The sequence below is a fragment of the Cupressus sempervirens genome, chromosome 10 (genome assembly GCF_028749045.1).
Source record: "Cupressus sempervirens isolate cs-2001-9-10 chromosome 10, ASM2874904v1, whole genome shotgun sequence".
NCBI lineage: Eukaryota > Viridiplantae > Streptophyta > Pinopsida > Cupressales > Cupressaceae > Cupressus > Cupressus sempervirens.
Genome location: NC_143127.1, coordinates 259,337,671 through 259,409,759, shown reverse-complemented (window position 1 = coordinate 259,409,759; position 72,089 = coordinate 259,337,671). Strand labels below are relative to the sequence as shown.

Sequence of the window (72,089 nt, the reverse complement as noted above, 5' to 3'; positions counted from 1 at the left end):
AGTGGTTCGATGAGGATTACATACCCTTTCATCGCATGCTTCGCTCTGCTTTACCCACTACTTCTTCTTCCTCTTCCTCTCAATTGATGCTCAACTATCGCCACTTTCTTCGCCATAAGAAATGGAAGTTCACTTTAATGCAGTGTAAGTCTCTTTGTGCCATGTTCTTCCAGTCCCCAAAGCTCTTTTGGCACACCATGTTTCCTCGCCATGCCCCCCCTCCCTCTACTCTGGACTTTCACTCCCTTGCCTCCCACACCTCCACACTCTATGATATTCCTGGCCAGACCCCTCTCCATCTCATCCTCCCCCCCACCCATTGTCACCTCTTCTCCTTCTCCCGCATTAGTGAGGCAATTAGAGTTATGAACAATAGAAAAACTCCAGATGATGAAGGATTTCAAGTTGGGTATCTCTATCCTAGGTCCCTTTCTTACAGTGCTCTTTAATCGAGTGGTTTGTGTTGGCTTCACCAACTCTTGGTCACAACATATTATCTATCTGATCAATAAATCTAGGCTAGCCTCTAACCCCAGAAATTACAAGATGATCATGGTTGGGCATACCTTCACCAAACTCTATGTGACTGTGCTAAACGGTATCCTAACCAATGAGCTCGATCAGCAACATTGTTCGGCTATAGGTTAGGCTGGGTTTCGTTTAGATTTTCAGACCACTGATCACATTTTGACTTTATGGGCCATCATTGAGGAGGTTTGCCACTGCTCGATGAAAGTTTATTGTTGTTTTGTTGACTTTCGCAAAGCTTTCGACTCTATTCCTCAAGCAGCTCTCTTTCAGTGTCTTAGAGACATCAAGATCTCGGAGATTCTTCTTATAACTATTATGAGGTTATACAAGCATGTTGTGAGCAGATTCAAGACTCCACAAGGCTTCTTTGATCTTATCCAGAGCACTATCAGGGTGAAATAGGGTTGTCCTCTCTCCCCCAGTCTCTTTGGCATCTACATTGATGAGCTTGAGGCTTTTCTCCATGATTGTTCGCTCCCTCGTGATGGTTGTTATTTACATCAGGTATTGATCTCTATTCTCCTATTTGTTGATGATGTGATTCTCCTAGCATCTTCTCCCGAGGGTCTCCTTAATGGCTTGGCCTCTTTCTACGATTCACGTGAGCTAGTTGTTAATATCGGCAAGACTTAGGTTATGGTCTTCAATTGTTTAAGGACATCTCATCTCCATTTTTACTTCTAGGGTACCGAGATTGAGATTGCATCTTCATATACTTACTTGGGGGTTAAATTTTTTGGACCTTGATTCACCCTAAGACCAGCCATGCAACCCAGAGTCAATAAGGGCTCGGCTCCCTTGCTCTTCTTAAGCGACAATGCTTTCAACACAACTTCCAAGACACCACGACTAAGATGTCTCTTCTTGACTCCTTGGTCAAGCCGACTATCCTCTATGGTTCTACTGTTTGGGGCCCCTCTCTCTTGGAGTCTAATTGGGCCTTTGTTGAGAGAGTCCAAAGTCTTTTCGTTTGCACATTATCAGATGTCACTGGTTCACACCACACAGCATCATTCTGGCCGAGTTTGGTGCTCATCCTTTCAAATTGGGACCATCTTTGATTCAGTTTGGCTAATTCACCGGCTCTAGAGCTTCATTGATTCCTCTAACAATCGTCACAGATATTCCTTCTTGGCTTATTGCTCCTCTATGGAGGTGGCGAGTTCTAACTCTGGTCACAGATCTTGTTATTGGTACACCTAGGTCTCTGCTCTCTTAGTTTCGATTGGTATTAGTTTGGATCATCTTTCCCTCTTCCAGTTTTCTCTGGACACTCCACCTCATCTTCTTCCACCTCATCGGGAGTTGAATGAGCATTTTAGACTTGACATCTACACACTATATGTTATCACAACCTAGAGGAATCCCCCAGGGTGGACTATGTCCATGCATGGCTTTCTATGTTGAGCACTTTCTTGAAATCTAGGACAAGATCATCTTACATCCTTGGTACCTCACCTGTCGTTGGACTTATGCTCTTTGCATCTCCTGCAGATCTTTCAGGGTGGGTTCTCACTGCTACATGTTTAGACTGATCACCAGATTGGTAGGGAGGACAAGATCTGTTAGGTTTGCCACATCGGGAGGTTGAGACCGAGTCTCACTTTATTTTTCATTCTCTCATTTACCATGAGGTTTGATGGAGATTCTATTGTTTGTTTAGACAGTATCAGTCTCTTCCCTCATTCTTCAGATATATTAACCAGCATTGTCTTGCACTCTATCTTCAAAAGACCATGTAGCTTCGTGAGCACAATATATAGCTCCAACTTTGCTCAACATTGACCCCTACGTAGCTTATCACCTCTTTCTTCAGTCCCACAGTTCCTGCTTGAGGATTGAAGCAGCCTCTCTACAATATCTCGATTCACACCAGATCCATGTGACCCTGCAAAGATTACACTCGGCAACATCCCTCTAGTAGACCTCAAAGGCAACCTTCCAGAGTACCTGATTGCACTAATGTCCACCTTTCCATTCTAGACTACTTCTCACCTGTGAGGAGTTCTTAGCTATTGTTATTCCCTTTTCTTGGTTATTTTGTTGTTTGGCTTTCACGTTCTTTTTGCGAACACCACTTGGTGCTCCCTCTGTTGGCATCTGTTCCTTTGTACTGTTTCCAGTCCCTTAGACCCTTGTTGGTCTCTTATTGGACATTAATAAATTTATCTTATCTTATCTTAACCTAGAGTCTATACAAGTTATCATTTTGCTTTGTAAAAGGCGGAAGGAGAACTTTTACAAAGAGGAAACTCTGCTGAAATACTAAGGAACCTTTAATAAATTTCAATTTCATATAATGTGTGATGTTTTCTAAGTTTTTATACTCTCAAGAAGATAATGAAGGCGGCATTTATTCCTATGTCTGAAATGTCCTTAGCTTTGATCATTGATTTATCGTAGGTTAAATTAGTGATTATTTTATGCATTTATATGGATTATGTGATTCATGCAAAGAAAAACATTCATCTTTTGGTATCTTGAAGTGAATGTGATGAGATAGTTTATCTTTTCATATGTTAGGGTATGTTATCCATTCTTTGACATTGTTACATTTCGTGCTCAAAACTCCTTGCAAATTGTCGTCTTCTAGGAACCCAATTAGGTGTTTGTATGTATATCTTTTGGGTTTCTCTCTTTCCTCATATGTACATCAGATGAGAGAGTTGCCCCTCTCAAACACAAAGTAAGATTGCAAGTTGATAGTGATCACTTGTAGTATCTCTAACTATTGGCACAGTTATCACGGATTACAGGGCAAACAAGGTCAAGTTAAGATATAATTTCACAATGACAAATTTGTTTACCAATAAGACATATGGTTAGAGTTAATATTAGGGTTGGGGTTACTATGAGGGCTAGGGTTAAGTTTCATAAATTGAATAAATTAATATAATTAGGATAATATAATAGCATTATATCTATGATTCGCCATTTAAGATTAGCTTTTAGTATTCATGATAAGGGCGTAGGATTTAATGAGTACGATTATTGTTAGGGTTAGGGTTTAAACTTATGGTTAGGGTACAAATAAGGGCCAAGATGAGTGTTATAAATTGAATAAATTTATTTAATTAGGGTCAAGGTTAGAATTTACATTAGGGCTAGGTATAGCATTATGTTTATGATTTATGAGTTGCGATTAGGTTTTAGAATTTATGGTTAAGATTTAGCATTTGATGAGTATGATAACAATTAGGGTTGATGTTAAGGCTACAGTTATACTTAGGAGTCAATGATAATGTTTAATGTTAGGGTCAAGTATATGGTTAGGCTTAGAATTTTGTGTTGTAGTTATAATTTAGTTTAGAGTTTACATTAGAGTTAGGGTTAGGATAGGGATTAAGCTTAGAATTATTATTAGGGTGACGAAATTTTTAGGATTGGGATTATTATTATGATTGTAATAAAATAATAATTGTAGTAGGTCTATGTTCAATATTAGGATTAATGTTCATGTTAGAGTTCAAATAATTGTTAGGTTTAGCACTTCTACAATGGTTAGGATTATGCTTAGAATTAGGATTGAGTTAGAGACACATTTAGCGTTTGATATATTTTTGACATGTCAATTACAATTGATTATTTGTACACATTTTCCAAATCCATTTAAAGCAATATCTTAACCTTGTGCACATATTAGAAAGTATTGTAACAAGTGAGTACAAGAATAAAAATATATTATTAGGGTAACAAAATGTTTACGATTAGGATTATTATTAAGGTTATAGTAAAATAATAATTATAGTAGGTCTTTGTTCAATATTAGGATTAATGTTCATGTTAGAGTTCAAATAATGGTTAGGCTTAGCACTTCTATAATGGTTAGGATTGTGTTTAGAATTAAGATTGAGTAAGAAACACGTTTAGCGTTTGATATATTTTCGACATGTCAATTACAATTAATTATTCATACATATTTTCCAAATCCATTTAAACCAATACTTTAACTTTGTGCACATATTAGAAAGTATTGTAACAAATAGATAACAAATGAATACAAAAATAAAATATGTTAAAAATACTTAAATTTTAGATTTATAGAAATCTATTATTACACATCATTTTTATATTAAATATTAATTTATTTATCTTGTATTATGTTGTCAATCTTTTGTATTAGGGTTAGGGTTAAGGTTTGTAATAGAGTTAAGATATAGGGTTAAGATTAATATTAGGAATATACATTTATAATTAGAGTTTAGCATTTAGGCCTAAAGATACAATTGTGATTTAATTCATACAATTGTGATTTACGAATTAGGATTATTGTCTTTGATAAGAAAAATAGGTTTTGAAGGGAGCCTGAAACCCTTTACAAATCATAAAATTTTCAAAGAAGCCCAAACCAAACAAAACTACAGTCCAAAGGTGAAACAGGTCACCCAACAAGAGACAATGACCAGGGTGGCATCGCATATAATATAGTACTCATCGACCACACAAACAGGTTTTGAACGAGCACCTGAAACCCCATGGTAAAAAGAAGAATAAACAATGGGTCCCTCACCATGTCAAACAACAGAGAACAACAGGCCAAAAGAGCCAAGAAAACCAAATAAAGGGTAAACCACAACCAAGCTTTCCCTTTCTTTCCCAACTTTTGAGAATGTAATGGCATATCAAAAGGAATGGAGGGCCTAACCTTTTTACCTTTTATGAATTAGGATTATTGTTAGGTTTATGGTTTAGGATTAGTTTTAGAGCAGGGTTAGATTTAGGGTATACTTCATTGTTAGGGATGTGATTAGGGTTAGGGTTAGGATTAAGTTTAGACATAGGATTGGTATTGTGGTTAGGGTTATAATTTATACCATGATTTTGGATTAAGATTATTGTTAGTGATATTATTAGAGTGAGGGTTATAATTATGCTTAGTGTTAGAATTATGATTAATGTTAGGACTAAGGATATAGTACTCATTGCGTTTTGGTTAGGGTTTAGATTAGGATTTTATTAGGATTCCAATTAGGGTTTGGATAGTCTCACTATTAGGGTTGGGGTTATGGTTATGGTTAGATTTAGGGTTAAATTACAATTAGTGTTCAAATAGGGATAAAGAAGTTCAATTATGTTATGGTTAAAGGATAATTAGGGTTATAATTAAGGCTAGGCTGAGGTTAAGATGCAATTGGAGGGAAATCTTTGAGTTACACTTAGAGTAGAAGTTAATTATAAAACTAGGGTTTTATTAAAAGTAGAGTATGATTATTGTTAGGGTTTAATAATACGTAGGGTAGGATTATAGTGAAATTAAGGGTGGGATCAAGGTTATGAATTAGTTATAATAGTGTTAAGGTTAATTTGACAGTTAGGTTTCATGTTGGGTTAGATTAGAGTTACATTTAGGACTTGTATAGGTATATATAATAAATTTGATAATATCATTTGAGATTAGGGTTATGATTCATGTGTGCATGTGTGTGTATCTTTAAAAATATATATATAATTTAGTAATAGGATTTGATTTGTTCAAATTTTCTACAAGTTAGGATTTAAAGTAATAAGAATAGGGGTATGGCTAGAGGTAGAAATTGGGTTAGCGAACTAAAGGTCAAAGATAGGATTGATAATTTACTTTAGCTTTATCAAAGAACAATATCCTATATTTAAATCTCAATATTTTAAGAAGTTAACTAAACACTAACCATATTCCTAACGCTAGGCCCAATACTAATTAATCCCCAACCCTTATTAATCTTTATCATAATCATAAAGCTAATTAATTCTCTAACCCCAAACTTAATTAAATAGTAACATATCTACTCAAAATTTCATTAAGCTCTAAAACATAATTAAAATGTATCTCTTATCCTACTTATATCCTAACATTAATCAATTTTTATTTTTATTTTTAAAACATTAAATGAATCAACAATTAATCTAAATAAATTCAAAACTAAAATTAAGATATGAATAGAACCTTTCTAATTGCTTTGCAAAATATGTAAACAAAATTTATATTCTAATTTTTAGTTTTGCATGCAAATTTTACAAGTGAAATAAATCCTAATCTTGAAATTTAATAATCATAAAAAGAAATCTATAACTAAAATCAAAGTATTCTTTCTTTCCATTTTTTTAAAAATTCATGATTAAACTAGATTTTAATTTTTTTATTAGATCACCAATAGTTTAACTTATCTTATCTTGTTGTTGTATCTTATCTTATCTTACACATCTCCCTTGGATCTTTCAAAGTTGGCTACCACCTATTATGGATCCATATTGATCATCATATGGGAAGAGAGGATCAGATATGTCGCTCGTGCTCCTTATCTGAGGCTAAGACTGAGACCCATTTCATCTTCTATTGCCCATCCTACTATGAGATTAAAGGGAGATTCTATTGTCTATTCAGAGAGTGTAGCTCCCTCATGGCTTTCTTTGCGTACACGGATTAGAGGTGTTTGGTGCTCTATCTCAAGGAGGCAATGCAGTTTCAGGACCACACTTTACAACGCCTAAGCCCCCAGAAGGCCTCGGATCAACTCCTCATCACCACCTTCTTCACCCCCTTTGTCTATGATGCAAGGGTTGAAGCAGACCTCCAGTGCCTCTAGTACCCCCATGGCTAGCCACTCCAGCTCAATGAGACCTCGTACCAAGTTTACTCTTACTCTTTAGCGACACCACTCCTGCAACTCGCAACAACGGTCCAGAGTTCCTTCTTGCCCAGAACTATCTCGTCCAATGTTGGATTTCTTTCAGCATGGGAAGGACCCCTAGATCTTGCCTCCTTGTTGGCTCCTTTCTTGCTTTGTTTCTTGCTTGCTCTCTCCCATACACTGTTTGGTGTTTTGTTGTCCACTGCTTCTTTGGTTGTATGCTTTGAGCCCCTTAAACCCTTGGTGGTCTTTTGTTGGACATTAATAGATTTATCTTATCTTATCTTAACACTTTTAAAGTAAAATCTACATTTTAAAAGAATCTTTCTAATTGTTCTTGCATATTTAAGAAATATTTCTACTTTATATTTTTATTTACAATTACTAAATATAAAATAGAAACATGAATACTTTTACAACTAGATATAAATTTATGAAAAATGTCCATTTTATTGCTGAGTACAAAGTAGAAACCAACCTATGTTTCTCTTTGTTATAACGGTAGAATCTCTAGGCAAAACTATTAATAAAGAACATCAAGAAGGTAAAATCACTAGCATCATAATCCCTTATAATGAGCCTAATATTACTCAACAGTTTGTTGATCACACTATTCTATCTTAAACTAGCACAAAAAGGAAGTACGTCAATTTAAACACATACTAAACCACAATATGAAGCATTAGCTCAAAAAGTTAATGTAGACGAATCAAAAATCATTTCTTTAAACACAAAACTTAAAAGATAAATTGGAATTTCTAAAATTATAGGTTTTTAAAGTGGTAATTTTTTATACAAATATTTAGGAATAACTTTGGAAAAAGGTAATATTTGTTTAAAACTTTGGGAAACACTAACTTCTAAACTTCAGAATAAAATGGATAGCTCGAAAGGATGATCGTTGTCTAATGTTGGAAGAGAAGCAATGATCAAATTTGTACTTTCAACAATTCAAACATATTAAATGTCAATTTTTCCTATGGCAAATAGTAAAAGAAATTTAGAGTCAAAACTTACAATTTTTTTCTAGCAAGGAACCTTGACAAATAAACAATTTGCTATGATCAAATGCGAAAACATATGCAAGTTCATTAAAGGTGGTGGTTTAGGTATTAATAACATTCAATGGAAAAACATGTTACTAGGTGCTAATCTAATTTGGAATATGTTTCAAAAACCTCATAGAAAATGGGCTACAATCCTACTAAATAAATACATATTAAGAGAAGATCCCATAAACATCTTTAGACCAAAAAAGCACCCCAAAGGATCTTGGATATAGAAATTCATGATGAAATGCAAACACATAATAAACAAAATATAACATGAGACATCGATAGTCATGAAGAAGCACTCTTTTGGGAAGACTCGTCAACAGGATTTAAACCACTAGACTCACTCAAAATAAATGCTAACACTAAAGAAGTAGTTAAACATGCATGGGCAATACATTGAACCATTACATTGTCAAAAATGACACAAACCCCTCTTCGTGATGACAATGGAAAAATCTATATGACACACCCATATCAACACAACGGAAATCAAAATTAATGAAATTATTAAATCAAAGACAATTCTCACTAAAAATAGATTGGATTAAATCATTTGGGGGGATGGAAAGATAGTAAATACAAAGTTAAAGAAAGATATAGTATAATTGTGGAGTCACACAATTTACAACCCATAGATATCCCTCTCACTCTACACTAGAATAAAGCTTGTGTGCCCAAGGCCGGTAACTTTCTTTGGGCAACTCTCCAAAAAAATATTATAATAGTTGAATGTTTTAAAGAACTAGGCTACAAACGACCTTCAAATTGTTCATTACGTAAGCAAGAGGATGAATTAATGGATCACATCATACTCAATTGTCGATACACCAAATAATGTTGGAACATTATTTTCCATAAACTTACTTGGTGCTTGACAAACAATAACAACATAGTATATTTCCTCAAACAATGGTCCACAAGAATGCATAATAACCTATAAAATTATTTATGGATAATAACACCTTCAATAATTGTAAAATAAGATAAATATATTAATGTCCAACAAGAGACCACAAGGGTTTATGGGACTGAAAAGTGTACAAGATAAAAGACCACTAGCTATAAGAGCACCAGACAGTGCCAAGGAAAGAAGCAAACAGGAAAAACAAGAGAAACAAAAACAAGCAAGAAGCACAAGAAAAAGGCAAGGACTAAGGGTCCTTCCTCGATAAAAAAGAAGCCAGGCACCGAAGGGTATGAACTAGGGTGAGCAAGTGTCCTAAACTGTCGTCGAGAAAAGTTGGGAGTGTGTGGCTGACAAGTATAACAACAATGAGGTCTCACAGATCTGGAGTGGCTAGCAATGGTGGCACTGGAAGGTCGCTTTGTCCCACAAGCAGGAGACGAGGGAGAGAAGAAAGCAGTGATAAGTTAAATCAAGGTCACTCTCTAGGGGAATAAGAGTTATAAAGTGTGGTTGCAGAGCTGCATAGTCTCTCTAAGGTATAGTGCAAGGCATCTCTACCCGTATAGTTGAAAAAGGTAGCAAGGGAGCTACACTCCTTAAATAAGCAATAGAATCTCCCATGAATCACATAGTAGGCGGAACAGAGAAAAATGAAATGGATCTTCGTCTCAGTCATGCCCAAGGTACACAAGTGACAAGCCTAGTCCTCTCTATCCATGTTGTGATCTATTTGAATCCGAAGCTAGTGGAAGCCAACCTTGAAGGAGCCCAGAGAGATGTGTACGACATGACACCAACACCGAGACAAGTAGCTAAGGGGGCATAATAATACCGTCTTTGATGACCAAAAAGTGCTCAGCATAAAAGGCCATCTTCAGGCATAACCTGCCAGCAAGGTTACACCAAGTTGTGGTGATATACTATCAGTAAATGTCAAGTCTGACATGTTGGTTCAAATCGTATTGTTAGGGGACAAGGTGGGCAGGAGCATTGAGAGAGAACTAGGAGGGAGGGAGGTGGTAAATATCAATCCCAATCGAGCTCAACAAAGAAAGAAGCCTACGCAAACCAACAACGAGCCCGGGAGGATGGATCGGAATTGGCTACAATGACAGAGAAGCAATAAGTTAAGTAAGAGTATCTCAACCAGTCACCCGCAGAGTTAGCAAAACCATGAAGATAGTGAAGAAAACAAATCAGATCAAAAATGGTGGCCAACCTAAAGGGATGGGCCTTGAACTCGGCTAGAACAATACTATGGGGGGTGAACTAATGACAACTGATAATACGTCGAAGAAAAAGGGTCTAGACACACTTAATGAAAGCCCAGTCATAATCAAGGAGAAAGGGGCCCAAAACCACCGAGCCATAAAGAACCGTCAATCTGACAAAGGAGTCTAGGAGGGACAACTTCAATGAAGTGTCCTGTAAGTGATGTCTAAAGCACTATCTCTCGAACATGGCAAGGGAGCCCATACCCTTGCAAACCCTAGGATGGATGGCGAGTCTCAAGTTGAAGCGAGGCCCAGAGAACTTGACCCCAAGGTACACATGATGTGGTGATCTCGATCTCATGACCCTGGAAGTAGAAATGTAGATGAGAGGTCTTCAAGCAATTGAAGACCATAACCCAAGTCTTGCTTGGGTTCATAGAGAGCTGAAGAAGGTCACAAAAAGAGGCCAAGCCATCAAGGAATCTTTGAAGACTCTTACGAGAGGAGGCCAGAAGGATCATGTCATTAGTGAACAATAGAATGGAGATCAAGACCTGATGCAGGTAGCAACTGTCCACAGGGAGTGAGGAGTCCCTAAGGAAGGTCTCCAGCTCATCAATATAAATACCAAACAAGGTGGGGGAAAGAGGGCAGCCCTATTTCACCCCAATGGTGCTCTGAATAGGGGCTGAAAAACCCTCTAGCGTCTTGAATCTACCAGTAACACTCTCATATAATCTCATAATGGCAGTCAACAAAATCTTTGAAATATTGATGTCTCTTAGTCTCTAGAAGAGGGCAACCCGCAGGATGGTATTAAAGGCCTTACGAAAGTCCACAGAGCAACACTAGACTTTCTAGAAGCGATGACAAGCCTCCTCGATCATGGCCCGCAATGTCAAAATATGGTCCATGGTCTGGTAATCAGCCCAAAAACCAACCTGACCCCTAGCTTTGCGTGTTGTCCTGTCAATAAGCTCGCTAGAAAGAATAATGTTCAAAGTTGTAGCATAGAGCTTATCAAAGGTGTGTCCAATCATGATAGTTTTGTAGTTACTTCAATCCAAAGTCGAGCTAGTCTTGATATTCGGATAGATGATGAGCCTTGACCATGAATCGGGGAAGCCAGTACAAACCACACTATTGAAGAGCACGGAAAGAAAGGAAACTAGGATGGGGACATCAACCTTGAGGAGCTCGACCTGAAAACCCTCCTTGTCCGCAGCTCTACTCGTGTTCATGAATCTGATAGCCTCATGAATGATGGATGGCGCGAAGAGGTGGCAGTTGGGAGGCGGGTAAAGAGGAGAGGAGGTTGACCAGGGATATTGTAGAGAATGGAGGCATGAGTAGTGAGGTAGCAGAGGTTGAGGGTGGAGGGCGAGGAGGAGGAGCGAGGGAGCAAAGTACACCAAAAAAGCTTCGGGTTGCGGGATAAAGTGTCACAAATGGAATGTCACTGGGAAGAAATGAACAAACACTTCTCATAGCCAAGGAAATGACTATAGCAGTGGCAAATACTAATGAAATACTCAGAGTGCAACAAGAACGCAAATTGCAAGCAGAGGTGGAAAGAATTACAGTCATCATTGAACCAGTGGTTCATGGGGCAAGTGCTACGATAGAAAGCACGGCAATAGAGGGAGTGAGGGATGGAGAGGAGAGCAGACTCCCAATTTTCAGCGGCCAAAACTTCAAACATGGAGGAGACCTCACAAGAAAAGAGGGAACCAACCAGGGGAAGGAGTCGTCAGAGATAGAAGAGGAAAAGGTCACCATCACTCTCAAGGAAGCGAAAGTAGATAAGGGTACAGATAGGCACCTGTTGGGCACATGGGGAAGGGTAGATAAGAAGAGGAGGCAAATGGCAGTGGGAGAAGCGAAGCATGAGACTGAGAAGAGCATGGTTCGCCAGGGGAAGGTGGGTGACAGTAAAGTGGTCAATGGAGGGAATGAAGGGGGCACAAACAAGGGCATAATCCACAACACTGGTACCTCCATCGTGGGGCCTACAAGTGAACAATTTGGAACCATGAAAGCAAGGGAGGCCATTCAGAATCACCAGGTCGAAGGACTCGCAGAGCTAGAGGAGGTGACCACCGTAAATAAAGAGTTCCCCCTGACAATCCTCTGAGGTGTGCTAAAGACGCAAGAAAGCGTGATCTGTGTTAGAAGTGCAAGTCCAATCAAAGCAACGATCGTGTATAGGAGTCTGCAAATCTCTAGTTCGGACATTAAAATACCCTAGTAAAATGGTCTCCCATAGCTGCAAACTTGGAGATGCACTCATACAAGCCAAGGAATGGGCCCCCGCCCTCCGCACTGTGAATGTCATATGGGGAAGAAGCAAGCAGGAAATAGCAAACAATGATAAATATGTCCCTCTGACGTCGACTAGTAGGACTAATACGAATCCACATGAATCTGGCATGGACGTCAGTGTGGACCAACGAGGTAGCACTGAAGAGATCGTCTCTAACCAAACAACCCACACCACCTGAGCCCCAAACACCACCAGAGGCACGCACCTCCTCCCTACAAGTGGATAGTCACTGATACCTAGCAAAACCTGAAAGAGGACGAATGGGACTCTCGTGCATCTCGACGATGACTAGGATATCCGCAAAACCAAGAACATCATGGAGGAGACCTAGGAGGGACCACAAAGAGCCATTATTGGTCCAACAGTTGAGAAGAAGAGAGTCAAAGTAGGGTCCACCCTTGACCAACTATTGGTGAGAACGTCATGCAACCTTGGGGACCTATCTCGAAACCCAACCACTAGGAGGACAATCGCGAATAATTGCCCTAAGATTATGGATAACGACCCACTTACCATTACAGCTAGCCTCAGCAACGAGGCTCTTGGAATGCTTCAGCACGATCGTCTAGTATTTCATGAGGTCCTCATCCAAGTAGATCTTGGTGGGAAGACGGAATAACTTCCTCTTAGCCCTAAGAGCCCACAACATGTCAGAGAGGGAGAGAAACTAAATAAATAAAGTGTCATTAGGGCCTAACCAACACCTCTCAAGTGTGTTTTTTCGAGACACCAAGTTGGTCCATGAGAAAGGAGTACCAAGCTGCAGATGGGTCTGCATTGGGGCAAAGACCACAAACCCATAGGTTCAATTCACGAGTTCACCTCACACGCTCGTCATCCATCTTCTCTTTAACTAGAAACTCAACATCGGCAACGGGTGTAGCAGCAATAGAGTTGCACAAGGAGGCCCAAGTATTCAACTTGTCTTCAGTTTTAGACAACAGAGAGGAATGTCTCTCTACAACCTCTGATTGTTTCTCTTTGATAGTTTCCATTTCATTGAGCTGCCTGATAACAGAGTCTAGATCTTATCTGAGGCCTGCAGTATCGTCTACTAGGGACTACACAGAATCTTGAAGAGTACGTTTATCAGCTTCAACCATGCACAAATGATCAAAGAGTTTAAGAGAGTGTGTGGATGACAAAAGAGTTGCGTCTTTCAGGACTACATTATTGTTCTCCACAATAGACAAGAGATCAGGAAACTGTTGGAGCTGCTAGAGTGTGACTAGATCAAGTGGGGGTCCATGATCACTAGGGACCACCGAACACAAGTCTCACATCCAAGAGAGGTGAACTTGCATCAAGAAGCTGATGCAAAGAATATTGTGGTTTACAGAGGCATTCTGTCAAACACTTGCTTGGCAACTTGTATGCGCAGAGAAGTGCCAAAAACCAAAGTTGAAAGGTATGCAATAAGAACTACCCAGCTTAATTCTTAGACTTTGACGAGGCTTGCAGCTAACCCTGATAACATTTCCCAGTTCCCACATTAGGTGGGATTAGTAAACATTGCCTCCTACATTGATCGCAACCTCCTATATAAGTAGTGTTGCCACTTAAAACTCCAACGTGGCCCCTAAGTATGCAATGTCAATCCTTGAAATCACAATGCATGCCCTCAAAACATGGATGCAACCTATCAGGAGCACAAACTATTGCCTTAAGATGAAGATGACATCCTCTCAAACTAAAATTTGACACCCAAAATGTGACTGGAACAACTAATAGGATATTCCAAGACAAAAATGTGACAACTCATTCCCTAATTAACAAAATAGAAGAAAATATTGCATAATTCTAAATAATATGCTCATAAATGCTAAACATGTTGAAGGAATATTTACACAATGGGATGGAGCAATCATATTAAATTGGGTTGGATTGATAATCCCACCTCAATATGAAAAAGGGGGAAATAAAAGTAATGAAGATTTGGTTAATTGCAAATGGGAACCTCTTAAATATGGTTGGTAAAAGTTGAACTTAGATGGGGCAGCTAGGGGTTATCCTAGTGATGTTGGAATTGGATGTATAATACACACATGGGAAGGAAAAATATATAGCAAAGCTAACACAACCTATTCACAAAACCACTAACAGAGTATCAAAAATAACTTCTTTGTCAGAAGGACTAAAATTAAGCAAAGATTTAGGCATTAAAATTTTGGAAATCAAAGGGAATTCACATATCATCGTTAATGCTATAAGATGTGGAAAAACACGAAATTGGAAATTAAATTCAATGCTAGGGAAAAAATTGAAACAAGTAAAATCATTTTCAACTATAAACATTAAACATGTATATAGAAAAGCATATAGAGCTACAAACAAAGTAGCAAATAATGGTATTGATGGCCTAAACATTAGTGGGATGCTCCTAAACTAAAACACGTTCACCTCAAACTTTATCTAAGTTTATAGCTCCTAACTCAAATATAATTTAATGTGAATAGTCATAAATGAGTTAGATAAAAAAGAACATTCATTCAACAAATAAATGCACCTGTGAGGCACCTTTGACTCTGTGCGATAGCACCATCAAATATTTAACATAGGGCTTCATATGATCCTTGGTGAGGGTTTTCAACAACCATGAGCCGCCCTTTTGAAACTTTAGCAACTAGTTTATGGCAATGACATTTCAAAGTTTATCTACACATTGGTTGAACCTTGTAATAGACTGGGTGGGAGTAAACTTTGTATATGCCCTATCTATTTATACATTCTTGTATCAACTCTAGGCAAAAAATGGCAAGTGGGAAAGTGACAACTTCCACCATATCACTTCCCATAATTTGAGTCTTGAATGGTTCATCTAGCTGAGTTTCTAATCTTTCTTTAAAAGATCAAAAAACAAAAAAAAGGGCTACTAATACTTTTCTGGTTAACCCATGGTATGATGAAGAATGTACAACAGCAAAGAGATCTATGAAAGGGAATGAAACAAACAAAGAACTCAAGAAATGGTATAAAAAAATTGATTCACACAAAGAAAGAAGAGTATGTCACAACTAGAAGGAAAAAGTTAATATCCCTCAAAAAACATGACCCCAAGAAGTTTTGGAGAGAGTTGTAGCAGGCCAAAAAACAAATAAATAATAGCATTACGAATGCTCAACGGCTTGAGTATGCTCTCCATTTGTGAATACAATGAAGGAAATCTTCACAGTTGAGGATATCAAAATAGGGATAAAGACTCTAGCAAATGGTAAAGCTAGGGACATTGATGGGTTGCAAGCTAAATTTTTAAAGGGGGAGTGGAAATCCTTGCACCTCATATAAAGAATATCTTCAACCATGTTGCCTGTGAGAGTTTCCCATCAGACTGAACAACTAGTGTGGTTATCCCCATCTTTAAGAGTGGAGATGTCAACAATCCATCAAATTACTGCAATATTATGGTTAACCCACTTTTGGGCAAACTTTTTGGGAGCATGGTAGAACGTCGAATCAGCAAATGTGCAGAAAAGGAAGGTAAGAGAGCAACAGGGCAAGCTGGTTTCAGACCCAAACACTCCACAATTGATCATTGCATCACTCTTCGGCGCATAATAGAGAAAGTGTGAGACAAATGGGGAGAACAAGCCTACTGTTGTTTAGTAGACTTCAAGAAAGCTTTTGACACGGTACCTAGAGACAAGTTATGGAATAGAATGAAAGATTTGGGGATTCCAGATGAGTATAGAGCAACAGTGCATAGATTATATGATAGGGTTAAGCCAAAATCAGAACTAGTCGCGGAATGTCGAAATGTTTTGGGAGTGACATTGGCATTAAACAAGGATGCCCTTTATCTCCTACCTTGTTTGGGTTGTACATCAATAATCTAGAAACTTGGTTAGATAAAATCGAGGGGGAGCATGTTCACCTCATAGGGTACGTGGTGAAGTTTCTTCTGTATGTTGATGATCTTATTTTGATATAAAAAACGGTGCAAGGGCTAAGAGATCATTTATGGGTCTTAGAGCAATTCTATCAGGAAGTTGGGATGCAAGTGAATATTACTAAAACCAAAGTCATGATTTTTCCTTTTAAGGAGAGAAGAAAAGCATATCACATTCCTGTTTGAAGGCAACCAACTGGAACTTGTGAAAGAATACAAATATCTTGGGATTGACTTCCATTATAAACTTAGTTGAGAGACTTGTAGAGCGAAATGGATTCAAGGTGGCTCGGAAGCTTCATTTTTACTCCAGAATAGATGCAAGAAAGCAAAACTATGGAACTGGAAAACCAAGAAGACTCTATTTGGTTTGTTGGTCACACAGGTGGTTCTTTATGGCTACGAGGTGTGGGGGGGCAGCATGTCAAAATGGGGGTGGAGACAAATAGAGAGAATTCGAAAACAATTAATCACAAGCAATCTCAAAATCTAGAGTTTTGTGGCTTATGAAATTCTTATGGCTATTGAGGCCAAGGTTTTTACATTAAAGGCTCCAACAATCATTTGGTTACTTAGTCACTTAAAGAAGATTGAAAACATGCAAGATCATCGTTGGCCAAAAACTGTGGATGGGGAGGCTCTTAACCGAAGGAAGAAGAAATGGATGAAACAAAACATTAAATGGTTGGTTAAATGGAACATCAAGTTACAAGATTGCCCAAACATAAATACGGACATAAGAAAGTTTGTCAGAGGGAAGTTTCACAATGCCATGTAGAACAATAATATGAGTAGAAAAAAAAGTCTATTATATTAAAAAAATTAATCCAAACGGGGATCTTGGCAAAAAAGCATACCTTGGGGCTGCTGTTAAAGGAAAGGCAAGGTTATTAGTGGCACAACTAAGACGGGATCTCATCACCTTAGGTGCGAGAAGGGAAAATGGAAGAGGCCCAAAGAGACTTGGGAGTAAAGAATTTGCATATTTTACAGGTTTGGAGCAGTTGAAACGGAATGGCATTTTCTCTCAGAATGTGCAACATACGACAACATTCGATGTCTCTATGATGTCATCTTAAGGGCGGACAACATGCATAGTTTATTTGAAGGGGATAAGATAATGCAGATTGTTGGTTTTTTGGTTAAGATGCATACCAAAAGATTAGAAATGGAAAGGAATTCGGAAATTATCTAGTGCGATTGTTCTTTGATCCCTTATTCATTTTGTGTGATGGAGTACATTTGCCATCTTTATACGGTAGGCACGCAATAAAGTACCATGTGGCTCTTGGTTGTTAGTTCTAGGTTTCCTAGCTTATTATTAGATCTCATCCTTTTAAGCATTTCTTCAATTGTCATGGATACTGGCATTGTTCTTTTTCACAACCAAGAAAATAGAACAATGGCATTTTTAGGTTCAGTCAAGCTAGAAAGATGGAATAATATCCTACTTAATCAAGACGACTTGGCCTAGTTTGCTATTGGGAGATAAGATAAGATAAATATATTAATGTCCAACAAGAGGCCACACGGGTCTATAGGACTAAACAGCATAGGAGATAAAAGGCCGCAAGCAGCAACAGCCCCAAACGATGCCCAGGAAGGAAAGCAAACAGGGAAAACAAGAGAAACAACAAGTAGCAAGGAGCACAAGAACGAGGCAAGGACTAAGGGTCCTTCATTGGTAAAAAGAAAAACAAGAAGTGGCAAGAAGAGCTTCAAGAGAAAAACGTTTCAATTACAGTAATTGATAGTGTACAAACAGTGATATAGTGAGAAGTTTTATATCAGTCACTCTAAAAGTTGGTATTACTCAGTCAAATACAACTGAACTCTATGATGCCATATTTGCTCCTACCTGGTTAAAAGGTTTGCATAAAGCAGTTTTCAACATTAATCACAAAATGGAGATCCCATTCCCAGAAATGTACATGGATTGGCCTATAGTAGCCTTAAGTGGGATAAAGACCAAAAGCACCTAGTTTTAACCATTGGAGATCAAGCGGTTTCTGACAAAATTAGGGCAGAGATGGAAGCCAATGTCCACTTTCCCATCTATTAGTGTGATATCATCAAAGAAAGGGATAATTTATGGCCAATTCCCTTTTAAGAAAGCTAAATTGGATCCTCCTCTACAAATTGATGAAGATTATGATGCCTTGAGCTTCCAATTACCTATACTAAAAAAATCTAATTGTCCAAAGAAGATCAAGAATGTCAAATCCTCAGCACAAGGAGCTGATAGTACTTTGTCAATATGTAAAGTAAAATAGGGTCTAGGTCTTTAGTTTTGCTTTTGCTTTTTAAATCTTTACACATTTCGTGTCTAGGTCTATATTACTTCTATCATTAGCATAATCTTATAGAAAGTCTAATACTTTCTAACAGTTTACTTGATAAGATTTTTCTTAAACTCTCCAAATTTTGATTAGTATAAATCCTATCTTCAAACTATATTTATGGATGTTTCAGTTTATAATCTCAGCTATTACATTTTGTCAATTAATTATTCTGAATATTAATCTTACTACATTTTTACAGTTTTTAGTACTCAATATTCTACAAATTTTACAGAGTTCTACCAAGATAATTGATTAAGCCAGGTATTTTCATTTCAACCATGGATTTAGGATTTGTCCATTTTTGTACCAGTATATTGTGTGGGTACCTTTTCCTTGTAATATGTGTTTCAGTTTTGAATTTTAGACTCTATTTAGTTTTAGTTTATGATAAATAAAAATATAGTTTTAGCTTCAGATAATATTAACTTATTTAACTATCTGATCTATCGAATATTGTTTGTAGTATAGAATTATTTCCTTAATAGTTTGATTTAGCCTATGGTTAAAGATTCTTAAGATCTTAAGATTCTCGTATATAGACATAGTCTAAGTTTGCATATTATCAATCCCTAAATTCGTTAAAATGATTAACATTCAAATTAGCATCCAAATCTTCAGTTAAGACTCGTCGATAGTATTAATTATTAAATGTTTATAAATAATCCTTGATAAACTTTCATTAAGTTTATTCTGATGGAACTCTAAATTTTGGCAAATTTAGAGTCCCACATACTATGTCAAGGGGCTAATTTTCAGATCTTACCCACTACTTATATTCAATCAATATGTTTTAAAATAAAAAAAAGGTATGATCACAGGAATATGGAAAAGGAAGTTGTTTGATCTAGGCATACATTTCAGCACTATCCAGAATGGCTTGTGCAATTCGTCAAATAATCAATTGACATGAAGGTGTATTTTGCAGTTTCAGCTTGTTTAGAATCAGATATAATAGAATACCAATGAAGAAAAGACTTGCACATGAAATATCACCAGAAGAGTAAGATGCTTATCATCATATATATTTAATTGAAACCTCTTCAGAGAATGCAAATGCCAATACAAACAGCCCTGATCTTTGTTGCAGAATAATCAGATATATTATTTGTAAATAGTTTACTGCTTGAAAAATGTAATGGCAAGTGTGATATTGGGGGCATTGTGATTTCACTTCTTGTATTATTTTTGGAATGTGACGAAGATTTGTGGCGGTAGGATCAGAAAGGTTGCTAAGTATGAGGATTAAGATTGAAGTCCTAACTCGGTGTTTCAAAAAGAAGATTATTCTGTGATTGCCAAAGAACTATGGAAGGGATACACAACAGTAATACATAGGCAGTATTAATATTCAGAGACAACAAACTGTGGCAGATCATATGCGACAGACAATATTCCTGTAAAGGCCTGATTAAACAAATTCATCAGTCTATAAGAAGTCATTATAAAGCAGCAGTACAAGGCAGACCTTGACCAATCTTTCAGTACCAGTATGGAAAACAGGAAGTTGTTGAAGACACAGAGCAGAAAGCTTTGTATGAAGTGATCCTTCCCCTTCTTGTGGTGGTGTTTCTCTGCAAATCACAATAGTCCTGCAGGACATATACATTTTGAACCAAAATTGAGATTATCACATTCCTTGCAATAGACATTCATCATCTGTGGGGTTGAGTATTGCCATGCCTCTCTCTGGTTGTGTTTCAGCCCTTGGTAGGAGTTTGAGTTTGAAAATCTTGGGATTTGGCATGAGTAGAGTTGAGTTATTAAAAACCTGAGTGGTCACCAACGTAACTATTGCAAACCTGAGTTGTTGTGCAGTTCTGAGTGTAGGGACTTAAACGGTAGCACAATATTTAATAACTGCATGATTGCCTCCTTGGTAATCTTGAAAGGTCGGTCCAGTCACATGAATTGGTCATGATCTCTGCTCAGTGCATACCTCATCTTCTTGTCCTCAATAGTTATTCAGGAAATGCACAGTATTTGTCAAATTTTTATAAACAAAAAATCTTATGTTCTTCCTTAAGAACAAAATTGTCATCACCAAGCTCTTTGTATTTGTCAAATATTACGACTGCACCAACATTTTCCAACGTACAATAAATGTAGGCTTTAACATCCTCAACATGCATCAACATCGTAGGACACACTGGATAGGTCACCCATCTGACCAACCTTCATCAACATGAAAAGGTGGTTCTTAAATTTTGGTCAAGTTCTCTGGGTAGCATCCAGAATGACAGGTGTAACCATGATTAAGATAACAAATTCAAGATTGTGATATGATAAATTATTAAATACATTTTGAAACTATGAAACTAGGGTTTACATCAGGCTAAGTTAAAACTTGACTCACAATGGTGCACTAAATCTCCAACAAATCGTTTTCCCAGTAGCTGAGATCCTCGTCATTGGCTCAAGCAACCACTTATATAGATTTTACAATTGCTCTCCGAATGTGTGAATGGAAAATGAACTCCACAACGTATTTTATCTTTCATTGCACATCAATATTTAATGCATCAACAGTTAAGAAAAACTATGCACTGCTTAACACAGAATCTCATTTCCAATAGATTAAAATTTTCATAATGTAACCAAACTTCATAGCATATCACAGAACATCGTTGAGCATCTAAGCATGCCAAAAGAACTTACTATACATGCATCTAGGACATCCAAAATTAGATTTGACAATATTGCTCCCTCTGAGCCAATACAAGCTTAGCAGATGAATTCTCAGCACCTGGTGGAGACAGAGACCCTTCTAATGACTTACTTTCATCCTTCTTAACCCATACCTTGCTCATCTAATTTCTTGTCCCTTCAACTGCAAAAATTTGCTTACCTGTCTTGCCATCCACCTGATTCAACAGTACGTTTCATTTGTTATTTGAACTACATAACTTTGCTATGTGTTCAACCTTGTGAGAATGGAAGCAAGTCGCCCCAGTAGATCTCCAAGGTCCAACATTTCTTCTATTAGTTCTCAATGTGCATCTTATGGCCATGTGATGGAGTTGTGGTAAAGCGCAAACAACATTCTATCGATGCTCATTTTAGTAAGGACTTTGTGGGTTCACAAATAGTCTTTGATTATCCATCCTTGAACTGTGCTCATTAGTTCTATGACCAAATTTGTTGCAATTATAGCAAATACCATTAAACAAATTTAGTCTATTTTAGCAAACCCTAGCCAATGATCTATCTCATGATAAATTTAGCATGTAGGTGTGCTAGGCCTATTCCAGTATGCATTTGTCGTATGTCCCACCTTATGACAATTGAAACAAACAAGTTTATATATTTTCTCAGAAAGACTCTTCTTGTTCACCTTGGCTGGGGACTTGACATCTTGCCTAGGTCTCTTAGATCCTAATGATTCTCCAACTTCATAGCTGGTATAACCAAGACCATGAGTCTCAACTTGCATTCTTTGGTTCTTGAGTTGTTCATCCAATTTTGCAAAACTTGCATTGAATTTCTTCAACATGTTGTTTGCAGCATTCAGTTCATTTTGCAATCTTTCATCCTCTCTATCCAAATTCCCATTGCTCATCATCAGATTCTTAAGTTCATGTTGCAGATTTTGTTTTCCCTCATTAGTCTCATGAAGGTGTGCATGCAAAGTACCAACCTCTTGTTCAAATTTGAAGGACTTTTCATCGTTTGCCTTGAGGGCATCCTCTGCAACTTTTCTTGCTTCCTCTATTGCTTTCCTAGCTTCCATTTCTTGACCTATTTTGATAGATATGGATTTCAATTCCCTCTTGATGTTCTTCTTGTCCTTGTGCAGTTGTTCATTCTCTTGTGACAAGGCTTCAGCTTCTTCAGATTCATTGTTGTTGTATGTTTCAAGTTGCTCACATAGTTCTTTTCTCTTGTCTCTTAAATGCTTCAACTGATCCTTCAACCTCTCAATTGCATCGTGAGCCTCTACAAGTTGATCTTCAAGTTGTCTCACATATCTAGCAAACTCCATATCTATTCCAAGGATATTTCCCAAGTTGTTAGGCTTCTTGAAGGGATCTTTGCTCTAATACCAATTGTTAACGCTAGATGAAACTAAGAGGGGGTGTGGGTGCGGATGGAGTGGCATGGGGGAATCGGTGTAATCACATATCTATGGACATTCACCAATAATTCCCACAATAGTAAATATATAATGGAAACGAGAATATAAAAGCAAAATAAATCAAGCTTCCACACATGCAACAATAACACCAGTATTTTTTGTGTGGAATCCCTTAGCAGGAAAAAACACATTTCGAATTAGTACCCACAAATCTCACCACTGCAGTAATGAGTTTCTATGTTAGGAGCCATTACAAAGACCTACTAGGATCTACCCTGTCAAAGGGGATTTGAACTCTTTCTGAGAGTCACCTTGTTAGAGGATTTACACTTCAAACCTCTCAGGATCCAACTCACCTTATTAGGAGTAACCCAGTTAAAGGGTTTTGTTTGTCAACTTGTTAAAATCAACAAGTGTAAAGTGGTCTAATAATTGCACTTACTGCATGACAGATCCAAAGTATCCCTAATCAATGCTCTGCTCTAAATTCTTTCTAACAGAGTTCTGATCTTTTCTACTGACACCACAATAACAATAATCGCATCAACGATCATTGCACATCAATCTTTCAAAACATTTTATACTTGTCCTAAGGCGATGGAGAAATCCTAAACAAATTACCATTTAGTTGGCTCTAGATGCAATTCAAGTTTTACAAGCAAGCGCCAATATCTTGAATTTTGTGCCATGATGTTGGCACAAAATAACTAACCACTAAGCATTTCACTTTAACTCAAAATTTATTAGATTACAAAATCTAGAGAAACATAGTTTGTTGATTACCCTATTCTTCCCATTGTGACCTATTTATGCATCAAATCTTCACTTATATCGATTTCCAGCAAATATAACTCTGGAAATAGATAAACATGCCTCTGATGAACATTTCATATCAACCACACATGGTGAATCATCAACCACACCATTGCACAAACCAATCACTGTGACTAATTGTTTGTTCCCCAATATATCTCGTACTTCACTATCTTGTCAAATTGTTCACTCTTTCTAACACTATAGTCGATCCATTAACTATACATCTTGTTGTCAGCAATGACAACACTGGTATGATGATCCATCCATTCTAATTCCAATAATCACCTCAAACATCATCATCATGCCAACATAATCTTGAACACTTATGACCTCCACAATGGGATCAAGTCTCTTGCAAAGCCAGCAAGACCCTCTAACCATCTGGCTTAGTTTAAGATGGCCAATAATAGGCTAATCCAATCATAAACCATATCATCCCAAAAAAGGAACATTACACAATATTCATTGCCTTCTCGCAAGAAATTATTTTATTTGTGTTGTTTCCATAAATGGGCCCTCTGAGGGGACCTCCCTTCCTCTCCCTAGTCTAAGGAATAAGAAGATGATATTTCCTAGACTATTATTTTAAGGGCATTCTCAAATCTCTTTTCCAATTGCACACCAAATTTAAGGCTATGAAGTTGTAGGGCAAGATGTGGCATCCTTTAAGCTCAATACTTGGGTGTTATTTTGTGATTTGTGATCACTTCAAAACCAATTATCTTTATCAAAAACTATAATCGTACTTCGTCACACTAGTACAAGGTCTCTCAACTAAGATAATGTACATTTGTAGCACACATGCCTCATCAAAACATTTCCTAAATATATGGAACACTAGGATCTAGACTATTACAAACTTTAAGGCACAATTTTTAATACTGGTCATGGCCTTGTTTTTTTAAGCTTTAAATTTATATTAAATGGAGGATTACGAACATCAGTTGCTTCTCATATCAAAGATCAAACAATGTTGTGCATCAACAAAATTAAATACATTACACCCAAGGGCAGATCAAAGATCTCAGGATTCATTCTTTGATTCACACTCCCATGGACAAACTTAAAATGATCTCTGTAAAACCTATTGATCATTGAATGTCTATAGTTTTTGTTTTTAAATGTCTACATACTAATAAAGAAATAAAAGAGAACTAAGTAAAAGAACGGGGATTTGCAACAGGCTTGACCTGTTTTTTCTGTTAGGAATGACTCAGACTGTACAATGCTCACAATACGGTGAGGAAAGTTTGGGTGCACCATACGGTGAGGGAAGTTTGGGTGTCAGCTGCCAAGATGTACTGTGAAGCAAGCATTTTGTATGATGACTGCCATGTACAGTACATGTGTGGTGACAGAGAGACCGGAGGCATTCGTGTGACTGGAGGCATCCGTGTGACCGAGGCGAAGGGAGTGACTGATGTCAAAGGGAGTGTCCCGATGCCAAAGGGAGTGACCATCAGGACCATCACCAGAGGAGTGACCAATACTGCCAATAATTGTTTTGTTCTGTGACAGTCAATGCATTAGATTGCATAATGAATTGTAGTGTGTATAAATTGTTGCATATTTTGTTGGGATAGCATGGTGAAAGATAGGTTGATTGTAAAGGCAATCTGAGCTTGTTAACATGTGCAAGAATCCGTAGTTCAATTGATTACTGTAATACAAAGAAATTGCTCGGGTTCTTGAGGGGTGGGTTCCCATGTTAAATTTGGTCTTCTCTGTGTGCATGTTATTTTTCTATGTTCTTGTTTCTTCTGCATGCATCTCAAAGTTTTGAAGTAGATTTGAAATCTTTCTTATTTCCCCTGTAAAATTGGCTTTAAGAAGTTGTTTCTACACGTAACTTTCCTAGCATTTTCTTTTCTTTTTCACAATTTCTGATCTCTTTTTTGGGTTGTGATCAACCATCCCCTGCAAATATAATTGACATTACTGGAAAACACGTGCAATTTTAAATGATCAAGGGTGGCCCAGGGACATTTATAAGTCATCCCCACATCCCCAAAATGTCTTGAGGATGGGAATGGCCTGAAAAGTCCAAGGGACACACTCTCATGGAACACTGGATTAAATGTTATCACAATCACAAATCCCGACAGTAAGAGAGGTAAAGGGATTCTAAATATGCTGAATAGGTGTAAAGGCATTGTTGTGCCAAGACAAGGTAAAGCCTCAACATTTCATGCCAATGTAAGTTTTTCATTCAAAGTTACTCACATGGTTTTAATTAAAAACCCATTTCCATCCTTCCCCACAAATCTCGAAGACAAATCCCGTGCATGATGATACTCTTTCAATTAATAAGAATAATACAGACACAGATGTTTTGATCAACCTATCATGTTTGAAATCATAAAAATGTAAAAGACAAAAGAGTAAGAATATCCAAGCAATTGAATTGACCATTTTGTGAAAGGCAGTGTTTTAAATGATATACTATACTCTAACTCCTAACTTGATTTGAGAACAATTACATGCATTGTTTGCATCAAGCATTAACCAGTGCTGTAAACAAGCTTTCTATTGTCCAAAATGAAACCATCATTTTCTCATTTTGTAATAAACCGACAAAATATTAAATTATGAAGCCATTTCTGCAACAAAGTTTTTTGTGTGCGAGCAGTATAAGCAAGAATAGAGACCTTGGTATGTTTGGCCTTTCTGCGTAATTATTAACTTGGCCAATGATGCTTACAGACTCACACTGACTGCCAGAACATCTCTTGAGATTTTTCTTCCTTGAAATGCATAAATTTTTTCTATAGATTCATAAGGTGATCAAATTTGAATACAAAGGAAAATACAGCGTAATTTACAGAAAATAAGACAACCCAATCTGTCAAAATGGAAGATCTCTCTAATAGAACAAAATAGAATACATATAATAGTACCTAACACATTTCATTCTACAATTGCAACATCAGACTATCCCAACACCAAGACTCGATCTAAATCATGAATAATACTCCTGTTAGGAAACTTTAAAGAAGTGAAAGAAAAAGTATAATGTAGCATCAGTCATCATCACTAGAGTCACCTCTGTGTTCTTGCTCATGTTCTGCAACAACCTTTTCTATGAAACCCTTACGAACTTGTTCCATCACAGCCTCCTTATCAACATCATCTTCACGACCCATAAGCACTACATCCGTTTGGCACAAAGTGAATGCAACACCTAAAACAGAGCATACAGACTATTAAGAATCAGAAATTTTCATGATACAATATGATATAACTAACATGTAATTAATTTGTCTATAGAACACAAAAATTATATCTTCAAAGAATAATTAGATTATTCAATAAAACAAGCATACAAAGAGGTTAAGAATCGTTCCATCTTGCTTGACCCTACGGCAGACTCTCTAAAAGTAATCTTGATGCATGGGATAGAACAAATTCCAAAATCTAGAAAATTTCAAGTACCAATTGGTACCCTTTTTTCTATGTATCAGCTCATTTTATTATTGACAATTTGATAGGCAGGTACCACAAAGTAGATCCTATTAAAGAAAACTGCAGTGGAGCCATAACACAGCTCAAGGTCATAATGAAAATGTATAAACTTAAGATCTTGTTCAAATCAAAGGCAGGTTCAATTGTAGACTAAAGGGACAGTGATATGTAATAAACTTAGTAAAAAACATTGTAACTGCCCAATACCAGTAACTGCGGACTGAGTTTTGTTCCATTTTCTTTTATATAGTATATTAAAACTTGGAGAATTGTGATTCTTTGAAGTTATATCATTCAATTAAAGTGCAAGTAAAGTTTATGATCAATCACCAATATCAACATATATAGTCTTATAGACAGTAAAATGTTTATATAAAAGGCTTAGTCATTCAATAGCAGATTATAGATGACAGTCGGAATAAGAGATTTTGAGATTTTATTTCAGATCTCTTGTTGTCAGTATGACCTAATCAGCCATTCTATAGATAAAAGAATTCTCCAATAACATTGTAGTCTGGAAAAAAGAAAACTAAAATATGATTTTACACCATACTTTTAACTTTCCACAGGAAAAGAAAACAATTTTCAATTGCACTTGACCAAAACCTGAAATTGTGAACCTTGTGTGTCTCGCACAAATATCAGAAATCATGCAGCAACATGAAAGCTAAAAGAATTTGCATGGAGAATTTTCTTGTGTTAGAAAGTCCATGCCACATACTCCACTACTGATTTTAATTGTTTCTTTTATACCTCATGAGAAAAAACAGGGAGGACCTCAATTGGGAAAAATCACACCATTATTCTTTATTTAAAGATGATGCTATAATGAACTACTATATTTATGCCCTTGCAAATGCCCCAAGAAAATGCTCACTGATTTTAGAAATTCATTTCTTCAGTTCCTTAGTTCATTCAAGGAGGGGAATCAATTTGGTTTGTTGCATGCACCTACTGTCACCCCTACTGAATATTATGCTAAAAGCTAAGTGGCCAAATATATGTATATTTTATCTGACTGTGAATTGCAAATGGCCATTAAATTGTGCATGCATACCTACATTTTGTCCAGGCACTCGGCACCCTTATCCCTCCAGTCAAAAATAGAGAGCATATCATCAAGAGGGAAAACCTCAGATGCATGTGCAGTTGCACCATTCGCTAAAATGGTGGGGAACTATCAAGTATCAACAAACCAATGTAACAAGATTGAAACTCCCTCTTAGTCAAATCATAAAATGCATTAACCCACGGATGGTAGTGGGATCCTCATCCAATGCCTTCTCTTCATTGCCCTAATTAAATTGTTCTCAGATATTCTCATCCTTTAAACATATTCCCTTCTGCTGCAATATAAAACACCATTTTCAGATATGAACTTGTCAGTGAGTCTTGGAATTCCAGGGATTGTTTTTGTCTATTTGATCAGTGAGCTCAGAAATGAAGTTGTCGTCCACAAGTGCACCGTGTAAGAGCAGTGATGTAATTCTAAGAAAACAAGTTCATTATTTTAATTCTCGGTAGATAGAGATCATTATGAAAATCACAGCTCAAAATTAGCTTTAAAGGCAGATTTCTGTAGCAAAGCAGCCTGCCTTGTCGTCATGTTGTGCATTGTCAAGGGGTTGGATTTAGCTCTGCCCAGGTTGAGCCTTCTCCAACCACGCACAGCACTGGCGATGACTACTTCTGACTCTCCCTTCGGTCCATTCACCTAAACTACTCCTTATCTCCAAACTTCATCAAGCACCAACATCCCTGACTGCCTAAACATACACCCCTGCGGATTAGAACCGCATGCCGAACCACCTTGGTTCTACTCCTTTGCTGCACCATGCAAGCATCCTCAACCTCCAAGTTCTACCATTGTTCAACCCATTATGAACCCCTACTTAGCCCTTTGGTATCTTCACCTCGGCGTCCCCCATAAGACAACCTTACTCCAACACCGGCCATATGTAATCTCAACTCCCACAGTCTCTTGACCACTCTTCAACTCCATAGCACCACTCCTTGAATGCCCAAAACTACCACAGCTCCCCTTGCTCAATTGCACCAACTACCAAATCCAAGCACTGCATCATTGCGTCGAGAATCAACAGGACTCCCTCACTGAACACTACATCCACCCTGAGTGACTTATACCACTAAGTCCTCCCTTGCTCACTATGCATACTGCCGAGGCATACTCAGTACCACCAAAGCACCTTGGAACATCCTAGAGTCCTCCAATACAATCTTGCATGCTATCTTAGCACACCCCTATCTCCACGACACTCCATCCCCTGTTGGTCTCCCCTAGCTCATCATGAACCTTGAAGCCCAACACTATCCTCCACAGAACTGCTTGATTGTCTTGGCCAATCACTGAATCCTAATACTGAGCCCCGACTGCTTCAACGCCACATCTATGTCTACATGCCCTCGTTGGTGAACACCTTGTTCTCATGCATCCGCAGCACTGAAACCAACCCTTCATGCATACATGCAATCTTACACAACCCGGATTCCTTTGCCATGCACACCTAATTGAGTCGCAGAGCCTAGATGTATTCTACCTCCAACTCGACTACACCACCATAGCTTCACCTATGAATCACTTCAACCATTTCAGACATGTACCACAAACCTTCGTTGCTTTCCATCCATCATGACTCACCTCTTTAAGCCATGTCGCACAACTGTCTCTTTAGTTACTTGACACGGATCTACCTCATGACTTGGCTCACCACAAGCACTATCCCGAAACACCATATCTTGATCGCCATCCTAGACCACCATGACCTTTGAGATCCCATCCCAATGCAAATCCTCTCTACCAAGTAACATGGATGTGCACTCGATGCCACACCCCTTTGATACCACCCGCATAGACTGTTGACTCTGCAAGACATCCCCCACACAGCTCACCATAAGCTTCCAATGCATCTTACTCGAAGAAACCACTTGCCTCCTACCATAGGACTAGGTACTCATTTTCCCCAACTTTCAGATCTTAGACAACTCCCCTTGAGTCATCACTAACATCGGCCCAGCTACACCTCTCACTCAGTTAGGGACCCTTGCCTTGTCACCAAACCTCACCCTAGCACGATAAGGCAAAGCTACTCTTCTTCGCTCCTGAAACTATGTGTCAACTCTATCTCATCCAGAGACCAAAGAGTAGAACTACTCTTCTTCGTCACTCTTGAGGGAGGTTGACTACCTCAATCACCCTTGATGCATGTCAGCATTTACCTCCGCAGATACACCCCAACTCAGCTCCGCGCCTTGCCTAAACCACAACCATGCTAGTGGGAACATCACATAGCACAGCCGAAAGTTACGCCTCGGCTTGGTTCCACACCATGCCTACACCACAACTATGTTGGAGAAAACAATTCACAATACAGCCCCATTGGATACACCTCGGATCATGTCCCAGACAAGATCCTATGCCACATCTATGCGTGCGCAGCACACAACATAGCCCTATTGCATACACCTCAAATCGACACAACGCCTCACCTACAACACACTTGTATGAACCCAACTTTGCAGCACAAGCCCATCAAATACTCCTTAGCTCGGCACCATGCCTTGCCTACTCCATACTTGTGTGCACCCAGCTATGTCGCACAAGCCCATAGCCCTAGAGCTTCATCTTGTGAATCAAAAGCCCCTTACATACATAACCAAGAGTTAATTTGAGTTTACTCATTTTTATGATGCACATGGCCAAAAACAATCATTGGCACATCAACACGGTAGTCCCATTGTTAAGTTGCCACCTAGTATATACAACCACTTTCTCACTATTGAAACCATGATTAAAAACTTAATTATAGTCCAACACATTACACCTTCAATCCTTTGAACTGTTTGTAAAGGATAAAAATGTTAGCCAATATAAATCAAATTAAATGGATTTGGGTCTGCTTTGCTCATTACAAAACTATTTCCATTGCTATAACATCTCAGAGAGAAGTATTACCCACAATGTGGCAGTTCTTAAGTTGTTATTATGAACTCTCACTCCTTCAAAGGCTCAACACTTTCCCAACATGGAAATAACAATTCTACTTTGTCATCTACTGGTCATTCTATCAAGATATAGGCAATGCATTGCTTCCAAAGCATAATTCTTGCCAGAAATGTTGAACCCTTTCACTAACTCTGATTCAACTCCTACAAGTCTACCCTTTCACCAATACATTCTTGCATTTGTTTTCACCTAAGTCATACCGGAAGATTCTTATTTCATCACATTATCTGTGCTGGCAGCATTTTTTTCATTCTTAGAACCATACAATGTGTATGCTGTTAACTCATCATAATACTAAATGAAGGTACAATAAGATTTTTGCATGCAGAAGCAATGTGCTAAAATAAGCCAACTTCACTATAGACCTAAATTCAGTGCATGCTACATAGTTCTATTTTGCATTCAACTGTACTGAAATTAAAATACAGCATAATTGTTGAAAAATAGCTAGCATATATGTTTCCTCCTGAAGAACTTGCCTATTCACAAAAAAATGTTGAAATAAGGAAATTGTGCTCTTCCCACCTTGTATGACAAGCTAAGGCAAATTTGAGGACTTTGTTAAGTCATCACATACATACCAAAATCCTTCTCTATAAGGTTACTAAAAATAAAACATGAACAAATGACGAAACTTGCAAGTGTGTTCGAACACATATCTAAGTACCCGAAGAGCTAAATTATAAACCTCACAAAGTAAGTTAGAATACATGTCTTAGTTGCTGCAAGAGCTACCTAGCAAATAAGATAAACACAATTATAGATTCTTGATTGGCATGATAAAGGAAACCACTCTATCCTCATGTCACCAATGCCATTAGTTCTATTACATCCCAATTTTTGACCCAATTTAAAATGTTCATATAGCTGTTGAGGTTTCACGTGAAGTCAGTTGACAGTTAAAATTTGTTATGATAATGTGAAATGGTAAGATGGTTAATTGTTATAATTTTATATAAAGATGACATGTTAGTTAATTGTTATGATGCTATTATATGATTATCTTGAAATCTTAGAAAGTTGGTTATTCATCATGGGAAGTAGAATGGTGGTTAGTCGTTATGATGGTTTATGAATAATAATTTGTTATGGTAAATTGTTATTATATTGAGGAATATGATATAGTCATGGAGAATTCCCTCCAGGAGCACGCCAAAGGGGTGGAAGCATTGTCACAAAAGACATGAATCTTGAATCACCATGGCTAAGGGTAAACAACTAGACAAGCAAGAGTGTACGTTGGACAATACCATGAGTTACTTGGTCAAACATATAAAATATATAGCTATCATTATCAAAATTCAAGTTCAAAACCATTACCTTTGTTGTTCTATGATGGCGTCTCCATTTTTCTTCACCATCATATATATGTGTGTGTGTGTGTGTGTGTGTGTCTGTGTGTGTGTATAAATGTATGATGCCACCATGATATTAAATCTCTAGTTCGTGTCTAGTGTTACATCCCAAATTTTTGCTCTAATTTTTAATTTGATCATAATTGTTGGTTTAACAAATTATTTATTTTTCCTGATCATGTGAAATGAGTTAAATATTTATATACATTGTATCAATTATTAACGAATTATTTCTTTTCATAATCATGTAAAATGAGTTAGTTATTTATATACGTTGTACCAACTAATAACAAATTATTCTTTTTTGTAATCATGTGAAATGAGTTAGTTATTATAGACGTTGATGAAATGATCAGTAACCTATAACTAATATTAGATAACTAGCAGTTGTTTGATTGAATTAACGATCAATATACTTTTGAATTAATGTTTTGCTTGGGTGATTGCAAGAGAATACTGAAGAGAGGGGAAGCATTGCTAAACGGGATCATCAGAATGGGATGGTCATTTGAATCAGTCATCAGGATCGACAGGTATGACCTAAGACTCCCTTGGAAAGGATACAAAGACTTGTCCACACATTAAATTATGGGACCACATGAGCTATTAGGGAAACAATATAATAAAAACATAAAATAATCTAAATTAGAATACAATTCATACCTTTAGAGAATTATTATTAATTTTTCTTATTTTATCATTATAATAAACACTTAAATACGAACACATAAATATAAAAATGAATGGCACCAATAAATTATAATAATATAATGTAATAATGTCACCTCATCAATATAATTATGTAAACGTATATAAGAGCATATTATAACAATAAATAAGTTTAAAACTCTTCAATTCCTCCTTGTTCCTTCTCCCTTTTCATTTTCTTTTCAAATCAAAATTATGTTGTAACTGATTAGTCATCTTTGAAATTGATAGAAGCCAAAGAGTCTCGGCAAATCTTTATAGCAAGTCGTGAATCAACCAAGGCCGTATCAACCTTTCCATGTTTGCTACGATTTCATTTTAAGCCATGAGTCTCTTTCTTAGCTAAAGCTTCCATTCCGTCTGCACCCGTATCATTCTGTTCTCTCTCTTGCTCCGGCAACACCTTGCATACCAAGTCTCAAAGTTAGCGGATAAAACAACTCACCAGCAAGGGTTCCGGCCAAGGACAAAAGGAGCCACGTCCAGACCGACTACAATCTCAATTTAGTTCATGATTAAATGCCATAGTAATTCATAGGAAATTCCTTCTTTACTATGCAAATGCTTGACTATAGTCGGCTATAAGAAATATATCATATGCGTTTATGATTCATAGTTCTTCCTCCTTGATTGTTGTCAAATACTTATTGATAGAGCTGAGAATAATGCAAATACGTTTTCATATACATAACTTCTTTCTTTCTTGAATTGAATGTTCAACCATAGCCGGCTATACATTGTTAGGTTGAGATTACTCTATAATACCTTCCTGTTGATTCTCGGCTTTATGTAGAGTTCATTGAAGATCTTCATCAAATCTCCTTGTGATTAAACATCAATTATGAAATTCAAATGGTGTCTATAAAAAACTTGAATGTTTGAATGAACCAACATTAATGACCATGTTAATATAATCGAAATACTTATTGATTCTCTAACACCGAGGAACTCCCCAACAAGATGCCACAGAATGGTGAAGAGTTGTAACTAATATCAGAATGCTCATAATCTTACAACACCGAGGAACTCACTGGCAAAGAAGCCATGGAATGGTGAAGAGGTGTAAATGATAACAAAATAATCATAATCTTCAGGCACCTAGGATTCACCGGCAAAGAAGCCATGAATGGTGAAGAGGTGGAGTTAACCTGCAAGAACCAAGGATGAAATCAGATATGAATAACTATGTAATGAAAACACTTAGTGGCTCATACATATACTGATAATGAAATCTGTTGTCAAGTTGAGTGGTGGTGATCGGGTTTACGAACCCAAATGGAAATCCTTGGCCAAGGTAGCTATAGGCATATGTGCCAATCTTGAGATCATTTGTTTGTCCATAGACATCAGTTATATAGGTATAACTGATGGGACACTCAAACCACCGGATAGCTCGGATGGCTGGACTTAAGAACATCCCAAGCCCAATCCCGAGGTAGAGAGGGTCATTCTACTAAGTTAGGATGTGTGGGGATAAGTATGGTCCACGGTTGGAAGGTTAAGCCTATGTCAATGCTTCTCCTCTCACCAATGTCGAGGCTTGAACAACAAGATAAAGGGATCCTCTGTTATTTATGTATGTTTCTTTACACTTTTAGCTTTAATCCTTAGTAGAATAATTAGATAGTTTAGTTTTCTAATAGCATAATTTGAATGAATATATTAGTTGCCATAATTTGAATGAATATATTAGTTGATATAAAAATTAGTCATTACTTTATTTTCAGCTGAATATGTTATTAGTTAGAAATGGTTAAAATGTTAGCATTGCATTTATTTATTTAGCTCGTTGTATAATTGATGGGACACTCAAACCACCGGATAGCTCGGATGGCTGGACTTAAGAACATCCCAAGCCCAATCCCGAGGTAGAGAGGGTCATTCTACTAAGTTAGGATGTGTGGGGATAAGTATGGTCCGAGGTTGGAAGGTTAAGCCTATGTCAATGCTTCTCCTCTCACCAATGTCGAGGCTTGAACAACAAGATAAAGGGATCCTCCGTTATTTATGTATGTTTCTTTACACTTTTAGCTTTAATCCTTAGTAGAATAATTAGATAGTTTAGTTTTCTAATAGCATAATTTGAATGAATATATTAGTTGCCATAATTTGAATGAATATATTAGTTGATATAAAAATTAGTCGTTACTTTATTTTCAGCTGAATATGTTATTAGTTAGAAATGGTTAAAATGTTAGCATTGCATTTAATTATTTAGCTCGTTATATCAGCTGACCATGAATTATAGTTAGAATAGAAAGCAGTTACTTTATCATATTAATAGAAGTCATTGTCATGTGAAATGGAATCAGTTATTAAATCAGATTATTAGGTTTTTTTTTAAATTGGTTATGAAAATTTGTTTGTTACATCTAGTAACATATGTATAAATATCGAGAGGATATAAGGTTAGAATAAATCATAATCCTCCGAAATATGCACGTATATAGATATGTATATTTTAATAGGTATGACCTTGGACATTATAATAGTATGATGACATCATTTTCAAAATTATATATAATATATATATATATATATATATATATATAGATTCTTTCTTTTAATAACTCTTCATAGGAGCCCTTTTATATTTGTTTTAAAAGTATAAATCTCTACGAGAGATGTTGAGTACATTTCGCGCCTCTTCTTTTTAAATTGGTGACTTCAAGAAAACCGAGGATCTTGTTTTTAAAACTGCCACCTAAGGATATAAGGTTAGAATAGATCATAATCCTTCGAATTATGCATGTATATAGATATGCGTATTTTAATAGGCATGACCTTGGACATTATAGTAGTATGATGACATCATTTTCAAAATAATATATATAGATTCTTTCTTTTAATAACTCTTCATAGGAGCCCTTTGATATTTGTTTTAAAATTATAAATCTCTATGAGAGATGTTGAGTACATTTGGCGCCTCTTCTTTTTAAATTGACTTCAAAAAAACCAGGGATCTTGTTTTTAAAACTGCCACCTTGGGCCGCAACATTATATTAAAAACTTCTCACATTGCCGAGAACGGCATTCAGCCTTTCTTCCCTCTCAGCTTTCTTTACATTGAAAGGATTAAGCTTCATCTATCTCACGGGATTTTACATACCAACTTCTAGCATTTTTATCTATAGTTCAGACGGCTTGAGTCGTTTGGTCAAAGACTTCCCAAGTCTCACTGATCAACAATCAGGTTATGTTTACGTTCATTCTTCTCATTCAGAAATCGACGCTAGTAATTATCTTGATAAATTTAAACTTGTCATTGTTCCTCAATCATTTTATGTTTCAAAGTTACAACTAAAGTATAAGTACTTGGTTATCGGCCTTTCTTGTTCTTTCTTCATGATTAAATGACAACTATTTAGCATCAAAAATGAGTTGAAATGCACAAGTGTGACTCTCATAAAGATCAGTTCTATGTACGTTTGTGAAACATCTTATTTTATAATTTTTGATTCATCAAGAACAGCTTAATGCCAGAGTTGTTTTATCTCATGTTTTCAGCTGAGAGTCAGCAATATACTGCTAATGGAGGAATTCCATGCTTAGTAGCATGATCGATCACCAAGGATTCACCCAGGTCGAAAGGACCAATGAAAGAGGGTGAAGAGGTGGAGGAGATCCCTACAAAAGGAAGAAACGAAATCAAAACTATCAAACATGATAAAATATATAATTAAACTCTAAGAACGTCCAAGTAAGCTCATGTTTGTCCAATTTATATACCTTGTTGTCAAGTCGAGTGGTGGAATTAAGTGCTAAGATGCTCAATGGCTGGACAAGGTGTTCCATGTCTATTCCAAGTAGGGAGGGTCTTTTTCGAATGAGATTATGTGGGGATATTTTAAGGGTCCGCAGTTGGGAGGTTAAGCCCCTGACAATGTTTCCCGTCTCCACAAAATGTCAGGACATGCACAGGACAAAGATAAGTTATGCATTCAAGCATTTGTTGGTAACAGGTATTTTACTTTTATGATGTTTATATGATGGATTGATTCATATCATTGATTCAGTTATTTCCTCTAATGAAAGCAACTTTTCTCGTCAACGTAATTGTTAACCAATTAAACCAATTGATCTTCCAATTGAACAAGGAATGTATCTATAGGCAAGAGATAGGTTTATCTGATGTATTGTTATTTCAGTCTTTCGTTTATGTGAATAATGAATAGGAGCATATTTTCTAACAATATGCTATTGTCATAGTTAGCAATTGAAGGAGAAGGGATGATACAATGGTATTTGATGCCCTAAATGATACAATAGTATTTGATGTCTTAAATGATATAGTGGTGTTTGATGGTATTTGTCATTTCGATAAAGTGGTATTTATGGACTAACCTGGGTTTTGCAGAAGCGTCCCTAGACAGATTTCGGTTTTGAATTCTACAATATGTAGATTTTTAATTCCTTGTTAAAATTCATTGATGGTGTCTTCAATTGTTACATATGAAATTTCCATTTAACTGATTGTAACCATTAATCTCATTCACATGAATGTATCTGTTATAACTATCTTCCTATGAATATGAAGTATTAACTGTATTTCCTTGATATGATATGATGTTAGTTAAGACCTAGGAAAAGTGGTTGTTACAAGTTCAACACATGGTTTCCATTTAAAAAACTATTCACACATACATCTTACATGGTACGTCAAGTGGTGAACTGTGAATTCTGTTAAGTTTAACAACAACAACTGAGAGACGCTGGCCAGCCAACAAATTTATCTAATTCAAAGACACCAACCAAGAATCAGACTCAACACTAGAAAGAAATATCAAATAATTTGTAGATTATACCGACCATGAGTCTGGCTTATTTTCTAAAAATAAGATTTTGTAATTTCACATTTTAATCTGAGATTCCATGAAAAGAGATAATACAACAGTTGTATTGCTATTTTCAAGTTAGAAAGGAGTATGCACAGAACACAGCTTATTCTCATTGTTCATTACTCTTTGAACGGTTAAAAATATATTGGCCCTCAATTTTAGAAAACTTGATATACGGCATTAATAAGGAAAGGGGAAGAAAATAATACTTTCTGGTGTGCAATGCCGTCCGCCAAAATGATGTAAACCCACATATGTCGCTTTAACATTGCTGTCATTATATACCAAAAGGGTTGGAAGATTGCGATCTGGGTAGTTTGGAATACATTCTGTTGATACTATCTTCACAAATTTTGTTGCAGGATATTTGGAAGCCAGCTCATCCAAACACTTTCCAAGAATTCCGCATTCTGGTACTCTGCAAGAAAATGTATACAAGATTAGCATGCCCAATCTAATAAAAATGTGTTAATATGAGTAAATCTGAACACAAAATATTCAATAAATCAACTCGCTAGATTTTTTTGTGCTTGGCTTCATCCCATAACTTGATAATATGTCAAATTAATTATTTTGGTCCCCCTTTTGACCCATCTATGCTTTAAGAAAGATCGAAAAAAGAGCTAAAATTGAAGTACATAAAAAAACAAAATAGTTCAATGGCACTCAAAGTACAATCCGTAATATAATAAAAAAAATTAGATAAAAGAAACATAGGCGGACTCTTTATTCAAGTACAAAAAAAATGAACAAATCAATTACTGGCAAAACTATAATTGTTTAATAAGTGTCCAGGGAAACTCTATTTAATGTTGACTTTTCAATGCAAAAAGTTAAGCTGTAAAATCTAGCATACTTCAGCAGCCTCATTGTTCTTGATAAGAGATCGGCAGCCTCCGCGGATGCTGCAAATTCAAAAATTCTTTTAATTCCAACCATACAATATAGAAATCTCTCTCCAGTACAAGTCCCATAAGGTTGCTGCATGGAAGAAAACTATTATCAAAGGCATGAGGGGGTCTTCGCAAAATGAATTATTATATAATTTGAAATAAGGAGCTTGTCAAGGATAAAGGGAGATTGCTATTCTATTATTATTCATTTCCCTCCAGAATTTAATAAAAGGAGGTTGAGAGCTCATTGTTGACGTTAGCCACATTATGATAATTGTTCCTATTTATAAACTCCAATTTTCTTATGAACAAGAAACCTTCTTGACAATACTGGTTTCAATTGTTTGGGTGTATTTATACAGAGGTCACTATTGCATCTGCAAGTGCAGTTTGGGGTTATTCAATGTGTTTCAACTTTCGATGAGGTGCTTTTGGTGTTGCCAATGCTGGTTTTTGTTGAGTTCGATGATTTTGTGGAGTTTGGTAGGGAGGCTGTAAAACCATATGGTGTCTCATGCCTGTAGCTAGTTATGAGGTTTTTAGGGGTCAAGCCTATCTATTTCTCCAGATTCTCTTGACTCTTGGGTAAACCCAGCCTATGCCTGAACTTTGGTGTTTACAATATCAAAAAGATCGAGTACATAAGTTAAAGATCAAGTATGGACAACTGTAGCCATTCAACAAAGCAGAAAATTCAAAATATCCCCTTGCATGGTTATCTGAACTTCCATATAAGGTATAATGATAAGTACCCAGCTAAGACACTGAGCTATTAATACAGATGAGTACACTGGAAGCAGAAATTGTTAATATTTACTACAGAATTGTGTATTGGAATATATAAATAGAATAAGCACGTCATGACAGTAAATATGATTATATTATGTAACTAGATGCTTATATTCTGCATCAATAGTACACTCTAGTAACCCTGTGTGGTTGATAAATTCGATATATGTTGTATCTTTTTGTAAACTATTAATTCGATATATGTTGTATCTTTTTGTAAACTATCTTTAATTCAAAAAAATTGCAATCGCCACTATTAACGAGCATGATGGATGGTACAGTAATACCCATATATACAACAACAAAAAAAAAATATATTTACAAAAAATCAATAGGATCAAAAGATGGAATGAAAGTATGTGAGTGGCAAGATTGACATAGCTAGCACCGAATGTTATGGGTATGGGTTCTTAAAGATTAGGATATTTTTGCTTGGAGAGATGACTAATATATTTCTTCATTAATAAATATGACTTGTATCACAATGGGGTTAATCGAATATTGAATTAGATGTTGTAAGCGTGCAATCTCTCAGTACCACAGCCTGGAATCTAGTGATACTAACAAAAAGCATTTGGATCGTAAACTTTAAACAGTATAAGTTAGTATCAAAAAATGAATGGTTGGGAATTGAATAAGATTGTTTCACACCAGTTGTACAAAAATTTTAAGAGGGTCAAAGATATTTTTGAAATGATGATTATGCCATCGGTGCATATATTATAGATATTACCAATGTTGAAATATGAATGCATAGATATTACATGATACAGAAATCACTTGAGGTAGTTCAAGGGTGGTGTATAGAGATACAGAAAAATACCACAAGACAAGGAATTTATCTCAAATATGTTGTTGAAGGTGAGAGAATCAAACAAGACAGGGCCAAGGGTTCGGAATCAAATCCATTTATATTATGTAAAGGAAAACAGAATATGCATGGATTATGTAGCATGTGTGTGTTACATTATGTGTATGTATTATAGAGAGCAATAACCAAAAAATATGGCCATTATTGGTGTGGCCAAGAGTTGTAAAGAAAGAAAAACCCATATCCCCTGCAAATATTTTAGGATTCTCATTTTTTTATTAGATTTTATCTGCATGCTCATAAATTTTATTTTTATAATACAACATTAGTATGTTTTTACCACCTTATAGAAACCCTAAACCTAAAGCCTAATTTAAATTAGGAATTTTCTGGAGAAAACCTTCAATCACTTGAATCTCCACGAAAACTCCCCACAAAACAGAGAAATTATTAGTTATTTAAAAAAATAAACTTAAATTATAGAATTAGTTTCAGCATTTGGGGAATACAAAACAAACACCTTCTATGCATCACTAATTACATTGGAAGCAAAAATCAAGCAAATTGTCTCAGCTATGAGTCAAATCCATCAATGGAGAACTCGTCAAGTTTTATAATGTCAATTTTAAATTTTTTTATGTGACAAAGTTATCCTGCCAAAATGAAAGGATCCAAGTCCAAAAACTAATACACCTAGGATGGTCTCTAATCTCCTATTGCAGCCATTGCATTCCATTATTTACTCTCAATTTGTCCTTCAAAAAAAGTCCCATTGTTTTTATATGAAAGTTTTATGTAGAAGTGAAGGCTCCCATTGTTTTTATATGAAAGTTTTATGTAGAAGTGAAGGCTCTAGCCAAGATAGAATGGAAGCTTTCCAGACCACTATCACAAAAATCTATCATCATGTGATGATGTCATCAATCCTTAAGGAAACTATGGAGGTATAGGCCCTCCATGCTATTGCTATCCTCAACCTTGTTTTACATGGCATTTAGACAGTCCCAGTCTTGTGGTTCAACAAATAATCATGTAGTTCTAGAACTTCTACCTCGCATTTATCCTACTATTGTTATAAAATCTGCTTTAGACTAGACCATGATCCACAAGGTGCAAAGATTGTCATCTCCCATGAGTTCATGGATTATCATTTAAGATGTATTACTATCTTAGAGGATGATCTAATTGTACAACATGGAGAACCAGATAATAGTTGCTGTCCTGGTTCGTGTTTGGTTAGGGTTCGAAATTCATTCAAAATTGTCTTGGGGTGGATTCAAAATAGTTTTGTGTTCATCCGTACAAAACCATTTTTTTAAAGCTATGTGTGAGTAAATGTAGCAGCAAATAAGTTCATACACCGCTTTGGTAATAGTAAAGTAGCATAACAAAATACACCACCATATATATTAATGTTCTAGACCAAATGACAGGAAAATGTCAATACTTAAAACACACCACCATATCAATGTTTCAGTTCAAAACTAATAATGTCAACATTAACAATCATAAATCACTGATCAATTATTATCGAAAAGTCATCAAATGTATCATCATCCTCTGGCTGTACCTACATTAAATAACTTTTTTTCGTCACATTTTATACACCTCTAGTGTAGAATTACATGGCAACTCTCCTTCAAGTGTAAAGTATGGTTTGTGTATTAAAATAACCTTCATGTTTCTTTTTAATGCTCACTATTATATCTTATTATATCTCTGTAAATATTAGAATGTTTCTAATATTTAGGTGTAGTCTAGAATAGAATGTTTCTATTCTATTCGACTCCCCTCTTTGTATATATAGATCAGTTTGATCTTTGATTAATTCATTCAAGTATTCTGCCATTTACATTTGTAACATGGTATCAGAGCTAGGGTTTAAACCCTCTGTGCAAATCGATTGAAAAATTGTGTCTTCAGCTACTGGCGTTCTTGGAAACCCGTAGCTTAGTCTGTAAGTCACAAATCTGAAGGTCGTTTTTTCAAATCTGTTCACATCCAGATCTCAAAAAGTGCGATTTTTTGGTTGTTTTTTTCAAAAACGGGTCTGTCTATCCCTGTTGGATATTCTGCTCGCGTTTCAGCTGCTGGGTTTTGTTGTTTTTTTCACCTGCAAACATCTTTTTTCTGACTTTTTGACCTTTTTGGCCGCCGACTGTTATTCTGCTCGAAACCCTAGTTTTTGACTTCGGAAAAAATTTCTGAGTACATATTCTTGGTGGGTTTTTTGAAATCTCAAATGGGTCTTCATCAGATTTTTGTGGGTGCCTCGTTTTTTGTGCCTCGATTTTCAAGCCAGCGGATCCGGATTTTGACAACATTTTATTTCTGGGTTTTTCGAGCTCTTTTCTGGTTACTTTTCCAATTTTTCTGGGTCTTTCATTTTCTCACTTCGAAGTTTGTGCCATTTGAAATATTCACATATTATAAGCATCTGTATCAGCAGCATCAAAAGTTGGACTCAATTAAACAGCACGCCAATGCTGCCCAACACTCAGAGCAGAAAGAATCTATCTACCATGCCTTTATGGCCAGCATACCTGCAAATCATGTGAAATCTTCTGCTTGGTACATCGATTCTGGTGCCTCCCGACATTTCACTCATAGGCGTGATTGGTTTGTTAAATTCACTCCCTATTCTGACTCAGTAATCTTTGGAGGCGGTGAAGAATACAATATTGTCGACAAGGGCAATGTTCAGATTCAGTCTGGAGGAAGAAAACTCATGTTTCTTAATGTATGTTATGTTCCTGGCATGAAACATAATCTTCTGTCTGTTAGTCAGATTATGAAGCACTCTCCTCAGTTGGATGTCGTTTTCAGTGGAAATAAGTGTTCGATTATTGATCGTGTTTCCCGCACTACCCTTGCTTTCGGTCTTGAGGATCATGGTATTTATAGGCTTGTAGATTCAGGCGATTCCCTTGAGCATGCCTTCATCGCCGAATCATCCACTCTCAGCAGTCTCTGGCATCAGCGATACGGTCATCTAAACATTCAATATCTAGCACAACTTGCTCGAGATAATTTAGTCCATGGCCTACCTAATATTCAGACCCAGAACCATCGCGTTTGCGGAGCTTGCCAAGCAGGGAAGCAACATAGGACACCATTTAAGAATGGTGAATCATGGCGAGCATACAGAGTACTCCAGCTAGTCCATGCTGATGTATGTGGTCCTATGAATACTCCTTCTATTACTGGGAACATGTATTTTTTACTCTTTGTGGATGATTTCAGTCGCAAAATGTGGGTATATTTTCTTAAGCAAAAATCAGATGCCTTTCTTGTATTTCAGCAGTTTAAAGCTCTAGTAGAAAAAGAGTCTGGTTCCTCCATCCGTACTCTTAGGACCGATAATGGGGGGGAATTCTATTCTTCTGCTTTCTCTACCTTCTGTACTACTCATGGCATTAGACGTCAGTTCACCCCACCTCACACCCCTCAGCAAAATGGTGTTGTAGAGCGTCGAAACCGTACCATCACAGAAATGGCTAGGACTATGCTAGAACATAGAAATGTTCCCAGAAAATATTGGGCAGAAGCAGTATCCACAGCTGTCTACCTTCTTAACCGGTCACCCACCCTTGCAGTTAATCATAAGACTCCTGAGGAAGCCTGGTCTGGTCGCAAACCTAGGATCAACCATTTGAAAGTTTTTGGCTCTCTGGCATATGTATGGATTCCTGATGCCAAACGCACTAAGTTGGATTCCAAAAGCCAGAAACTTATGTTTACAGGATACAGTCACACACATAAGGCCTACAGACTGATTGATGTAAATACTGATCGTTTAATCTTCAGTCGTGATGTTGTGTTTGATGAGGAATTTGGACCATTTCCGCTCTCTGACTCCCCACCACATTCCGAGATTCAGTCTTCAACAATCTCTGACTTGGGTTCTTCTATTTTATATGAGTCATCTGATGCTACTGATACACCACCTCAGTCACTTCCAGATAATACAACTCCTGCTCCTGCTTCTCATCCAGCTATTCCGTCAGCATTTGATATTGGCTCCTCGACTCTTCGGCCAAAATGGTGGGCTCAAACGATTAGTGATCTTCGTCCTGATGAACTCATTGAGGGTAGAACCTCCAGAAATAAGAGCCTTCAGCACAACACAGTTAATATAGCGCTTATGGCCAACATCCACAGTATCCCTGAGCCCCAGATATATGCAGAGGCCAAAGGAATTCTAGAATGGGAACAAGCAATGGATTCTGAGCTTCAGAGTCTTCAAAAGAACCACACTTGGGTTCTTTCAGATCTCCCTCCTGGGAAGAAACCCATTAGCTGTAAATGGGTCTATAAGGTCAAGTACCATGCAGATGGTACCTTGGACAAATACAAAGCTAGACTTGTTGCTCGAGGATTCACCCAGCGCGAAGGCATTGATTATGAGGAGACATTTGCACCGACAGCCAAGATGAGCACTATTCGCATTCTTCTTGCAATTGCAGCTCAGTATGGTTGGAAAGTTCATCAGATGGATGTGAAGAGCGCCTTTCTCAATGGTGAATTACAAGAAGAAGTCTACATGACGCAGCCCCCAAGTTTTAAGGTTGCCAGTTCAGAACACAAAGTATGTAGACTCCAGAAGGCCCTCTATGGTCTTAAACAGGCCCCTAGGGCTTGGTACATAAAGATTGATCATTACTTGGTTGCTCAAGGATTTCAGCGTAGTCCGTCAGACAGTAATCTATATATTAAACACTCTAGTAATGATATTCTTTTTCTTGTTGTCTATGTGGATGATTTGATCATTACTGGAAATTCAGAACATTTGATTTCAGAAATCAAACAGGATCTATGCAGAACTTTTGATATGACAGATCTCGGATTGCTTCATTATTGTTTAGGTATTGAGGTTTGGCAGACTGACAATAGTATTTTTTTGTCTCAGTCCAAGTATGCCAGAAGTTTGCTTGATAGGTTTCGAATGCAGGATTGCAAATCTGCCTCCACTCCAATGGAGACTGGTCTGAAATTGTCCGCACAATCTGTTTCTCCTCCTGTAGATGAAACACTCTTCAGGCAGCTAGTAGGTAGTCTCATCTACCTTACTACTACTAGACCTGATCTCAGTTTTGCAGTCAGCTACATCTCACGGTTCATGACAAACCCCAAGACTGATCATTGGATTGCAGCGAAACGTGTGTTACGCTATGTACATGGTACTTTAGATTATGGTCTTCTTTACACAAGGAGTACTACTCCTCAGCTCAATGGATTCACTGATTCCGATTGGGCCGGCTCAGTTGATGATAGGAAATCTACTTCTGGCTATGTGTTTAGTATCGGATCTGCAGCAGTTACTTGGATCAGTAAGAAGCAACAAGCACATGCACTCTCCTCTACAGAAGCAGAATATAGAGGAGCTGTCAAGGCAGCTTGTGAAGCAATTTGGCTCCGGCAGATGCTTGCAGATATGCATATTCCTCAAGCAGGTTCGACTTCTTTGTTTTCAGACAATCAGGGCGTACTCAAACTTGCCAAGAACCCAGTGTTTCATGAACGAACCAAGCACATAGAGCTTCATTGCCATTACATCCGACAATTAGTAGAAGATGGATCTACTCAGTTACGCTATGTTCCTACCTCAGAGCAATCAGCAGATATTTTCACTAAACCCCTTGGTCCTGACAAGTTTGTTAAATTCAGGGGATCTATTGGTGTAGTAAATAGATTGAGCATTAAGGGGGGGTATTAAAATAACCTTCATGTTTCTTTTTAATGCTCACTATTATATCTTATTATATCTCTGTAAATATTAGAATGTTTCTAATATTTAGGTGTAGTCTAGAATAGAATGTTTCTATTCTATTCAACTCCCCTCTTTGTATATATAGATCAGTTTGATCTCTGATTAATTCATTCAAGTATTCCGCCATTTACATTTGTAACATTGTGAGCCTCAATAGATCACACAGTTAGTTACCAGATTCATGCCCTAGAGGATGGATCTGGATTCAGACCCAATCCGGCTCCATGCCGAGGATCCTTGTTTTATACAGTGGATTCATGGCCTACGAATCCAGACGAATTCACTTTGTAAAACAAGGATCCTGCCTGAATCAGCACGAATCTTCAAGGTTCCAGCAAGAATCCTCAAGGATCGACCGGCAGGCCAAGGTTTTAAGTGGATCTAACTTATCTAATGACTTTTTTAATTATTTTTTGATTTCTATCCCTAAAACGACCCTTTTATCCAACATCCAAATACAGTTCAAATCAAATTTGCTCTCTATTTCACTCTCTCTTTGTGTATATATATATATATACATGAATCCAAATTGGGACGTGCCCGAATCGATAACTAAGATCACACATATAAGAAAAAGGTCTAGGGAAGTTGCATTTAATTTGTTAATGCTATAACTAGGGCTGTAACAGGGAGTGTCACAACAGGCTTCAGACGTATAGGCAAATCCTTTAAGCAAGCTTTGCTAATCAAGAGTTATAACTGAGTAATTGTTTGAATTTGCTTCAAGATTGCAAGCCATGAGTCATTATCTGTTGGAGTTTCCAGCTGAGCAGTTTGCAAACATTATCAAAGCATTTGGTCATTGTGCATGTCTAACAATATTCATCAGAAAAAAAGGATCAGTTGTTGATTATGATGAGTCTAGGATGAAATCATGAAATTAGACAGATGGCTGATAAGCAGAACCCACAACAATGGCCAACCTAAGGAACATAAGAAGATATCAAAAGCTTCACTATGGGATAGAAATGAAAGAAAAAAGGCATGGTCAAGTATAGCTTTTAAGAGCACTGGAATTCAGAATAAATAGTAAATTACTACTAATTTAAAAATTGTGGGTCTCATCTGACCAAGTAAATGCTGATCAGAAGCATCTACATGGCTAGTGTGCAATGTCTTGCCAGACAATGACCATCAAAGAGGTCTATCTCACAAACCTACAAACAATCCTTTGAAATGCAAATGACCTATATGTATAGCCTTCCAATGAGATAATGGCCCCTACTCTAAAAGGCATGTTATTTACAGGTACATGTCCAGCCATGGAGGCTTACACTATGTCTCAAAGAAAAACTGAGAATCAAATAGGAAAAGTGAAAACAATGATGACATCTTTTTAAATGAGGGAAGAACATGCTCAGGGGGTTCAACGTGTCTTATTTACACTAGTATAGATCTAAGATATCTTAAAGAGATCTATCTAAAGAAATGCCAATAGATATCTATTAAAAAATTATTGAAATATAATTTACATCTAAAAATATTTATATTTCTTGGTGTCTCTATTTATTTTCTGCAATCACTTAATTTTTTTATTTAAATTTCTAAATAAAATGATTAGTTATATCTATGAAGTTAATAATTTTAGCAAATACTTTATGTAGTGTTTATTAAATTTTTTTAAATATACTCTGTTTATAATTAATATTAAGATTTTGACATATAAATGGTTGTCAAATTTAAACTAAAAAGATAAATATTAACATTAACACACTCACACCATCCAACTCCACCCTTTCTGCCATCGTAGAATACCTATCAACAATAATAAAGATAAATATCACAATGAAAGACAAGAATAAATAGATATTTAGCTAGCATTTCATTTATCCTTCAAAATTCAAAGAGCAAACCATTTCAAATGGTAAATTCAACTTAGCATTCTTTGCTTTGAAGAGAAAATATACATACAGTCGTAATGAGAAATCAATAACTAATAAATTTGGGCATGACAAGTTTATACCCATCCTTGTACAGATGTACCACCACCCAAACTTCAGGAGGAGCTTGTGAAACCTCACGAACAAAGTCTGAACCAACAATGGGAAGAACCGATCCAAAGCGTGGCTTCCTTGATATTTCTTTCAACTCTGCAAGTCGTTTCTTCCTGTAGGTATATAACATCATATAAAGTGAGAGGTTCATCTGCATTACATCAAACCTTGATCTCCTGTATTTTGACCAAGCCATTTTTTTATAACAAATTTATTTAGTTCTTTAGCATGTCAGACATTATATAGAAGTTATAACTTGTGAGAAAGAAAATAGAACCAACAACAGTTAAAAAAGCATGGCATCCAGCAAGATTATAAAATGTTGCATGAAACATGGATATGTAAAACACCTATATCAAATTCAATTGGATTTGAATAAGTATCAAGTAAAAGTCTAATTCCAATCTTGAAAGAATTAGTTAGCCACACTCATATTTCTTAATCCAAACAACTAAATATGTTGTGTCTTTAGCATAGTTACACCGCCCTGCAAGATGGGGGGGCGGGGGGGTGGTAGGGGTGGTGGTGGGGGAAGCAGGGGTGTATATACTATACATATGGTACTTAAAATGCTATTTGTGAACAGATGTACTACAATTATACAATATAAGATATAAAGATGTAAAAAACTTTAACATTGAACATTGCATTGAAGTTTTGAACTAGAACATCTAGATTCATGATCAAATGACAAACAATGAACATTGAACATCAGCAAATGAAAGAGTGTCAAATTATATAATTTTAAATTTATAATATATATCAGTTTTCAGATATAGAAATGCAAATGTGAATAAAAATAAAGAATAGAAGGCTTTTGAACAAAGGAGTGAATAAAAATAAAGAATAGAAGGCTTTTGAACAAAGGAGGAGGAAGGAATGGACCCCACATCCCATTATAACAAAAATAGAACCAAAATAATATTAAAATAATGCCTTATTTTTTTATTTTTTAATGTCCCCCATCATGTTGCTGCAGGAGACATCTCGGCGTCCCCACTCATGTCCCCCCACACCCACAGGGGATACGGAGACGTCTCGGAGACATCTTGCCAGATAGCACTCTGAGTGGTGCCGTCCGAGACACCAAGACGTCGTCCCCCCATCTCAAGTGCGGCCCGGTTTTGGTGGGGGATGCGTCCCCGTGTTACACTGGTCTTTAGTATCTGTTGCATACATTCTAGGTTTGGTTCAATTAGTATCTGTATGACTTCAAACTGTGATTGATGCAGATTCATGGAATGTTGAACTTCAATGACTCTTCATAAATGGACTTTTTCAAAATGGAGAATCAAGACACAATTTGAAGTAAGGATCAAGTTTATAGGCCTATTCATCGTGATCTTGGGTAATTCAGTAGATCTTTGGTTTTTCAACAGCTCCAAACTACACTTGCAATCATGAACTTCATTCCCACTCCGCAAACCAAGACAATTCCAAAAGTGTCAGCATGAGTAATATGTTTAACCTGTCTGATGAATATATAAGCTCTCATGTTCCTAAAAGTAAAAGGTATTAGTAAATTCTTGAGAGAGTTTGTATCTGTCACCCAGATAACACCTAAATAGCCCTAGGGACTTAAGCTCACATATATGTTGAAATTATCTTGAAATCCTGTGTTGAAAACAATGATTATTGGCTCTGTAGCATGGAAATCAGTTCGAATAAAAATCATGAAAAAGTTACTTCCCAAAATGTATAGATAATTTTCCTAGTTGCATCAAAGAAGGCTATGGTGGAAGAAGGAATAGTTTGAAAGAAAAAAAATGACAATTAAACCTAGTCAGCTAGAGAAGCCAAAATTCGTTAGGATTAATGATGATGGAACTTGGACACAGAAAAACCTAATGAAAAACCAGTAAAGATAAGTTGCACAAAAAACTTGCTGCTCTGAGGAGTTGGCAGTGTCAAGTGTGAGTCTTAAATGGAGTAAATTCACAAACAAAGCTCTCTAAGGAAAACTATATTGGGCTATTATAAATAATAGGAATTAATTATGGTGTAAAAATTGCAAAGGAAATACTTAAACTCGATGGTTATAAAAAAAATATTCTCTCATAGCAAGCTGATAAATATGAAGTTTCATGAAAACATGGATCAGTGATCAAGCATGTCTATGTTGAAAGAAAAACAAAGGAAAAGCCATTTTTTAGGATTCTGCTTGACTTAACTCGTGTCCATTGTCTTCCATTTTGGGCATTAATAGGCCCAAGCACACCTTTAGCAAATCCTGGCCAGGAAAAGTAACAGAATACCTCCAACTGATGAAAATTAAAGGCTCAGACATAAAAATGGAAAGATCTAGACATATATGAGGCAACATATCTTCAAGTTAAGAAAAGTACCTTTTTCTGGTCTGGTGCTTCCATCAACAACCACTTTAAGTAAAGCAATATTGCAATCGAAAAAAGACAACTCAGTTGATAATTCTAGAAGCTATTGTTATAACCTCAATCTCCTTCAGTCTAGTTTGGAATGGTACACATTCGCTGGTCAGCAAGGTTGGACTAAGAATAATCTTAATTATTCATAATAAGTTTGCCAAAATTGGACAAAAAGATTTGCCAATCCATCTTTCGGATCTTGTCTTTGCCTCTGCCTCTGTCAGGATTTGTCAATCCATCTTTCTTATCTTGTCTTTGCCTCTGCCTCTGTCAGGAGGAAAAGGAGTCTGCTAAGAGTGTGAAGCACCTTCCTAATTATGTTTGACCACTTTCTTCGCTCAAGAAAAACCTTCTAGAATTAATGTTCACTTAGGATCACTTTTGATAAGTAAGGGAAATCAAGGAATCTCTGAAATACCACTTCAAACATGACAGTAGTAGCTGGAAAATAAAATCTGCATATTCTTATCTAAATCAGTCGGAAGAGGCTGTGAAAAGGTCTAGCCAACTCCTGTAACTTAAAGTACGAGAATGCAAAGAAGCGAGAGGAGGAAGTCCTAAAACGATATAAGAAAATTTTTTAAAAATAAGGAAAGCAAACTTAAAAGAAAATCAATTCCAATGACTGCATGTCTTCCCAGATGGTCCAAAGATGAAGTCCAGCTTTACATGGGAAGCCAGGGTAACCATGGCAAGTAGTGGAGTGTACTAAAAAAACAAAAGAAGAATGACAATAATTTTATTCCAACCAGATTTAAACTGCTAAAAATTAAGTAAAAACCAAACCTCTATATTCAGCATGCATCTGTTGGTATAGAACCTATAGCTGGAGATGGTAGTAGAGGGGGAAATCTTGAGCCACGACATTACTCCCAGCTCCATCAGGCTACCTCTGTCAAGCTATTTTACTTCTTTAATGTTCATATTAAAAGGAAATCTTGTAAAATTGTTGGTCATCTTACATAGTAAATATAGGATCCGAACTCACACAGACTATCCCTGGTTCTCGAAATAATTAAGTATGTGGAGGATTCTCAAAAGCAAGTGCAAACATGAAGTAACAGATGATAAGATAAAGCATTTGCACAAATAGTAGCCACAAATCCCCTCTGTTTTATCTATAAACAAGGGATGCATATCATGCAAGAAGCAATGTTTAAGTAGTTTTAGCCTTTTAGGTGTCAAGAAGAGGAGGGTGGAGTTTCAAGAGCAGAGCCTTTTCCAGCTTCAAGGCCTCTCTAAAACTAGAATTAGATCAAAGAGCACCCAGAGTTCATCAGTAGATGTGAATCTTTGCTGTATGTTTGGTGATTTTACACAAAACTAAAGGACACTGAAGCAAGTACAGAACTCAACTGCTGCCAGATAACAAACATATGTTACCATATGGTGCCATCTTTACATGCCAAGCTGTCAATTGTGTTGCACTTTGACAGAAACTCATTGATGATTTGTATTTTTGATGATAGTATTGAAAAAACTGCTGCAGAAGATGAGGATAGTGAATGATATATGCATGCTTTGTACTCTTTGAAAGCATCCAGTTATGCAAAGCTTAGAGAATGGTTTGCTCTGATTGACAGTTAGAAATAGTAGTGATTTTTTGCAAACGCTCCAGAAACACAAATTCAAGAGCAAGGTTTACTCTGATTAACAATTCCAGACAGGTGAATTCAGATTGTTAAAATGCTTGGCAGGAAGAATACCAATTAATAAATCAGCTCAAGATCAGCACAGCTGCATGTTCATAATTAGTTAGACTAATAGAGCTAATGGAACCTCAAAACCTTTCCTATTGGTGAGGAAATCTCACTACTGGAGTACAAGCCTGAGCTTCCCCAAACCATTGGTACCAAAGATAGTAAATCTCATGCCGAATTTATTCTACAATACCTGGGCCTTTGATATTCTGGTGAGGCTTATAGATTACCTTAACAATGCAACGGATCATAACTTTGAAATAGCCAAAAGTTAATACTATTAACATTATAAGTTAGCTTGCAGATAAAACAAGCATTAATTTTCTGAGTAAATCCACGTCAGTACTGGATAGTGTTGATGCCACGAATTTTTGAAAACAATTCAATCCAAAGCAACAGGACTGTTATCAGCACATTGTAGTATCTAAGATTTACACAGAACTGAACTTCCTTCTGGATTTAATCAGAGTAAGAATTAAAATACAGAAAACAAGAATCTCCATTAGCAAAGTACAAAAAGTAAAAAACTACAAATAATTTTCATAAATTCAGTCTTTGAGTAGGCAACTCTTATGAAATTCTGGAGGAAACAAGTTTCTCTGGCTAAATCCTGCTAATGTTAACAATAAAGAGACTTCATTAGTCCATACAGCCAACAACCTGGCAGCAATACAAGTAATTGAGGTTGAGCTCCAGCTATACAAATTAGAAAGAGCCTCTGGCCCTCGAACTAATAAGTCAGGATCTTGGGATGGCAGCATGGATAAGATTCATAAAAATCATGTAGAGGCAAATAAAATAAAGAAGATACAGTTTTCTCCTAAATTTAAGGGGCCTGAATGCCCATAACAAACAACAGATGTTAACATAGAGAATTTAAAAAAACAAATCTAAACTTAATTTTGCAGGAGATAAAAATGTCTGGTGTAGAATGTGAATTGTCCATGATTAGATTTTGGAAAAGCAACGGATGTGTAACAGTTGATTTTCTGGACTACAAGCTGGGGTGTGAGAACTGGAATGCAGTTTATCACAGAATCAACTAGAAGTGTTCCCTTGGTCATGGTCAAGTTTTAAAACGGAAAGGTGAAATAAATAACACCAATTTTTAGCAAGACCAATCCTTTAGAAAATCTCAACATAAACCATTAAATTACTATTCTATATTCTAGAGGATTGGTGAAGTTAGCTCCAAAGAAGTACCATTTAATGGCATTCCTGCCAAACCTGGTTCCAATTTACTAAAAACTTATGGAAAGGTAAATGATAGATCAGATGCTACAGTGTGGGCGTCACTGTAATTAATAACAGTATGGCAATTAGTGTCTTTGCTTGGAAAGTACTTCAAATAAATGGCATTCACTCCAAACTTGGTTCCTATACACTTAAGTCCTTACCCATTGTCTGAGCATGGATATTGAGAAGATCGTGAAAATGCTTGGTCTGATGATGATTATTCCATGATCATTGCAAGGATGAATAAGGAAAGAATTCTTATTTGCATTTTGTGTCGACGCTCATCTCCTCTTTGACCTTACATCCATCCAAAATCGTTGCACGGAAGCAAACTCCACTGCTGGTTTTCTTGTCAACAAAAGAGTTGCTTCTCATTCAAATAATCAAAGACTAAAAACGTCTAGCTTAATGAAGATTGGAACAGCCTGGGTAATTTTAAGGACAACATCTTTAAAGATTGCTATATTAGATCTAATGTTCCCTAGACTTGCCACCCTCCTCTGGTTTCTCCCTTGTCCTTTCTCCCTTTCCATCTCATCTGTGTTCAAGACGAATGGTGGATGTGAAAGCTGGCACAATGTTTGGCATAAGGAATGGGACAGTATAATCTTGGCAGAGCTGCCTGCACTGTTCAATGCATGGCACAGAATTTTTAGGTTGGACTTCTCATGCTCTATTCCTGGTTTTTTCTTGGATGGCTTTATGTTTATCTCTGGCTTGACAGTTGGCTTTTTCGTTCTTCTCTATATGGATTTATATAAACTTTGATCTCAGTTCCAAGCTCTAAATAATGGGCAGGTGTGTTTGATAGAGACTAATCCCATTATGACTGACGAGAAGGAAAAGGTAGATTTGTTAACAGACATGAAATGTTACACCGAGCACCTGCACACATCCGAAGTAATATAAACTAGCTACATTGTACCTAGTGAAATTGTCCATATCTCGCATTTAAATTTTATTTCAGTGTGAAGTGCTAGCATGGAGTTTTCAAAATTTGGACCACTGCAGTTTTCAGTGGGGTTTTTTTGCTGCTCCGTTAAGAACTTTTTGCCCATGTTGATTTCTCCAGTTTTGCTGAGAAGACTAAAGAAATTAAAGAAGCGATAGTCTCATCTCTAAATCCTTCCTCCTAATACTACTTTTGTAATAATGGAGACCAGAGTTCAAACCCCTTGCAGACAGGGCCTGTAGAATTCCTCATTCGGCCCAACAAAATCAAACTTCTTTTAAGCAGGTTCAAATGCGTATGCAGAACAGGAAGAAAATGAAAATGAAAACCTGTATTCCTCGAGAAAGCGAGCATCGTCGAGATCCGGGTCATCTTCCAAGTCTTCCAACTCCTCCTCAGTTTTGCTTTCCAGCCATTCTTTGGATTTGGAAGGCTTGTCATCATTAGCGGGAGTCCATGCAGGGGGTTTGAATGGAGCAGGTTTTGGTGGCAGATTACCAAGTTTCCTCTGGATATCATCCCATTGTGTGCTTGTCCCCTCCACATCCTTGTACACGAAATGGTAATCTCCCATCCCGCTGCACGATATAATTGGGCTCCCAGGTAGATCGAGAAGAAACGCTCTATGTGTTACAAATTGTACAATTTTTCAGCAAATGTTTCGAAAACGGTTGCGAAGTAAATGTTTCCAAATTGATTAAAACTATGGGAATGGCAACAAACAGTAATCGTTCAAACTTGTGAGAAACAGATCTCAAGAAAAGCTAAGCATGGGAAAATGGCAACGCCGAGAAAAATCGTAGATTCCCTGCTACTTTTTTTCTTGTTCAGAAATTGGCAGCGATAAAGTTTTGCCACAGACGAACTAGAGTCGAATAATATATATTTGTAATTTTTTGCACTGCCGACCGACAAAACCGGTCCGGGATGAAGTTCCCCTTGCTTGTTTCTTTCCCTCTTTCTTTCTTCCCATAAATTTAATGGGAAGTTTATAATAGGGTTGCATCATTCAAGGTGCAAAGGTTAAGTCTATAGTCTTGTATATCTTTAATGATGTTATGAATAGTCATAACTATATTTTTTTGTTTTAATTAAGTTTTGTAGTTCCATTAACACATTTGATAGAACATTTCTATTTATATTATTTTATAGTCATAAATATTACATTTGTTGTTTATGGATTACTTTATATTTTGGGGTCTTTTTCAAGAAGTGAAAGTTGATCAAATATGAAATCCATCTAGATATTTAAGATCTACATACTCATTATGATTCTCAAAAATGTGCTACAACATATACATGCAACAAAATAGGATACATATTAATAGAGGTTAAAGGTAATGAGAGGGATGGGATTAAATAGAGATAGGTGAATGTTTATCGTCCTAACTATCATTTCAAATATGAAATAGATACTCTAGCTATGTGAAATAAACACTTAAAGATAAGAGTTCTCTCTCTCTCTCTCTCTCTCTCTCTCTCTCTCTCTCTCTCTCTCTAGTATAGCTATATCTATTTATCCATATTTCCTCTTCCATAAATACCCTTTTCTCTATCCTACAATTACTTTGTCTATTGTAATTGTGTCACAAATGCACACTCAATTTAGCGAGAGGTTACATTTACCAAATGTAAATTAATATTGGATAAATTTCAATTGGGAGCTGAAATTGTGGGAGGATGAGTGCTATTATGCTAAAAATAGTTCCACCAATAGTAACTACAGACAAGAACTTGTGATATGTATAAAGCGTCAGGCTATTTGAATTTGAGATATTCTTCCTAGCAAATCAGCACATGTTTCAAATTTACTTTTTGCTTTTGTTACATGTTTTGCAATGTATTTCAAGACAGGTGTCTAAAGTCGTAATTTATTGTAGGTTCATATTGAATTTTCCCAACATTGTCACATGAAAATGTAGATACAAACTATTTTTTCCAAGGAACTTTATGTCTACATTTAATTTATTCCTTTTCTTGTTCTTTACATTGCAAATAAGTTCTATTTCATGCTCCCCAAGACAATTGTTATGTTCATATCATTTCCTGAGTTTTTCAATGATATTATTACAGTTTTATTTCATTTCTTTATTATGTCTAATGCATTTTGGATGTTCCTCATAAATTAAGTGGCATTTGGTTTCAAAAGTTGGCTTTTGTCATTGAATTGATATTGACATTGTTTGTGTCACTTTTGTTCATCCATTATGGGATAGCTCTAGAAAATAATGGATTCTTTCATAATAGTCAAAAGGGTCAAGTCAGTCAATGTGACTTTAAATTTCATTCAAATCAAGTGTCATTAATCTTATTAACTACTTTTTATTCTTTTATGATTTTGATTATATTTTTTTTTTCTTATATGGTTTTGATTATACATTAATCATCAAACAATCAAATCTAAGGAAAACATCATAGACGGTGAAAATAATTTCAACATATTTTATATTGTGTCATAAACACTACGTAATATTATGCAACACTAAGAATGTCAATAATGTACAACTTGCACAATATTTCTATCATATCTCACCAATACTACATAATATTGTGCAACACTAAGAATATCAATAATGTAGAACTTGCACAATATTTCTATCATATTTCACCAATGCTCGTTAGTTATTCTAATCCTGTAAAAGTCCTCTTATCTACTACTGATTCTTAGATTCAATAAAAGAAATACAAAATTGTAAATATCCATTCATGATATGTTAAAATATTTATCCTCAACTCAACCATATCTTCCATAAATATTTCCAATTGTATATGTGATTAATTTATAGAATTATTTATGAAAAATAATTTTACAACTGTTGAAATAATTGTACCGAATATAAATTTAGCACGCTACAAGTGACAGAACAATTTAACATATAAGTAAAGAACTCTCCAATCGTTTTAACAGCCAAAATAGATATAATTTGTACCATTCATTTCATTCTTAATAAATTATTGATAATATATTGATATATCATAATGATACTATATATCAAAACGTCATATAAACTATTGATATATAATATCTCCAGAAAGTATAAATATATGTTTCTAAGTCTTAAGAGCACAATTCATAAAACTAGCAATATGTTATATGCCAAAACTATCGAGATCTTATATTTTATCCAACAAACATATATTTTAAGAATGAAAAAAAAAATCAAATATATAGTTTAGTACATCACAAATATAAGAAAAAATTACATGAATGGCACTGCAATTTATTTCATGTTTATTTTAAAATTATTATATATATTTCAAATTAGCATTCATTTCATCTTATTTTAAAACTACATTTCAAACTGTTATATATTACTCTATTTAAAATTATTTTGCATTATCATTCATTTAAGTTTATTTCAAAACTACTATATATATTTCAAAACTCAAAACTATTAATATATATTTTTAAAATCAAAATACAATACATACATGCATTTTTAAGTAGCACTTCGATTCATTTCATTTCTTTTTCTAAACTATAATAGATTTTTTTTATTTCAAAACTATGATATATTTGGAGGGTCTCATGTCCACTATGAAAAGAAAAGACTGCAAAAGAAAAGAGACACCTTTAGAAAGAAATTGGTACAGGAGCACTATGAGAAATGGGGGATGCAATTGTGAGCTCAAGGAAGTGTTGTCACCAAAAATAAGAGGGATTTCTTACAAAGGAGAGTCAGAGATGGAGACAAGATAGTAAGAGAATTTGTTATCTACCATGGAGCCCAACTGTGAGATGATCCAGAGACAATGCTTGCAAACAACATATGAAAACTTAGTGAGCCATCATCATAGTTGTACCCAAAAGTACATTGTGGATTGCATGATGTTTTTTATGCCTTGTAATATGTAATGCCTACCCCTAGTTGACTTTTTATGTTGGATTGCTAGATTCTTTTAGGCCTATTTTATGGTTATGTTTAATGATTATCAGTACTTGGTTATCGGATTTGATTAAATGGTATTTCATACTCAATTGATTATGTGATGAGTTACTTAGTTATTTCATGTGTTCAAGATTATTTCTACGATGATACATGTATGTTCATATAGTGATTTCATTTATCTCATGATGATAGTTAGATGTGTGATTTATATTGAGTTCTATGGTTACTTACCCCATACTTGTATGTGTATGGTGTACTTGTATGTTTTACTTTATATTTGACATTTTTGATGTGGATAGGGGAGGGAGTCGTAGTCACTTGCTAGTAGGGATCTACATGATGCACCACTCCCCACCATTACCTATATAGTTTAGATTATATGTGTATGTACATGCTTAGATTTTATGCAGATTACAGGTATCGACATTGACTTCCCTGTATTGCTAGGATGAGCGTGCCTTATCACAATATCTCAATGGTAAAGAGGGGACAAGTATCTCAATTCCTTAGTCCAAATCCTAATCCTTAGCCAATTGTCCTAAAAAGTAGGACAAGTATCTGAGTTGTTTACCCATTTGAATTTGTCAAGTGACGTGAATTCATGATTTTGACCCTTGAGTTTGATCTAGTATTTTGTACTTTATGATGGGTTTTTGTATTTAGTCTTGTGGGTCTGTGATGATTTTCAGTTATAATTAAATCAATTTTAATTTTTTTAAATAATGATTTAATTTAATAAAAAAATTATAAAAAAATATCAATATTTAATTAATTGAGAAAATTAACTAAATAAAATAATTAAATTTAAAGATATAGTTGAAGTTCTAACTTTGGCGTAATCATATTTATTTAATTTAATAATAATATATTTAAGAGTTTCATTCTTATAGTAAACCTAAATATTATTGTTATTTAAGTTAATAAATATTTTATCAAAAATGTCTAGTAAATTAATTAAACAGAGAAAGAAATTGATTTAATAAAAGATATTTTAATTAAATTGCAAAAAGGTTGCACATGGAAATTAAAATATAATAAAAATTTAAAAAAGGGTTTCACGTGATTGCAAAATCGAAGCCCTAATTTGGGGGAGACTCTTTATTAGGAAATTAGAGTTTTAGCATCAAATCCAGGTAGGATCTTGTGGGTTTTGCACAGTAGTTTTCTATTCTTTGAATTCTCTTTCTTCTTCGTGTTTGAATGAAATTATTTTTCAGAATTGAATTGGCTTGAAACCCCTATATACGAATGTATCATTCTTTGATTGAGAAATATATGTATTTGATTTGAAAATTAGAAACCTTCATTTGTAAATTTTGGAGATTTGTATTTTGATACAGGTAGGATTTGGAAAGGAAATCAAGATTTGAGATATGAAATTTGATTAGTTAATTGTAATTTTTCTATTAGATCTGTATGAATTTATTAAAATATATATGTGTGTGTGTGTTAATAAAGTTACCATAGTAAATGATTTTAGTGTGATAATTTTATCACATATTAAAAGTAATATATATATATATATATATATATAGAAGGTGGGTTGGTTTTGGGTTGTTTATTTTTAATATAATAAAAAATGAATTTAATGTTTGGTGGGAGGTAGACTGGACCACCCCCACCTCCTCACCCCTTTCCTTCCCACAGTCACGTGTGAATGGGACTAACGCAGCAGTCTTGCTGCAACAACCTTTATTAATAGGTCAATGGGCCCTAAACACATTTTATTATATGATTTTTTTAATAGTTTTTTAAAGTATTTTAAATTTATAAAAAATATATAAAATTTTTAATATTAATATAGTTTTAAATTGTTATTAATTAATTTAATTAATATTAAATGTTATTGATAGATTTAGATTAATTTTTATTGTATTATTAATTAATAATTATGGTTATTAATAATTTATATTATTTCATTAATAATTTGATTTAAAAAATTGATCGGTAAATGACCAAAGGCTTAGATTATATTAGATTAAAAGATTACATAGTTCTCCATTCAAATGAGCACTGGTAGGAAAGAACAGAGAAAGAAAACCTCCATTCTAGCCCGGGACCAAAGTCCAAAATTATACAGATTTAGAAGGGACATACCCCAGTGAAATATAAATTATTCTTACAGTAGTTACAAATATTATGAAAGGGATAACAAACTCGAGGGAAGACAAAAGAGTCGAACATTGAGATAGAAGGTGGAGATCTATCCTGCAAATGTAAGATAACACACAACAATCTTCCAGAAGGGCATTAGAAGTCAGAGTTAAGGAAGATAGTAAAAACAAGGGAGGAGGAAATGAAACCAATCTATCACACAAGGGCATCTTTGCAACATAGCCTCCCTTTATATGTGTTGCCCTTTCTTTCCTTTGTTGATTATGCCACTTTTCCAAACTCCACATTAGTAGTAAGTGCAGAGAGTAATTTCCAATTTATTATAGTTTGTCTAAAATTAGGTATAAGAGACCCAAGAAATAATAAACCTACTTTTTTCTAACAAAATATGTTAAATATGGTAATTATTATGCACAAAAGTATATCCTTGTCTGTAATCAGTTAGTTAATGCTATTAACATTATGTTCTCTTGTTAATTTATGAGGTTAATTTGTTAATTGGATTAAATTATAGTAGTACTTAAGTTGTCAATGATTACACTATAGTGATTGATTTCTTTTAAGATCCTTTGTGATCCTATGTTAAGCTAAAGATTGTAATTACAGTAAGTAGGATAGGTAAGAACGAAAAATCTAGCCATGTAGCTAATGTATTAAGGTTAATTTTTAAGCACCTCTTGAAAAAATTGCTGTCAAATTTTTGTTATCCTACTTCTATAATTAAGAAACCAAGGATAAAAATTTGTTGAGCCTCTATCAATTGCAAAAACATGATACAATGAGCTGATGTACTAGCCAAATACCAAAGATACATTGACTATTAGCCCTTTGAACCAAGAGTTGCAAACAAAAACAAATCCAAGAGAAAAAAAACCTACAAGAGGGGCCAAGCCTGAGAACACTGATGGAATGAAGATAGCAATAATAGGGTTTAGTTAAATATATTGATTATATTCATAGTATGCTATATTTACAGCATAGATATGTACAATAACCCAATGAGCACATAATCAACCCATAGTAACGAAACTGTCAAAAAATAGCCCTAGACAAATTACACAAGAGCCACAAAAAACTGAGAATATATGGAGTCAGGGCTCCATCATCCAACCAAGAAGCTCTAGTTGAATTTAGTACGGGAAGCTAACAAAAAAAAAACCCAAAAACCCCACAAAGAGAGGGAGAGAGAGCCACCATGGTTGTGAGGACAACAGGAGCACCAAAAAGTCGCCAAAACTAGACTAGAGCTCCAAGCTACGCACCACCATCCTCTTTCTAGAAGACCATGATGATTTCAGAAGCTTCCCTAATGTCTTTGGCCCTAGACCCTGGAGGAAACTCATAAGTGCTTATGGTTTTGCTAGACTTGTCTAAATTAGGAAGGTAGAATTCCACGACTTCTAAATCTGCAAAATTCACACCTAGATGCATGCATCAAAGGCATTCAGATACTTCAAGAGCTACTCCTCAGTAGGATCTTCAATAATACCCCTCCAATGTAGCAGAAATTGGAGGGCTATTCTCAGAAGAAGGGGATGTTATCCCAGATAACCAGTGTAGGGCATCTAGGAACAATTGCTAGCTCAAAACTCCCTAGCGGATGAGTCATATAAGCTTCTAGCAAGGGGATTTTGAGCTTCTCATCAATACTAAAGACCACCTCCTCTAGACCTACCAACCAAATAGGGTCAAAAATATTATAACAGAGCCAGATAATATCCCATTTCCCAACTTTGGCCCTAACTAGGCAACCAATCCAAGAACCTATAATGTCACTATTGGTGCACCAAGTAAAGTCGTAATTGAAGACTCCTTCCCCTGAACCCTACTAATGACAACCCTGCTCATATCATATATGGGATTGAGCAAGCAAGTCCATCTCTCAGGCTTCACGTTACCACAGAATGCCATACTTCGGACTTCAATAGCATGACATAGACAAATATTAGTATCCATGATAACACCTACTTAGGATAGAACCATATCATTAAGAAAAAATGTAGACATATAAGGACCCAACATAGATATATAGAAGCTTTAGCAAAATCAGGAAAGATCTAGAAGGAAGCTAGCGATGATACCCTCATGATACAACCGGGTACTGATTAATGCGACATTGGGGATATTAAAAAGGAGTGCCAAAGATCACGAGTAATCAGAGTGATGACAACACATAAACTAAAAAAAGTGTGTTGAATTTGTACTTAATGGGATAATTATTAAACCAAGTGTCGAAGGGAGATGCTAGATAAGATTTAAAAACTTAAATACCCTAGCCAACTAACTTTGGTTAAACAATTGAATATTTTCTCCATCCATTCCTTTGTTAGCTAATTGGTCTGCTTCTGTATTACCTTCTCTGTAAATGTGTGTAAACATTATTTCTTCAAATTTATCCATAAGTTTGATAATTTTTCTAATTTTGACTTTAAAATCCAATTAGGGGTTGTCCCTTTTCTAAGAACATTAAGGATGATTTGTGAGTCTCATTCGATTATAATCTTCTTAATTTTTAAGTTTATAATCTGTTTTAATCCTTCGTGAACTGCTTCTAATTCTGTCATATTATTTGAGACTATTCCCAAAGGCTTAGCTACTTTCATGAGCCAATTTTTGATTTCCTCCCTAATTACGCACCCTATTCCTACTATTGTCGGATTACCTCTAGAGGCTCCATCAAAATTAAGTTTCTTCCATCCTTTTGGTGAGGGTTCCCATTTGCATTCTTTCCAGCTTTACTATTATTGTTTTTATAGATGAGGGGTGGATTAATTATATATTTCCAATTTAAATTTTTTTTCCATCCCATTCTAAGAAGGACCCTTCTTCTTTTGAAGTTTTTTTGAGGTTGTAGTTTATAACTTCTATTATACTTGCTTCAATCTTGTTAAGGAAAGATGTTAAATTAAGTTCTTCATTATTGAAGATTCGTCTATTTCTTTCCTTCCATAATTCCCATGCTAAAATTGCTAGAGTAATGTTCCAAAGTTTTTCATATACTTCATTATTAGTTTTTTTTTACCATCCTATTAGGCGATCTTACCATGTTCTAGGGACAGACCTATTCAAATTGTTTTTAAGCCATTCCAAGTACTTCTTAGCATATTTGCATTGGTATAAGAGATGCTCTGTCGTTTCTGAGTTTTTGTTGCATAGGATGCATCTCGAAGGGCCTTCAAATTCCTTTTTCATGATTCTATTTGCTATTAGCATTTGGTTTTGAGATGTTGCCCATAGAAAAATTCTAGCTTTGGGTAGTCTTGTCAGGTCCCAACACAAATTTACAAGAACTTTTATTGCTTCCCATCTTTGTGAGTTTATTATTTGATTATATCCCTCCTTTACTTTGTAATTTCTATCTTTAGCAACTGCCCAAATCAGCTTATCCTCCCTATTGTGATAGTTGATTGGTCGCTCTTTAAGAATAGCTTCTAATGTCTCTTAGTCAGTAGGATTGAGACCTCTATTTTCCAGGGATTTCTATTTCCATGGGGTTTCTTCATTAGAGGGATCATGTTGGATATAGTATGCTTCCTTGGTTCCCCATATTGATATTAATAAGATTTTTTGTATCATTAGAGATATTAGATTGATCAAGTGGGGAGTGCCCATTACAAGAGTCTTCCCATAATAGGGCTTTATCTCCTCTCCCTATATCCCAGGTTGCATATTTTGTGATCAGGGGGTGACATTTTAGCATAAAATTCCATGTTGATCCTTTAGGGGGGTTCCTTGTCCTTAATAATGATGTGGTATTTGATGCATTCAAATATTTTTTGTACAGAATTCTAGCCCATTTGTTGTCTCTTTCTTGGTAAATTCCCATATTTGTTTAGCGCCTAGTGCTTCATTATGCCAATCTAGATTTTTTATTCCTAGCCCTCTTGCTTCCTTAGGTCTACAATTTTTTCCCATCATATTAAAGCTACCCTCTTCTTGTCCTCTATGCCTTTCCAAAATAAATCTCTTAGTTTCGTTTCTACTTTTTTATTAATATTCTTTGGTAATTATGAGCAAGCTAGATGATAGATGGGTATTGTTGATAGAACTGCTTTAATTTTTGTAGCTTTCCCAGCTTTGATTAACCATTTTCCTTTCCATGCTTTTGTATGATTATCTATCCTTTCCAATGTTTGCTCCCATCCTTGGTTCTTTTTGACCCCTTTGTCTAGGTATATTCCTAAATATTTACAAGGGAAAGTACCTTTCTTGAATCTTATTTCATTGTAGATATAATCTTCTCTTTCTAATGGTGTATTTGGGAAAAAGGTTTTTGATTTTTCTGCATTAATTTTTTGCCCCGATGCTTTTGTATAGTTGTTCAAAATTGTCTATTTCTTTTTTAGTGCTAACTACGACTAATATTGTATCATTAGTGAATTGTCGGTGTGTGGTATTAGTCACATTCTCTATGACCTTAATTCCTTTAATTTTATTTTTAGTTTGTGCTATCTCGATTGTTCTCCTGAAGGTTTCAACTATGATAATGAAAAGGAAGCGGGAGATAGGGTGACCCTTGTTGGATCCCCCTATATATACTAAAGAAACCTTCAGGGGCTCCATTTGTAAGGAGTAAAATTTTAGGGGTAGATATACACTTAAAAATGATGTTAATCCATCGATGAGAAAATCCAAATGCTTCTAAGGTTTCACATAGGAAACTCCACTCCACTTTATCATATGCTTTTTGAATATCTAGTTTTAGTAGCATACCTACCTCTTTATTCTTTGTTGTTGAATCGATTGTTTCCTGTGTGATTGAGACGTTGTCTATAATCAATCTCCTAGGAATAAACCATGTATGTTCTTCTGATATTAACTTAGGGAGATATTATTTTAATCGATTTGCTAATGCTTTAGGAAAAAAAAAATTAGATGGTATTACAAAGAGCAATAGGCCTAAAGTCACCTAGTTCTTTAGCCTTACTTTTCTTTGGAAATAGAGTTAGGAATGTATGATTAATTTTTGCAAGTAGTTTCCCTCCATTTCTGGATGCTTTTGTTGCTTTCCACATATCTACTCCTATAATCTTTTAACATTTTTGGAAGAAAAAGGCTTGAAATCCATATGCTCCTAGTGGTTTATCTAGATTGATATTAAAGAGAGTTGTTTTTATCTTTTGTAGAGAGAAAGGTTTATTGAGAGATTTATTATCTTCTGTTGTGATGATCTTAGGTATTTCTTTTAGCATTTCCTCTTGTGCTATTTGGTTAGATGATCCATAATTATTTAGGATATCTTTAAAGAAATCTAGAAATATGACTGTGATTTCTGTTGGATTGTCCATTGGTTTTCCTTGTGTATCTTTTATTTTTGATATATTATTAGTAGCTCACTATTGTAATGCACTAGTATGAAAGTATTTTGTGTTGTGATCTCCTTCTGCCAACCATTTCTCCCTAGATTTTTGTTTCCAAAACACCTCTTCTTTGGCAAAAAATCTTCTTGTTTAAATATGTATTCTTTTTCTTGTAAATATGTTCTGTTATTCATTCCCTTTCTAATGACTTCTTTATTTAGTTTTTCCAACTTTCCTTCTATATCCAACTCATCTTTAAATATGTTATTGAATTGTGTTTTATTCCATTTTAGAATATTTTCCTTTACCATTTTTAATTTGGATACAAAGCAGAACATTTTTTATCCCTAAACTTGTCCTTCTTGCCACCAGTTTTTAATGTTGTCCATAAATTTTTTATCAAGGAACCACGTTTTTTCACATTTAAATGGATTTCTAGTCGATTTAGATGGTTCCTTGATATCTATTTTTATAGGAAAGTGATCTGAGCCTGCCAATGGTAAAAATTTTGCTTGGATTTCTTTATTCAAGTTGCTTAAGTCTCCTTTAAAAAATAATCTATCCAACCTTTCTGTTGTGTAGTTGAAATCTTTTCATTTATTATTCCACATATATATTCCACTTTCAGTTGGTATATCTATGCATGAATTATTTTCTGCCCATTCTCTTAAATTCTCTATTGCTCTTGGGAGTGTTTGTATCCATCCATATTTTTCCTCTCTTTTTAATATTGCATTGAATTCTCCTCCAATTATGAAGTTCTGATCTTAATGATTAATTAAAAATGAGCTAATCACATTCCATACTGCTAACTTGTTTGTTGTTTGGGTAGGCTTGTAAACATTTATTACTATGATCTAGAGATAATTTTTAATTCTTGCAACCCTACATCCCATCCAATTAGGATTAGTAGCTATTATTTCTGGATCAATTTTATGAAGATTCCATAATATCCCCAGTCCACCTGAAACTCCATTTGATTCTTCAAATTTAGATTTCCAGATGCCTAACTTCTATCCTAACTTAGTTCCTTCTTCTTTATTTAATTTTGTTTCTTGAATTAATAAGATTTTTGTTTCAAACAATGTGAGGTTATGCTTCAACAAGTGTTTCTTACTAGGGGCATTTAAACTCCTAGCATTCCATGTTGTTATTCTTCTTGTTCCTTAGGAAGGTTCTTCCCCTCTCTGCTTTGTAATATTTCACTAATCTTGATTTGTTCCTTTGCTTGTCTAGCTACCTCCCTAAGCTCTTTTAGTGATTTTCATCCTCTTTTAAGTTTTTGTTTTCCACAGTTCAATGTTTTTAGACCTTCTTGATTGATGGATATATCTAGATTTTCCAAATTTGATTGGTTTCTGACCTTTGCAGATATTTCAGACTCTTCTTCTTCTTGTTCACCTTCTGACAAAATCTCTTTAATCATTTGGTTGTTTAGAGGATTTTCTTCTTCTTCTATAATCTTCCCTTTCCCCTTTTTTTTGTTATTTTCTTGTCCTTCTTCTCTTAGGATATTTTCCCTTATGATGCCAAACTCTTCCCAAGCCGCAATGTCTCCTAGTTGATTTTCCTGATCTTCTCTAGGTTTGCTTGATTTAGTTACTATGTTCTCCTTCTCTAATTAAAGTTTATATTTCTACTGGTATCAACAGTTTTGAAGATGTCTTGTCCTCTGTCCTAATTTCCCTATCCTTTTCCAGATTGAACATATCCATCCCACTGATGGGTGTCTTCCATAACTTATAACTTTTTTCTTTGACTTTTTTTCTAATAGTATCATTACTCCATTGGGTTGATTATGTTATTGGTATGCAAGGGCTTTGAATTTCTTTTTCAATTATTGCTACTTCCTTTTCGATAGGGCTCTATTCTTGATTAATATATATTTTTTCTCGTTATTTTGTTTTTGTTTATTGTTGTCTCTCTATTGTTGTCCATCGCCCTTTGATCTATATATATTTCCTCTTCTTTTCCTTTTGTCTCTACATTGCTTTCACTTTCTATATTATTTTCTGTTTCTATCCCTGTTATTGATTTGCCTTTATGTTATGTGTGATTACTGTCTGCTATAATAAATTGATCTTCAAATCATTTTGCAAGAGCAACACCTCGTGAGATAACATATTCATCTTTTTCATATTAAGCTCGGTTTCTTCTAGAGTTACCTTATCTTGTCTACACTCTTTACAATTTCTATATTTCTCCATTATAAGTTGGTAATCCATATTTTTCTTTTTTTAGTCTTTGGCTCTTCTGTTTTTTCTATGTTTTCCCTCTAATCTTTTTGCCCTACCTCTTTTTCCTTTAGTGCTTGACTATTTGCATTCTCTTTGTCCTCTGATTTTCTTTTTTCTTTTTTCTTTCCTACCTCCTTCCCCCTTCTCTTGATATTTTTCAATGCTTCTTTTAGATTATTCTTTATGTTTTCCTTTTTAATTTTTGTTCCAATTATTTATTTGATTTCTCCTTCATAATTATTGAAAGTTAATTTCTATATTTATATATTCGTTATGATTTTCTTCATTATAGGTTCACTCTGTTCTATTTTCATTGGGACTAATAATCTTATCTTGCTTGATTTATAAGGGTTTACTTCAAAACCTATAAGATCTCCTACGACTTGCCCTATTCTTTTTATAACATTAATCTCATTTAGTTATGGGGGAATATTTGCACATTCCATCCATTTTATTGTCTGTATCTTTTGATTACTATTTCATTAAAAGTAGGTTGCCATGCTATAAATTTAATTAAGTAACCTTTGTAATCACATTTTGATATTTCTACCAGTTTGTTCCTAATTTTATGATCTTTACATTGCAAATACCAAGAATGATTTTCAAAATTGGTTAATTTACTTACATCTACTCCACAGATCTTTGTTAAGTTCTTTTCCAAGTTAGCTTTGTATCTTGCCAGGCCATTCCAGATCGCATAAATTCCAAGATCAAAGCATTCTTGCCATTTTACTTCACTATATTTGTTGTTAATATTTATTGTTTCACTATTTTCAACATTGTTAGTATCTCTGGGAGGGTTAACTAGTTCAATCCATTTATTAACTATAAGTTGCTTCTTCTTATGCGGGGGGATATATACCGATGGCTTGGGTGCCATAACTACCATTTTAGTCACTCTATCTATAGATTTTTTGGCAAGGGCAGATCAGGTTTTTATTTTTTCATTAGGGCATTTGACTAGTGTGGGTGATATTTAGAGATTCCTATTGGTATATTATTTGCTTCTAAAACCTTTGTGGGTTGAGACAACAAACCTAAGATTGGAATATTGATTATTGAAGTGGAATTTTTATGTTTACCTATGTCATTGATGTATTTGGTTTGTTTGAAGAAGGCTTCTTGTTTCTTCAATCATTGATCAGATACATCTTTGATGACGCTTGGTTTTGAGATTGATCGATCTTTGTTATGCCTCCTACTTTTTTATTTTTTACTTGATTCCATCCATCTTCATCATCATTCTTCTGGTTATTGATAATGATTGTACTCTAATTTATATGGAGCCAGACTAGGGTTTTGAAATTATTAAGCTTTGCAGTTGTTTTACTAATTTGTCATTCTTTCGAGTTTGTGGCTAAAACTTCAAAATGGTTTTGGACTAGAAGAAAGCTCTTCCCTTCTCTCTGATGATGATTCAAAACCTTTTTATGGTCATTCCAGAGTTTGGAATTATTCGTGGGGGCATGTGACTAATTTTTTCTTTTATTGTCGAGTCTTGTTGGGTGCCTTACTTTTTTTGTGAATTTTGTCACTTTTGCTAGGCAGAGCTATATTATGTAAGCACACTTAGTAATTTGATAATTATTATTTTAAATTATTTAATAATTATTATTTAAATTATTTTATAATATTTAATAAAGGCATTAGTTTTAGAAGTTAGTGGTATTTGTGTTTGTTGATTTAAAAGGGAAAATGGGTTCACCCTACTTTTAAATCAAAATTGTTTGTTTTCAAATCAAACAAAATCTATGAAACTACACTGTCAGTTGTATGGTTTCTTTTGTGTTGGGTTTGGGGTTGACTTAGAATGTTGACCAATTTTGGATGTTTACCAGATGCTAGGAGTTACTGTTTTGATGATGTCATGTGATGTTATAGTTATATTTCGATCATGATCTTTTATACTCGACCACGATGACATGTCACATGTTCTTTATGATGAGATTTGATTTGTTGTTTGTTAATGCTTTCTAGGTGCTTGTATAGAACTAAGGTGAATGGTTTGACTTTTCTAGTATAACCTTTGAGTCTTTGATCAATTATCTTTTGATGCTTTCCAATTGCTTATATAAGACTGAGGTGATTATTGTGTTTTAACTTTAGGTGCTTTCCAGTTGCTTGTATAGGATTGAGGTGATATTAAGATCAGCCTTTAGGTGCTTTCCAATTGCTTGTAAAGGACTAAGGTGAATAATGTGGTTTCTGTATAGATTCTTTACAATCGCTTGTAAAGGACTAAGGTGAAATTGTGATTTTATGAGTTGTACTTTTTATGAGCCTAGGGTAGGTAATCTATGTGTACATTGGGAAGTGAGTTGCAATGGAGCCTGGAGTCCAAAAAGGTTGTCTGGGTAACCCATTATAAGTTTTTTTAATAACATTACATTAAATGAGAGTAAAATGAATTAATAAGAGTCATTTTTCTTCATTGCCCATGCCTCGAGTGCTAGTACAAGCTAGGATGGGAGTAGAGAGGATGCTTGGTTGCGACCTTGCTTAGTTATTATGCCTTGTCTGCATGAAAGGATACTGGTGCCACATAGAGACACTAGGGGGTGGAGTTCAAAGTGACTGTTAGGGTAACCTCAAAGTTGGCTCATGTGATGACACTTGCCCACTTGCATAGTAGATTTCCTATGTATCTTTGTTGTCTCTGGGATTAGATGACATTGGTGTCTTGATACACTTTGAGATAGTTTGTTATTAGGTATTTCCTTGATCTAGATGTTGGTTATGACTTATGTTTTGATATCTGGCTGAGACTTGAGACTATCTCCTCAACATGATGGGAGTGGGCCATTTAGGTTCCAGGAGGTCAGGTGGTAGTGCATTTTTCTTATACCATTGAGATCTGACAGCTAGATATCGTTGTTAGGTGTACTTGTATAGCTGTTCATTTATTTCTGATCATGTATTTATGTTGGATGGTTATACCTTGTTATAATGTATTTGATTATCAAAGATCTTATGAAATGATGTATTTTATTGATGATGCATATTATTTGAGCTTTTCATACCCTGTGATTTGTACAGTGGATGATTATGCATTCTAGTTATGCCAAGTGGCATCCTTTGTAATTATATATTATTTAATTGGATTTTTACTTTTGATTATTCCATGATGTAGATTTTGGTTATGTATTAGATTTAATACTAACAAAACTTTTACATGTGATTCAACGTCATAGAACCCTTAGGAGATGTAATTTGTTTATGATGCTTATGCATGTATGTATGTTATTGCTTCCTGTATATTATATCTGTTGTTGTTAAGTTATTACCTTTAAAAAAAATGTTTGGCAAACTTAGTGAAAAGTTAGGTTAATTTCTTTTGGGTTCCCTAGTAGGGCGTTACATAATAACCTTGCTGAAAAAGCTAAAAGTTGATCGTCTTCCCATTTTTGCAGCATCTGACAATTCCATATTGTCATAACAATTTGGTAGCAAGTCTAATTGAAAAAAGCCTATCAACTTGATAAGGTAATGTGAAATATTGAAGGGAAAATTAAAAAATGGTTTGTCTAGCGATTTCTAGATTTTTAAAATATGTAAATTATCTTTTATGCTACAAGTATTCTAATGCAAATACTAAATACTTTGTAGAATGAATGTATCATTGTAAGAAGATCCTTTATCAATAAAAGTTTACTTTTGTTGTCTTTAAAAGCTAGCTTCCTTATGTGTAATGAGGTAATGATGCATAGTTTATGTGATTTTTCTTGATATCTCAAAGTAATTGTTTTATTTATAACACCTTAAAATATAATAACACTTTTGTTTCTACAAGCAAGAGCTACAACACAATGGTAAATTGTGAGCCTCTTATCAAAGTGGTCTTGGGTTTGAATCTTCTCGCGGTCACACTTAATAAATA

At 35.5% G+C, this 72,089-nt stretch overlaps 1 protein-coding gene across 2 annotated transcripts; it reads right to left on the bottom strand.

Annotated features, from left to right (window-relative positions):
• Nucleotides 1-26,385: 26,385 nt before the first annotated feature.
• LOC149533624 (Thioredoxin superfamily protein) lies at nucleotides 26,386-55,528 on the bottom strand. Of its 2 annotated transcripts, none has more exons than XM_089804206.1 (4): nucleotides 55,000-55,528; nucleotides 48,368-48,511; nucleotides 38,351-38,559; nucleotides 26,386-26,935 (listed from the first exon to the last, which is right to left on the bottom strand). In XM_089804206.1, the coding sequence occupies exons 1-4, from the start codon at nucleotides 55,242-55,244 to the stop codon at nucleotides 26,775-26,777; spliced, it is 759 nt and encodes a 252-aa protein (XP_089660332.1). In that variant the 5' UTR covers nucleotides 55,245-55,528; the 3' UTR covers nucleotides 26,386-26,774. The 2 variants fall into 2 exon arrangements, with proteins under 2 accessions (XP_089660332.1, XP_089660333.1); XM_089804207.1 differs by lacking the exons at nucleotides 26,386-26,935; nucleotides 38,351-38,559 and adding exons at nucleotides 38,907-39,122; nucleotides 48,123-48,159.
• Nucleotides 55,529-72,089: the final 16,561 nt, after the last annotated feature.

Bases quoted from the DNA above. Each gene is read 5' to 3' on its own strand.
- LOC149533624 (XM_089804206.1), bottom strand. From the start codon at position 55,244: ATGGGAGATTACCATTTCGTGTACAAGGATGTGGAGGGGACAAGCACA. The intron at 48,512-54,999 runs GTTTTCATTTTC...ATATACCTACAG, and splicing joins CGCTTTCTCGAGGAATACAG to GAAGAAACGACTTGCAGAGT. The intron at 26,936-38,350 runs GTATTATTTTCT...GCTCTGTTTTAG, and splicing joins ACGGCATTGCACACCAGAAA to GTGTTGCATTCACTTTGTGC.